This window comes from Hyalella azteca, unplaced genomic scaffold (genome assembly GCF_000764305.2).
Source record: "Hyalella azteca isolate HAZT.00-mixed unplaced genomic scaffold, Hazt_2.0.2 contig3372, whole genome shotgun sequence".
Lineage (NCBI taxonomy): Eukaryota > Metazoa > Arthropoda > Malacostraca > Amphipoda > Hyalellidae > Hyalella > Hyalella azteca.
The window spans coordinates 1-58,769 of NW_025933622.1; the positions used below are offsets into that span (position 1 = coordinate 1).

The 58,769-nt window shown below is 40.5% G+C and overlaps 1 protein-coding gene across 1 annotated transcript; it reads left to right on the top strand.

Annotated features, from left to right (window-relative positions):
* Positions 1-2,830: 2,830 nt before the first annotated feature.
* Positions 2,831-51,868, top strand: LOC108668783 (ankyrin repeat and sterile alpha motif domain-containing protein 1B; the record flags this gene model as incomplete). The annotated part of the gene is given in 7 exon segments (XM_047879583.1): positions 2,831-3,038; positions 3,912-4,103; positions 5,321-5,458; positions 6,342-6,589; positions 8,131-8,232; positions 30,625-30,974; positions 51,738-51,868. Coding segments are annotated over 7 exon segments (1,369 nt in total), but the record flags the coding sequence as incomplete, so codon positions are not given.
* Between the last annotated feature and the right edge of the window lie 6,901 nt (positions 51,869-58,769).

Below are 58,769 nucleotides of genomic sequence, written 5' to 3' on the forward strand. Positions count from 1 at the left end.
CCTGCATCTGCCGCAGTATCTCAAGACATTCATGGACAGCGGCTACGACAACATTAACTTTATGGTAGGCTTACATGAAGTTATTGTCCACGTTAGTGTGAAGTTTTTGCCATGGTATATTAACGTTATAACTTTCAAAAAAAGTTAATAGATTGTAAGTTCATCAGCCAATCATTGACGGCCTTTCAAGCAAAATCCACCAATCATAGACAAGAAAATAGAGCGTAAGTACTGACGTTCACTTAGCGAATTTTGAAAGTATGGCCCCAGGGCCACAGATTAGAATATTATAATAACCTAATAAAAACCTAATAACACACAGAATATGTATAATTCGTGCTATGAGGAATAAGTGGTAGCCTCATGAATATGTTTAATTAAGTTACAACGGACATTCGCCGCACTTATCAGTATATCAGTAGGCACGAGCTCTACGACTTAAAGCCGGTAACTAACTGTATTGTTAAATGACGACCGATCTGAATAAAGTTTCTGTCGCTAGTTTTTTATTACGCTGGGTTACAGTTCACGTAGATAAAACGTAATTTTATTTACGCAAGGACAAAGATTTCAAAAGTAAGACGTTTAAAATATGCATAACCAGCGTAAAAGGTAGATTCATGATCATCGTAAAAGGCAGATTCACTGCTTGATAAAACTTCTAAAGCACAGCCACTCAATATAGCGGGAGGGAACAAGATCTCTAGGATACGATCTCTAGGATCGCTCTATCTCTAGGGAAGTAATAAAGTGAAGTGAGCTTGGGTCCAACCTTACATAAGTGCTAGCGGGAGACTTGACCTCTAATTACTACGTAGCTGCTGCTGAAGTAAGGTCGGAGTTCAATGTTACGCAAGTGAGTACGACAGAAGTGGCTGTAAAATTAAACCTCAGATATGTAGGAAAATAAATACACTTGAAATGAATAAATTAATGCGACCAATAGTGGATGATTTCTATCGTTCACCAAGTGTAGATCTTTCAAAGATCATCTTTCATCTTGTGTNGGCTGTTCCACATGTCGGTGACTCGAAGCGAGAAGAAATGTTGTCGCATGGATGTGTTCCAACGCAGTTTTTTTAGTTTATAGCCGTGGCCCCTGGTGTTGTTCTGGGACCTTGTATAAGCCATGAGTGTACTTGTATACTTCAATGAGGTCATCACGCAGTCGATAACAGAGGCTTGGCAGCTTCATAATCTTTAATCTTTCTTCATAGGACTTGCTCTTCAAGCCTGGAATTAGCCTTGTTGCACGTCTTTGAACACTCTCGACTAGATTTTTTTTTCCTTTTCGAATTTCGGTGACCACACTGCGTTTACAAACTTTAGGTTCGGACGCACGACAGCGACAAACAGCAGCTTCATCGCTTCTGCTATTCTTGCAAGGGCAATGGGCTCAAACTGAAATAAACGAATCTGTCCAAATAGTGACAGACTTTTGGCACGTAGCACAAATAAGCCCATTTGCTGTGCCTAGCAGGGTCAAGATGATTCTCTGAACACAAAAAGTGCTTTACTATTTGAACAACGTCTCATTTCTCTTAGTGGACCCTCTCTTCAGTACTGGGCTCATCAAGGATAATGATGAATTAATCTAAGCTACACGCAGCGCCAATTTACTGACTGACCGCATTGTCTTGCCTATTATGTCTATTCGCATTGACTCTCGACACAAGAAAAATCAGCCTCAGCCTAACGCACGCTGAAAGTTATCATGAGCAGATATATACCTACTGTCTAACATGGTTGAACTAGTATAAGGATAACTCATGAGAAGCTCATTTTTGCTGATGTAGTTTGTTGTTCGCCTGTGACGTCACTGATCTCAGTGACGTCACGGGCATTAACCATTCACCAAAATGCGATCAAACCAGTCAACCAATCCGTCATGAGAATGACGGGATTGTTTACGTATCTCAATCTCAGCGACCTAACAAGAAAGCTGAACTGAAAGACGGAAATCCTTGTGGGTCAACCTTGTATAGTTCAACCATTCTGTCTGCTTAGATAAGCGGTGCTGTGGTGTCTTATGAGACATGGCGGCGTCACCAATCCACCTCCTCATGCTATCTTCTGATGCGTGTCTGTAGTCGTCAGAAATCCTGTGAGATTTCGCATTTATATTTGGGCCTTGTATCTTAGCGTCCCATTATTGAGCGCGCGATGTCGGAGTGCGGGTCTCATGCAGATGTGGGTTAAGTTATTATGTAGGTATAGGATTCCATGCATTTATTTTCTGTCTCTCGCGCGGGCGGCTGGGGTCCCGCATAAGCGACGTCTCATTCAAGTGTCTTCTGTTGCTTTTCACCTGTCAATTCATATTCTTTCGTCTCTTAGCGACGCTTTCACTACTCCTTCCACGTCAGCTTCAGCGGATTTGCCACTTGAAACCTTTCGCCTCTTGTGGATGATAAAATATTTTTCTATTTTTGATTTGATATGATATTGTGAAACCTTTCACTACGTTGGGATGTTAATTCTTGACTCCCACAGCGAGTTACCATAATAACTGCAGCGTTACGTAGTTACCTATTTTTGTAACTAGGTATTATCTATATAATTTACGTAGTTCTCACAATCAGTCAAGATCTTGGCTGATAGTCTCATTTACCTCAATCCTAGCTATCGCAATTAAATAAATGAGTCAATAGCTCTTCTTTCTGATCATTGCCAGTAGTTGAACCTCCTTTCTCTGATGACTGAACGCACTGTCGATAGGTTAATAATGAGTGGTTGTTTTTAACGGGCTCAGGAGTTGAACCTCCTTTGTCTGATGACTGAACGCACTGTCGATATGGTAATAATGTGCGGTTTTTATCAACGGGCTCAGGAGCACTCGTGCCCAGCCCACCGTGGACATGGATGTCTCCCCGCCATCAAGCGAGCCTCCCTCGCTGCCTCTGAACCCCGACTCTCTGACCCTCCGCGACCCTTCACACCTGCTCCCGACCTCGACAGGTTCTATCCCTACCGTCCAGACATCCTGGAAGCATCAGCCCAGGGAATTAATCGACTCACAAATAGAATACGAAGTTACGGTGAGAGTCCCCTAACCTTTATCTGTTTACGCTTACCCGTTTCCCGTTTATGTTTTTACCCATTTATGCTTAATCTCCAGGTGGCGATTTTGTTTGTAGACCAGTGCCACTGTCTGCCGAGTATGTCTATTTTAATTCTGCGGGTCATCGATCATGGACTAAACTTTTTAGGACATGAAAGTTCTTTAAAATCAATTTTTGTTAAATCTGTTTTAGGTTGGTTGACTTTAGATGTAAATGTTTATTTGTCGGATTACCTAACGCTACCCTGCAACAATAGAGGAACTACAAGTGGTGCTCGATTGAAAAATAAGTTAAAAAACAATATCTACTGCTAAAAACAATTACAACTTCGATTTAAAATAGTTTATAAATTATATCTCTTGCTTAAAAAATTACAGCTATCAGCTTGCATTGCTGATTGCAATGGTTTAACACAACATTTATGGTTTTGTCAATGGATGAACACAATTTATGCACAACAACGAATATCGATGAATGATAAAATGCGCACTTACGCTCGCGCATGCGAACCGGAGGCATTTTTTGTTGGGCAATGGGCATGCCTTAGTTTGAACGTCCTGGAGGCTTCTGTCCAGGGCCACTCGCTTGGGATCTGAAGTGCAGTCCTATGGCAGTTTCCAGGCTCTGTAGAATTGACCAATCCGAATTATGTCACACTCTCAGTCAAATATAAAGTCTGAAAGTTATCCAGATTATAATTCATTAAATTCCTACGTACATTTGAATTTATATGCAAGCGTCGTACTAATATACTAGTGACTATATACTTAGTACTACTAGTGACTAATATATTTGGTAATTAGCCTACCAAGCTGGTAACCTAACCCGTGGCCATGTCCACCTCTGCAGTACCTGAACAGCACGCGCATCCAGGAGCTGCATGGCACCGAGTCCACGATGCAGTCCATCCACAAAGTCCGCAAGCTCATGGAGGCTCAGGAGCGCGAGGCGGCCGCTGATGGCACCAAGCCTAGCTTGCCTGTGGACGTGGTGCTGGCCATCTCTGCTGATGGTGTCCGCTTCATGACCATTGGTGACAGGGTGAGTTGACGTGGGCATGACGTGTGACAGGATGAGTTGACGTGGTGCTGGCCATCTCTGCTGATAGCGTCCGCTTCATGAGCATTGGTGACAGGGTGAGTTGACGTGGCGTGATGTGTGACAGGGTGAGTTGACGAGGCCTGACATGTGATCCGACCCGCCCTGACCTGACCCATATGTGCCCCGACCTGTCGTGACCTGACCCCACATGTGACCCAACCTGTCGTGACCTGACCCCACATGTGACCCGACCTGTCGTGACCTGACCCACATGTGACCCAACCTGTAACCTGTCGTGACCTGACCCCACATGTGACCCGACCTGTCGTGACCTGGCCCCACATGTGACCCGACCTGTCGTGACCTGACCTCACATGTGATCCGACCTGTCGTGACCTGACCCCACATGTGACCCGACCTGTCGTGACCTGACCCCACATGTGACCCAACCTGTCGTGACCTGATGGCCTGATGTGGCTTAGAAATATGCTTAATGTTTCTGCTGGAAGGAATGCGATGTGTTTGGATAGTAAAAAATAAATTTCTATTGTCTATGGGTTTTCAAATTGGTTGATTAGTTTGTTGGATCATAAATTACTTAATTTATTCATTGATTGATTTTTAAATTGGTTAATCGGCTCTCGTAACCTATGTTGATCTTAAATTTCACGTTCTTTGTTTCTGTAGTTCAGGTATATTTTATTTCAATGGTTCTGTCTCAATATTCGATGTCTTCATACAATCTTTTTATGCTTCTAAGTAAATTAGGTATAACCGTGGAGACTTCCATCTAATAATGTTTCATCATTGCTTGGTTATTTTGTTTCGCGGTAACTCATCAATACCAGGCATTCAAAATTTGCCCAGCGTTACATTTTCAATTTAAAGATGTAATTATTCACGACATCATTATCCCGTATTGCCTCAACAATCATTGTAGTACATCGCTATTCAATGCCACACCAATACCCAGTGTCATACACTACAACAGCCTCGCCTAGTCACTTACTTGCCCCATGCCCAGGACCACATTTGCGACCACAATAGCCACAGTAAGAGCCCACACTGTATGCCTAATGTCAGGACCACATTTGCGACCACAATTAGCGCGCCACAACAGCTTCACTAAGCCACTGTGGTCCATGCCCAGGACCACATTTGCGACCACAATTAGCGCGCCACAACAGCCGCACTAAGCCACTGTGGTCCGCCCCCAGGACCACATTTGCGACCACGAGATCCGCACCATCGAGGGCGTGTGTCAGGACGCTGACGACCTCAGCCACTTCGCCTACATCACCGGCGACCGCCACGACCACAGCAAGCTGTGCCACGTCTTCAGGGTGCCTTCCAGGGTACGTTGTTCAGGGTACCTTCCAGGGTACGTTGTTCAGGGTACCTTCCAGGGTACGTGTTTAGAGTGCCTCACGTGCCTGGTATGTCTTGAGAGTACCTTGCGGGGTACGTGACGTGTTTATGTGACACACACGTACCCGGTACGGTGTACCATAACGAACCTGGTACTCTTGATAAAACGCATCTTCATTGCCTGCTACGCACCGTCGTCTGCTGTGTACTTATTCATGCGCATGGTTCACTCTTTAAATTTGTTTTAGTTGCATTATTATATCACACGACTTACTTCCTCTTAAATTTGTTTATGCAGCCATTCTCTTTTCATGAAAATCATATAATAAATAATTGGATAAATTTCATTATATATTTCCATACCTATTTTTTATTTTTTCATTATATAGAATATTTCCTGATCATTCTTCTAGGAGATGGCCACAGAGATCATCTTGACGCTCGGCAACGCTTTCGAAGTCGCTTTCCAACTGTCTCAGCTGCAGCAGCAGCCACAGCAGCAGCAGACGCTGCCACAGCAACTTCCAGGGTACGTGTTCGGGATAACTTCCAGGGTACGTGTTCAGGGTGCCTCACGTGCCTGGTATGTCTTGAGGGTACGTTGCGGCGGGGTACGTGACGTGTTGAGGTAACACACACGTGCACGGTGTACCAAACCAACCTGACGCGCTTGATAAAATTCATTCAATCGCACCGTCTGATATGTACTTGACATGTATTCATGCGCATGTTTCTCTCCGTATTTTTTTATATTTGCAATATCATAGAACCTAGACCTTCTTCCTTCTCAATTTGTCCATGCAGCCATTCTATATAAATAATTGGATAAATTTCATTCTAATATAGAATATTTCCTGACCATTCTTCTAGGAGATGGCTACTGAAATCATCTTGACGCTCGGCAACGCTTTCGAAGTCGCCTTCCAGCTGTCTCAGCTGCAGCAGCCACAGCACCAGCAGCCACAGCACCAGCAACCACAGCAGCAGCAACCACAGCAGCAGCCCACCACCTTAACCCACCGGTCCCCCAGCCACACCCGCACCCGCTCCGACACCCACCCACGACCTGCCCTATCTCTGGCACCCACCACCGCCGTCCCACCCCGCACCCACAACAGGTCCGTGACTATTATATATATTGAGTATGTATATATGTATGATAATATCTATATATACATACATATTATTCTTATAATATATATTGAGTGGTCGAGACATATATAGCAGGTTAACCAGGGCGCGATAATCTATTCAATTTTGGAATACTAAATTCCATTAATCTTTTTATCTTTCATCCAGTTGATAATAATAAAACTTATTATGATAATTAAAGCGAATAATAAAGCTTATTATAATAATTGAAGCGCGTGTACTCTGAGCTGTCAGCCCAGCACCAGACGGAGCTGACTAAAGCCATATTAATGCGGTAGAGCATGCCAGGACACATAAAATCTGCTTCATTTCTAGGCACCATATCTCTTAACTTAACAACGTCTTAAAACCCACATTTAAATTTAACATAGAACCCCATTACACTCTCAAAAAATCATCTAGCATAGTTTAAATTAAAAGTATGTATTCCTATTGCCAAATCAAATTTCGATATTTTCTTCAATCCTTTCCTATTCTCCCACTAAAAATAAAATTTCGGGTCCAGGTAATATCCCGACACGATAATTGTCCTGGCTAAGCATTGCAGTAGCCCCTATATGTTTATGGTGCCAAGCTTCAATTACACAAACTTTGACAAAAAATAAGAATTAATATTGTCTTTTTATTTGCGATCAGCACATTATAGCAATTAACAGCTTCCGTAGTTCCGTTCGCAGCGTTTTTATAATCTTAAATTTTTAGCATCAGTTCTCAGATAAAAATTTAAAAACTTAGAAGTTACGGATCCTTCGTTCGAAATTATTTAATTCATTATTTTATGCACTTAATACGCTTTATATAACAGAAACCGTCTATTTGCAAGCAGGGTTGGCAATGATTAAATCAAAATGATTAAATCCTGTGATTAAATCACTTGATTTTTTATAAAAAAAATGATGATTTTTTTTATTTTTTTCGATTTTTTCATATATTTAAATATATTGAGTGGCAGTCTTTAATTTATGTTGAGGTATTGTTATTCATGGTTTAGTATAAATGTACTATGAATGACAAATTGGTATATAAACTTGTTGCCTTTAGTGTGTATTAGGTTCCAATAAATTGAATGTTTTTGGTACAGAGGCATCAAGTGTGCAATACATTGTACGTATCTCTTATACACATCTAGATGTGTATAAGAGACAGGGTTACGGTAGGGCTTTTGTAGTAGATTATCAGCTGTAATCGGTGGTTGTCGTTTGTGCATTCCACGTTGTTTCGAATCATCTGCTTGAGGATTCGTTCATCAGTTTTGTATGCAGATGAATATTGGTTCTGATAGTAGACATTATGGACTTGATACTCGGGGTTTCTTGCATCGCTCGTTGGGTTTCCTGTTTTTTGGGTGATTGTTGCGAGGTAGTGGCTCAGAATATTGTCAAAGAGTATTGTTAACCAAACATGTTTAAATGAAGGGCTCTTCCCTAAATATACAAATTTCAGATTAAATATAATAATAAACATTAAAGACCATGTCTCATGACGAGGATTGGTTATCCTTGAGCAGGAAGGACAGCGACCCCTCGGTCCCCCAGACCCACGGGTGCAGGGGGCCTAAGCCCCCCATAGCTGCCCGCCGCCCCCACCCCCCCAACCTGACATCAGAGCTGTCAGCACAGCATCAGACAGAGCTGACTAAAGCTATACAAATGCGACAGAACAGACACGCTAAAGATACATAACATCAGCTCCATTTCTAGGCATCTTATCTCTTAACTTTTGCTTACATTATCCCTTGTATGGTATACAGATTATACAAAACATTCATTCGTTGGGTAGGGTTGCAAATAATGTTATATGCTAAAGAAACATAACATCAGCTTCATTTCTAGGCACCTTATATCTTAATTTTTGCTTGCCTAAAGCATTATCTTTTGTGTGGTATACAGATTATACAATACATTCATTGTGTAGGATACCAAATAATGGTATATGCCAGAGCAACATAACATCAGCTCCATTTCTAGGCACCTTATCTCTAAACTTTTGCTTGTATTATATCTTGTATGGTATACAGATTATTATACGGTACAATACATTCATTGAGCACCAAATAATGTTATATGCCAAAGACACATAACATCAGCTCAATTTCTAGGCACCTTATCTCTTAACTTTTGCTCGCCTAAAGCATTATCCCTTGTATGGTATACAGATTATACAATACATTCATTGTGTAGGATACCAAATAATGGTATATGCCAGAGCAACATAACATCAGCTCCATTTCTAGGCACCTTATCTCTTAATTTTTGCTTACCTAAAGCATTATCTTTTGTGTGGTATACAGATTATACAATACATTCATTGAGTACCAAATAATGTTATACATCTGCTTCGTTGGTGTACAGAGCATTCATTCACGAATACATGCGTACACAGTGCGAAGTGATGGTATACATTTCCTCAGTGGTGGACATTCCTATATACAGTATTAAAAGATAAAAATAATCTAAGAAGAATAAGTAAATATGACGAAGATTGAAATTATCCTCAAAAATCGCATTTGATTTGACTCATTAGAGTGTGAGTCGAGGAATCTACGGTCAACCGTTTTTATTCGTTTTAATTTGGTTAACTTTTGTTCCAAATTAGCTACGAAAATGTTGGAAATTTTGCAAAAAATTCCTCGAACATTAAAAGTTATTAATCTCTCCGTGGCCCGACTTCATAGTATGGATTTGGTACGAAAACCTGCGTGTGTCCCTAACTATCAATACGTCTGGCATAAAAAAATAAAATGCACTTAGGCTCACATGCTCAAAAATTTATCCAGTCTACGTTGCCGATATAGTCATTGTTTCGACAGTATATATAATTGTATAAACGTGTTAGCGACAAGCTACGAGATATACGATCTTCTCATTGATACCCACAACAGAACTTGATCCAAAATAGTTTTCACGAGTGCAGGCAATCAGTGACAGGTTTTCAAGACGTGACAGGTTTTCACCAATCAGTGACAGGTTTTCACCAATCACAGACGAGAACTCGGCCGCTACGTGTAGTTAGGCCGATATCAGTTCACGACATTTCATTTATGCTTCTGAATTCTGATATTCACTGGCTAGTGGTATTTTGTGTTGTCAAATTCATTTCGGGTCAAAGTTAGAAAGATTACAACTTTCGCTCGTCTGTGCACGATCACTATTCCCCTATTTATGGACATTGACGTTCAGATTTGTTTTACTTATCTTAGCTAATTTCCACGTTTATAAAAAACATTTAAAAACATTTTGTTTGGTGTCCCTAGGGTGTCGTGTATTATGTAGGCGTGTGTTCCTTATTTCTGAAGGTGCTATGTACACTCCCTGGTCCAAGCCTCACGGGCGTATGATAAATACGCTTGCCTCCCATCACCTACCAAATGAATATCATCAATGAAATGACAATATTGAACGCACATGCGATGTGTAATAAAGTTATGTTCAATATATAACTTCATGTGTCTGCGTCAGAGCACGGATGTGTTGATGTGCTATGTGTTACGATCAAATACGTACCATAATAATAAGAGGTGTGATATTTCACTATTGTTTTGTTAAGTGATGTATATAACACTGATGCTTATCATAGTGTTCAAGCTGGTCTTCATGTTGCGTTCGTTGATTGTTCAAGCATTATCGCTTCGTCAGGTTCAACGGTATAAGAAATGATGGACAAACTGATGAAAAGTAAGCTTCGATTGTCGCAGTATTTACTAAATTTTAGGATTTTTTATTTAAGAAAAATATTGTCATTGAGGAAGGATATTTTGCAGCAAACGTTGCGTACTGCATTATTTTTATGAATTATTTATATCTGCTAGTTTCTGTTGTGTATTTGTAGCCGTTGTGGATGCGGTCTAGATTTTTCGTAATGTAATCTCTGATCTAATTTATGAATTAGAATTATTTCCTAATTTACCTTATAGAAGAAAAAAGTCATAATTTCTCGTTGAAAAGAAAACGGATTATAGTGATTCCCCATTAAAAAAACACGAAATTTAGTAATTTTACATTAAAGAAAAAAAAGTGTCTAGCTGAATAAAAATGTTTGATTGAGCTGTCGCTCGTCGTGCCAGTTGGGTGGAGGTATCAGTTCGTTCATTGTTGGGGTTGAAGGTCTACTGGCTGATATTTATTATTATTTAGTGTGTAAATTTGATAATCACTTGAGTTTAATCTAATAATTTAGCTCTCGTTCATTCGACCGTCCTCTAACTATTGATTCCATCGAACAACATCGAAGTAGATGCGGCCGTATTAAAAACGTCGCTTCATTTAATGCATTCAGAGATTGAAAAATATTTTAGTTAGTTCAATTTTTACAAGTAAAGGTCCAGCAATGTGCAGTATACAAAATGTATGTGTTACAATATCTTGCTACATTCCACCACAACATATTCGGCCAATACCAGCATAAACTGACACGGTTTCATCGCGTTGCAGTTGTCCAAATGTGAGTACAATATGTCTCCAGAAATGAATGACTATGAGGTGTCTATTCATGGTATTATATTTCTCATGGTACATAGTCTAGTTAATCATTGTACAACAAATTTAGGTTTTAAATTACATTTTTTTCTCGGCTAAACTCTCGAATATCTTCGTGTGGAGCACTCTAGCCTGCTTGGCCTTAACCTTCATCTGTAGGTTGAAACAAACCTTTTACGAGGATCCTTGTATGGTTATTTTCAAATGAAAGTTCCAGTCATTCGTGATCCAATTGACTTGAAGATTATTCGGACTCTCTCAAGTGCAATTCGATAGTTCTCTATTTAATACATATCATTTTTATTTCCTTTTTAATATTCGACTCTTCACTTCAATATTTGCACTTTTGTGAACGCTTTCTTTCGTAAAATACTCTAATATATTTTAATTCTTATTTCTATTCTATCAGACACAGCGTTTATATAATAATTTTTTATGTATCTGATATTATTTTATAAGCCGATAACTTCTGGGTCGTGCTCTATTGAAAATTATAGCTGGTTTTTAGGTGGCCACCTTCGGCTGGCAATGATGCGGCAATGAAGGGTGACGGGACCGAAAAAATACATTCCTTTTTATATTGTTTTATGCTCTAGGTAAAAAAATATTGTCTAAGTATTTGTAAACTATTTATTAGTTGCGCGTTAAACTTTATTTCAAATTGTGAATTTCAATAAACATTGGCATTGAAAAAGGCATTTCATCGATGCATAAGAAATGTCTTTTATATTTATATATGTTATACTAGGTATCGTTTTAAACATGTTGCTGTTAATTTACTTTGAGAATGTCATTTTAATATGTTAGAAATATATAGACCATTTCTATTCTCTTTAATGTAAGTAATTTACATTTCTTTAATTGTTTATTAATGAAAGCTCCGTTCCAACCCATATTTAGCACGGAATCCGCATTTACTATTCGTTTAAAATATTAATAAAAGTTTATTTTTTGTGGTAGTTAAAAAATTAGGACATTAATACTATCCTCGTGGATATTATTAATGATATGAGATCAATAATTCGGTTTGGATTAGTTTTATAAATTTTTGTTTACTTATTATTATTGTTTCTGTTAAACTCTAGGCATTCTTAATCCATATGTCCTCATTGCAACTCCTATCGCAGGAGTCACGCTACATCGTCAGCCCTGTACATTGTACAGCTCATGTACTGTGTACAAAACTGTACATCAGTAACTTTTATTAGAGTGCTTTCAATAAAAGATTCCATTTTTTGTCTCCATTGAAAATGAATTGCAGTTGTATACTTCAAACACAATGGATCCCATAGCTTGTCACTCACGTTACACAGTAAAACATGTCGCTACATGCATGCATGCTCGTCTTCCGATGTGTGTTATCAGCTTTTAAATATTTTGTTTACATATTTTTGTATACGTTTAAATATTTTGTATTGTTTGGCAGAAGTGGTTCCTTGATACGTCGTAGATTGGAAACCGGAGAATAGATTTTATTAACTATTTTCTTGTTCAATTTTTGAACAAGATGTCACAACATGGAATAAATGGTAACGCTTACCTCCCTTGACCTCGCGTGGTCACAAATGGTAACGCTTACCTCCCTTGACCTCGCGTGTCACAAATGGTAACGCTTACCTCCCTTGACCTCGCGTGGTCACAAATGGTAACGCTTACCTCACTTGACCTCATCAGTGAAGTGTGATCACATTCTCGTAAAAGTAACATTGCTTGTGTTCCTTTTGCATGCAATCCGTCATATGTGAACCGTGTGGAGTTTGTTTTGTAATTTTTAGATTACTTGCTTCGTTTCCGTGGCCTTCTCAAGATTTTTGAGTTTTGATCGATATTTTTTAATATTTTGTTTTATTTGCGCGTTACATCAAGCTTGTTCATTACCAAACCACACTAAAATCCATTCCGATCAAGCACTTTCCGTAATTAAATTGAGGAAAATGCAGAAATTATCCTAGCTGAATTGGTACGAAGTTTTGGGTTGGTTTTCGGCTACAGACTTGGATTGAAATTCGTGCTACATAACTTACTGTAGAACATCATTTACTTGTACTGCATCATTTCCTTTTATTGCATCATTTAATTCTATTGCATCATTCCTAAATGTTACATACCGTTCGTCAGTTGTGGAGGGAAAATTAGTAAAGTATCGTAGATCACGACGATGTTTGCGTTGTTGATGTAATGTATTTGTGATGATGAAAGACATTGAGGCTGAAATGTTTTAATGCTGGAGGAGTATTGTGCTCATATCGTGATATTGTCATGCTTAAAGATTATCATTTACTAGCATATCATTCCTTGCTGTACATTCCCTGGCTGCCATAAATTACGATTGCTATTTTTTGTTTTTTTTTTTTCTTTCCTTTTATTTTTTATAACATTGCCGTATTTTTTCGAGGTGCACTTCCCTAATTTCTTTTATTCGAAGCAACTTTGTTAACTTAGTTGCACCTTTCATAATTTAGTGCCTAAATTGATCCTGTAATTCATTTTTACTTGTAAGAAAAAATTGCTTTTATAATACATTAAAACTATCCCGTGATACCCACTTCGGTCCCGCATGTGCCCTCACCTTCAGGACAGATACGTTTTTTCTGGACATACCAGCTCCGTATCGGGGCTAAACCGGCTCTGTATTTGGGACATATACCTTCTCTGTAGCAGAGACACTTGAATGCTGGCATCACAGCACGTGGAGTTTGCAGTGAAAACCCGTCAGTGTTGACGCGCTACACGAGTGACGGATGTTTGTAAAAAAAAACTTTAGAACTTGAGAAGTTAGAAGGGCTATGATTTTGAATTTCAACGGTAAAACGTTGATATTCTCAATATACTAACAATGTTGAAGATATTTCCAGTGATAAACGAAGAGATTTATAAAGGCTACGGCTTCCATGCGAAGAAACGACGAAAGTTAGTTCCATGATTAGACTCGCGTTATTTTAACGTTATATCGTTGGGTTTCATTTTAAAATGAAGGAAACGCAGCACAAGTGACAAGCAAGTTGCTTGCTTCTAGTTCAACGAACTCGCCACATTTGAACTTGGTTATTAATTTATTTTGATTAATTATCGATGCATTGTCGCCGTCTTGTGCGTAATCTTGACTCATTTTGGCCCGGCAAAAGGATGTACGAGTGGGCATTTCCACTCTTGCTGTAGGTAAGAAAGTATGTCAGTAATTGAACAATATGACCCGGTTATTTTTCAGGGGCGTATACTTTCAAAACTCGCCAAGTGAACGTAAGTACTTACGCTCTATTTTCTTGTCTATGATTGGTGGATTTTGCTCGAAAGGCCGTCAATGATTAGCTGATGAACTTACGATCTCTTAACTTTTTTTTAAAGTATGGCCCCAGAGTTGAAAGTTGTGCTAGCAAAATCACGTAACCACCTCGTCGCTCGGATAAGTTTTTCTCAAGACGAAAGAAGCATTGTGTCTGGAAATTCCGTTTGTTCTAAAGGCTGTTATGGTCAGGGTTGCCAGATGGCCTCAAAAAAAACGCGAATTCCGCAGACATGAAAGGCCAAAAGAGGCCCACAATTTAATATTTATTAATAAATTGTAGGTCATGGTGCAAAAATGCAATTTTCTGTTTTTTTTTTACTGTGTAAAATACAATAAGTAAATACTCTTAAATGAATTTTTTCCGGCTAATCCAATTAAAAAAAATGAATCATGGAAAAAATCGGACAACCCATGGTTATGGTAAGTTGTAAGTCCTGTTTATATGTAACTAGAATCTTTAGTAAAACTATAAATTAATTAATTATTTATTGTTGCCGTGACTGCACCATTAAATTTTCGTATCTGCGCACCCTAGTTCGTACGGTTTACACTCGCAGAAATAAGGAAACTTTGTCCAAATAGCGATGCTTTTTTGTCTTGCCTGGGTCATTCTGACCAAGTTACAGTTATTTAGCCCGATAAAGGGCGTATTAATGCTACGTGCAGGAATATAGTAATTATTTTGATAATATGACACATTTGTTCAATTTTTAGACTATACTGGAATGATAAATTGTCTGTGCATGTGCTCGAGAGCCTTAATTTGTCCAATCCTTCCTCTGTGAAGCGTCGCGTCCAGAGGTCGGATGCTCGTAACTAAGCACTGTATTATCCATAATAAAAATCCTATGACATTTCGGATGCCATTTCAAGCTCGATTAGGTAACCATGAAACTGCAGGCTGGACTAAGCATGAAATTGCAGGCTGTATTTGCCATGAATTCACAGGCCGGAGTAGCCATGAAATAACAGTACATGCTGTATAAGGGTACGCACACAGTGAAAGCAGGTTGCCAGCGTGCTGGTTACCTGCTCAGGCTGGCGCCTGAAACCATAGAATACAGAAGCCTATTCGTACAGGTTTTCACTGTGAACACTTACATTATTATCCTATGTTCATTCCTGTGGCAGGTTGGAGCAGGTTGCCCGCGTGGGCAAACCTGCTTTCACTGTGTGCGTACCGTTAGGCATGAAATAGCAGGCAGAATTATCATGCAATTGCAGGTATTGAATACAGATTTACGATCTTTAATGTCGCCGAATGAAATCCTGCTGCCACGCGTTTATAAATTGTACCCAGAGAAATTAGTGGGATTTCTTCCGAATAGTGATGCACTTTTTGTTCTCGTGTCAGTCCTTTTGACCGAGTTTGGCCCGCCAAATGTTCCGAACATTGTATGCTCTAAACTCGTGTTGCCGACAAGAAAGAGTCATTATTCGGACAAAATTATTATTATCTTTCCGGGTGCAGGCAAGATCTGGAGTTTGGTGTTGCTTGTGTTAAGCTTTATTTGTGCGGGTTGCCACGCCTCAGATTGATTAATCGCGTTTAAAATTACTCTAATAAATGAAATGGTGCGTGTGAACGGTGTGTTCACAATTATGAATGTTGGTGCTTAATGTATTAATAAATTTACATGTCGGTGCTTCAAAGAATATTGGGTGAGGCCAGAATTTTCAATGTGTGCTTTGATTGTTCTATGAAAGGCTGATAAGATTTATCCCTAAGCTCGTTAGATTATAAGGGCGGTGCTGTAATGTTTACCCACTTAAAGATATAAGGAATGAAAGACTCTTAATTGAGCGTGCAGGAAAGACCTAATTAAGGTGGAATAAAGACCTAATTTAGAGTGAGGGAAGACTCCTAATTAATGAGCTAAACGCTACTAATTAAGTATAATTAGCGATTAATACGTACGACCATCGATGGCAATCCAGTGACCCTATATTGCTGCTAGATTAACCCTTGATTTCGTGACCTCTCCAACCACTTCAAATATTATATCTAAGATTCCCGATGTGATCCAGTTACGTTACGTTGCTGACGTAAAGTAACGGTAACGCTCATTGTAACTTTAAAAGAGGGTTAAGCCAACTCTGTTGTGTAAGTTACTTAGATGTCGCAATCCGTATTTGCCGTTGCCCCTATGACAAATTAAAAACGCAATTGAAATAAATGAACAAGCTTAAAATTTAAGGCTTATTTAGCAAGGATGTTGATCGGTCATGTGGTTTTGGATTTACGACACTTGTAAAAGAAAACGCTCAAGTTGCCTTTTCAATACGTTGGAGTTCTAAGTACAGATACTGAAAAATTAAAATTGGTATCCAATGTCCACCAGAATTTGAGTTTTAAATTGGCCTGCAACTTACAGAGAGCAAATAAGGTTCCTCGACCATCTTATAACTTACGACCCTCTTAGAACTTACGACCATCTTAGAACTTACGAACTCATAACTTACGACGGCCTTAAGTCATCAGGAGACGTGTATCCAACGTCACATAGGGCGGTTCTTGTGTATAAAGACTGCAGTTTTATGCCCTTTACGAGTACGATCGAAATATAAATACATAATTAAACTGAGTAAGTCGATATTGCATCGCATAAGTGAGATCTGTTGGCGTGACTGCTGACCTACCGTACGCAACGCTGGAAAGTCGCGCATCTTGGCCATTATTCCTGTTCTGAAGTTTGAAAGAGTTTGAAATAGTCAATATGTCTGTCCATTGCGGTAGACTAATTTTTTTGATGACACGACGCTCATTTTGGATGTCAATAAAAGAAGCTCAAATTTTATTTCATATTTCACTATTCGGTAATAACAACGTATTTGTTGAAATTCATAGATGAATGGCTGGCATTTGGTTTGAGGTGAAGCATCTTAAAGAAGCTGATTAAATGCCCGAGATAATTAACAGTATTGTGCCAAATATTGCGATCGAGGAGGTACACTCTAGTGTTATTGACTGCAATTAAGTTTTAGGTGATATCTTGTTTCCTCTAATGTTATTAGGTCATAAATTTAATGATGTTATTCCTTCAAGGCAATTGTTAAGCGTAGCTTAATTTCGTTTACCTGCGTTGGAAACATTATCTCGCAACGCCATCTGATGGCGTCACTTGCAAATGTTAAATATGTACCCTTTGTCACGTAGTAATTTAAGTCGCTATGTCTCTGCATCACTCCACTTTATTTTGTAGATCAAGGTCGATGAAGAGGCAGAATAAAATGATTTAAAAATTACTCATTTAATAATTAATAATAATAATAATAATTGCTCATCAAAGTAATGTACGTGACAGGCATGACATCATTTTTATCATCACCGGATTACACAGGTACAACTGTGCCACAACTCGGTACGATTATAACGTTGTAAAATTATTCAGTCTTACGAGGGTTAAGCGAACTTCTTCGTTCGTATTTCTATTTAGGTTTCATTTTGAATGCATTTGCTCCAGTTCGTCTTGGCAAGTTCCATATTCAAGAATAAGTGATATTTTTTTCAAGTAATTCATGTCGAAAAATAGGAACAATCAAGTAAATTTATTTATTCATATTTACATTGACATAAATGTATTATTAATTTTATATATAGTTATTGCTGAAGCTCAAGGGCCCGTTAATTGGGCCGTTACTCATCACATTCACTTTATTATGTTACTCATTTATTGAGGATTTGGGATGCTTTAGGAATTATGATGCAGTAAAAAGAAAAAATGATAGCAATTTTTTCAAAATTCTTGCAATTATCCTGAGACCTCAGAATTCATTCATCCCGAAAACGAAACGGTAATTTTTTCGCAGCTGAATAAAGATTTATGATTTAGAACCTCAACTGAATTTGATCGTGATAATAATGCTTGTAGCTTAAATCATGGTTTTTTAGCGTCTCAGTATTTTTCGTACGCAGGTCACTTCTAATAATTAGCATCTAAAATTAATTGATAAAACGAACTATTTTCTTCGCTTTCTTCATAATAACACATTATCTCATTAATACAGTATAATTAGGATACCCGTAATCCCTTGTACCTTTTATCTGATCAATATTGTTAATAATGATAGGCCTTATGTGATCGCTTGCTTTCCCGCTTGTTTGAATTTTTCTTGAATTTAAATTATAATATACTGATAAATTAGTTATACCCGATCGTTTGAATATCATTAATAACTCCCGAAACTTTTCCGTTCATGTTGAAAACATTCTAATAATGCCTGTCCAGAAACGTTATTAATGTTAATTAAATTGACCAGGTTAATAATAACACTCGATTACACTTCCTCTGTATTCCCCGAGTTGGAAGAAGCGTTTTCCGCGTTGGGGGTTGTTAGGTCCCCGCTTGTTGGGGATCTATTTCAACAGCCCCTTGTAGTATAGCTTCCTTGTTCTTGTAATATTTGTACACTTGATGGATTCCAAAGTATTCAAATATATATCTGATCAGAAAACCTTGTTCTTTATTACCGCAATTCTTATTATTCGCTCAGAAAAAATAAATTTTATTTATTTATTTATTGGTCGAAGAAAAGTGGTTACCCCGATGGCTCGAGGAAAAGCTCCATATTGAATTAAAAAAACTTGAGTATTATTGAATTGAGTATTAGAGGAAAATCTATACTTGAATATTTTTTAATACGGTGTTTGCAAATTTTATTCGAATTAGGCTGAGAAGAATGCCATTCTGGTTTCCGTTCCCGTAAGTATCTTGCTGTTTTGCAAATTTAAAAGAAAATTCATTTAATTTTGAATATTTCACTTAACTTCTCCCGTTGAATTTTCTTCACAATGACCTCACTCATAATGAACATATTTGACTAAAGTCATTCGTTTCATCTCCTTTGACGACGCAATCAATACAAGAACGTAACTCAGAGCCAAAGAATAGACGTCGCAGAAGCCAGAATCACCCCTTGGATGGCGATCAATGCTTCCAGGAAATGCACATCCTTTCGCATTTTTTCTCAATTGTCATCGTGAAAGACGAGTTTAATTTTTATTGGGGATCGTTGTCATTTGTGCCCATAGAGGATGAGGCATAATAAGAGCAAGGGTCGCTTAGCAACACTACGCTCGAGCGGCTCGCACCCTTTGCCTGCTAACGAGCGATCGCGCAGCTGCGAGGCGTCCATCACCGACGAGTCATGCTTTAGTTGGTGTGTCGTCACAAGGGTTCGTTATTTTGTATTAAGTGTATACAACTTTACTGACTTCTGTATATAAAATTTTAGTGTTCTGTTATTTCTGTAATTATGGGCCAGAACCTACTTTAGTTGTTCGTCGTTACAGGGTTTTTTTTTTTTTGTTTTATATGAAATTGTAGTGTTCTTGGATCACTGCGTTACTGTATCAGAAGCTATTTTAGTTCTACGCCGTTACAGGAGGTTCTGTTTTACATAAAACTGTAACGTTTATTCGCTATAACGGGTCGGAAAATATTACAGTTTTTCATCATAACAGAAAGCGAGCGTTTTTCACGAGAGTATAATGCTAATTTGTTTCGAGTACTGGTATAGACATTTTCTATAATTCTGCAATATAACAAAGTGCTTGTGGTGTTAATGATAGTTTATAACGACATGTTATTTCATTAACGTTTCACACACGATTTTATATCTTCGACTTTCATCACTTCTTGAAAGTTCGTAATTGATTTTACTTATTCCTAATTGCAGGGGAAGGATGCAGGAACACGGTTGTTATTTATTAACGATTCAGAAGCTTATATTAATCCACCCGTATATTTTCGACTTCTAGTCGGAATGTTTTGTGTAAATGAATGCCTTTAAATTATCTTATAACGATATGGTGACGGGAGTGACGCCAAGAATTAATAGAAGGCAAATGACACTCGCGACCAGCACAGGTGTAGGCCATTACTAATCCCATTGATCTTGTTGCTCGTGTGTGACTTCATAGAAAGTTTGATCGCTATTGTAATTATTACAGTTTCTAAACAAAATATTACTCTAGTGTGAACTATAATAATGTTTACTTTTTCACATAGTTTGGCATAGTAATAATAGTTGTATAATAACGGCATAATAGTATAATAGTATAATAAATAGTATGCATGTAGGCAGCTATATTTTCGATGATATTTCACTATTTCGAGTCGACTTCATAGATGCTCATCATGTCTCAGGTCAGACTGCAACTATGAACGTGCTAATTTGCTAGTTAACTTTAGGGAATATGGCGTCATGTCATACTGGCATATTATCATGTAATCATAGAGGAATTTCAACAATTCAAGTAGTCCCAACAATTCAAGCAGTCTCAACAATTAAAAGAATGTCAACAATTCAAAGAACTTTACAATTCAAGGAATTCCAACAATTCAAGGAATTTCAACAATTCAGTTAATTTCAGCAATCCAAGTAATTTCAGCAACCCAAATAATTTCAACAATTCAAGGAATTTAAACAATTCTATAAATTCCAACAATTCAAGTAATTTTTACAATTCACGGAATTTCAACAATTCTAGGAATTTCAACAATTAAATAAATTCCAACAATTCAAGTAATTTTTACATTTCACAGAATTTAAACAATTCAAGGAATATAAACAATTCTATAAATTCCAACAATTCAATTAATTTCTGCAATTCACGGAATTTCAACAATTCAAAGAATTTCAACAATTCAAGGAATTTCAACAATTGTATAAATTCCAACAGTTCAAGGAATTTCTACAATTCTATAAATTCCATCGATTCAAGTAATTTCTACAATTCACGGAAATTCAACAATTCAAGGCTATGTGCTTCTCAAGTACGTCAGTAAGCTGCACTTATTCGAGTATTTAATCGCTTGTGTCGATTTCGCATATTCTATATTATTAATGCTATCCTGTATTGTATTGTGACGCCAATCAGACTTTCTTAAAAAATTCCCATTCACTTTTTTACACTGACGAGTTTAAAATAAATGTTTTATTTTCTCACTAGAAAACATCACGTTTGAACATTTTACAGGGATACAATGACTCTAAAAAATTAAGTAAATCTGTGCCCAGTCTTGCTGGCGCCAACCTTGTCTCCTACATGTACTTATACCTAAATGAGCCGAACACGTATAAAACGCGCCGAAAATTCAGTAGGTGCGTCTCCGGTGCACCACAGAGACCAATAGAACTGCCCACTCCTCCGTGTTGTCACATCGCTATTTTGTTCAGCTGAGTGATCAATGTTTTCACACTCTAATTTAATTTGCGACTAGATTTAAGTACTTTACTACAAAGTATCCTCACTCATGCTCGGGGAATCCGATTGTGTTAATTACCCGACCGTTCCAAGTTAGAGGTGACAGGGTCGAAGTCTTGATTAAGTGACAGTAACATTATGAACGTTCAGTAGAGTGGAGAGTGTAAACATGAAACTCGTTTTTACGAAGTTTCAGACATGTAAAACTATGTCAGTGACGACAAGCAATCCATTCGTCGTTCGTAATCGGAATCATGCTGCCGTTCAAATTTATTTTCCGATTAATGAACAATGGCGAAATCAGTGCCATATCTTGTTGAGCCACATATAAAAGTGAAATTTGCAGTCATTGAATAAGGAATTTACTCTAAACGAGCGAGTATGTGGAATCAAATCCACTAAAAAACTACCTATTCACTAATGGGCAGCATATTAAAAAAATATATATTATTTTCATGGATGTTAGAGGAAACCCCAGCAACCCTACAATCTAGGGAACTCGTGAGTTTCGATCACATTTCGCGTGGGTCGAAATCTTAATGTCGTGTGACCAATTGATTGGCCGCTACACTTCACGCTCTCAAAAATGAACACGATTAAGCCAAGGGCCATCCGACACGGTCTGATTAAAACTCCGCCACCTCAAGGGGAGTCGCATACATTGATCTGCATGCCGGCACTTTTTGTCATTGTTCGTCCAACCATCAACTGCAATTGTGTTTTCTATTCTATTTAAAATATTAAAACATACCGAGTATTTTTGATGTATTAAAGCATACCAAGTAATTTTGAGGTATTATAAAATTTGGAGAAATTTTGAGATATTTAAACATACGGAGTAATTTGGAGGTATTAAAACATACGGAGTAATTTGGAGGTATTGAAACATACGGAGTAGTATTGAGGTATTAAAACATTCGGAGTAATTCACTAATTCCACTCTCCTTCATATAAGTCACCACACGCTTTCTCACAGTGGACCACGGATTACACTTACACAGATTACCACACTCATTCTCAGGTAACTACACTCACACAGGATACCAGACACACAGGTCACATACGGATTAAATACTTCATTAACACACTCTTCGTGCAGCATAACTCACGTTACGTTATTCAAGCTCGTGAACAACTTACATCGCACGGAATCAAGTACACAACATAACACAAAATAACACAAAACAACAGAAATCAACACAAAACAACACAGAACAACACAACACAACAGAAATCAACACAAAACAACACAATACAAAACAACGAAAATAAAACAACACCAAATAACACAACACAACATAACACAAAACAACATAACACAACACAAAACAACATAACACAACACAAAACAACATAACACAACACAAATCAACACAACACAACACAGCGCTGTGTATTTTTTAGTGTGGTCTTCACGCGTTCAGGAGACTCGCAGCTGCGCCGCAGCGGCCCGGCGCGTGACGAACAGGATTTGCTGCGCCACTTGCAGCGCCGTTCATTGCGATGCACATGACGCGCGGTCATGTCTCGTACATCACATGACGCACGGTCATGTCACGTACATCACATGACGCGCGTCATGTCTCGTACATCACATGACGCACGGTCATGTCTCGTACATCACATGACGCACGGTCATGTCTCGTACATCACATGACGCACGGTCATGTCTCGTACATCACATGACGCGCGGTCATGTCTCGTACATCACATGACGCACGGTCATGTCACGTACAAGGTCATGTCTCGTACATCACATGACGCGCGGTCATGTCTCGTACATCACATGACGCGCGGTCATGTCTCGTACATCACATGACGCGCGGTCATGCAAGTGTTACAAAACCTTCACAAGCTTGATAAAAAAAAATTATTTTCGAAACGCCGCAATCCATTAAAATGTCATTTGATAACCTGCTTTTTGATCTCCCGGCGCCAGCAAGAAATTTTGTTCAATTCATTAAAAAAAAACAATAAGAAGATTATTAATAAAAAACATGTTCTGGTCTTTAATAAAACTTGTATAAAAGAAAATCTTCTGCCGAATTACACCTATAACGGCCTAAGTACAGCTAACGGCCTAAAGCACGTAGCGGCCAATATCTTTACTCGACTGCTAGAGTTACTAACTCGTTTCTATTTTGATATAACTACCCTATCCCCTTCCCCTCCATCGGGATGACTTCATCCCTCTATATTCCTGCATCCCTCGTTGCATCAACTGCCCCCTCCCCCTTCCCCCCACCGGGATGACTTCATCCCTCTATATTCCTGCATCCCTCGTTGCATCGACTGCCCCCCTCCTTCCCCCCACCGGGATGACTTCATCTCTCTATATTCCTGCATCCCTCGTTGCATCGACTGCCCCATCCCCCTTGCCCTCACCGGGATGACTTCATCCCTCTATATTCCTGCATCCCTCGTTGCACCGATTGCCACCATCCCTCCAGCCAAGTGCAGATCGTTTCCGTGCATGCCACAGGAGGCCGCCACGCTCGACTGCCACACGGCTGCATGCCACACGGCCTCACCACTGGATGTCTAGTGTGGCATTGTGGCTTTGCCACATTACAACCCCTCGATCCCTTCACTCCCCTCAGGATAAACATGTCCTCGCCCCAGGAGGGCCGTAGCACCCCGCGTCTCATGTCGTTTATCATGACGCACGTCGTGCGTGTTTCCAAACTTTATTTATTATCGATGCGTCATATACGTGTACGTTTGCATGTCATGTACGTGTGCGCTTGCTTATATAAGTGTCATATACGTGTGCGGTTTTTTGTGTCATATACGTGTGCGTTTGCATTTATAAGTGTCATATACGTGTACGTTTGCATTAATAAGTGCCATATACGTGTACGTTTGCATTCAAGTGTCATATTCGTGTACGTTTGCATTTAAGTTCTATATATGTGTTCGTTTACATTTAAGTGCCATATACGTGTATGTTTGCATTCAAGTGCTATATACGTGTACGTGTGCATTCAAGTGTCATATACATGCACGTTTACATTTAAGTGCCTTATACGTGTACGTTTGCATTCAAGTGTCATATACTGTACGTGTGCGTTTACATTTGTGTGTCATATGTACATGTATATTTACACTCGTGTGTCATTTATGTGTAAATCTGAATGTGTCGATCGTGTACATATAGAAATGCTACCATATGAACAAGTATTTCGTAAGCGTGATTAGACTATCGTTTAGCGAGACCTTAATTATGTTCAGTAATAGATTCAGTAGAGGTATAGCAAAGTATTCATGTCATTGATGAAAGAGGTCACACAAACTGTCAACAATATTCCTTCATTCGTTACTCTAACAAAAAGTCTATCTTGTATAAAAAAAAACTGCTTAAACCGTAAGTTTTAGCCAGTATTTTAATCAGAGCACCCCGCGTCTCATGTCGTTTATCATGACGCACGTCGTGCGTTGTGTGCAAACTTTGTTTATTATCGGTGCGTCGTATACGTGTACGTTCGCATGTCATATACGTGTGCGCTTGCTTTTATAAGTGTCATATACGTGTGCGGTTTTTTTTTTTGTAAGTGTCATATACGTGTGCGTTAGCATTTAAGTGTCATATACGTGTGCGTTTGCATTTATAAGTGTCATATACGTGTACCTTCGCATTTAAAAGGGTCAAATACGTGTATGTTTGCATTTAAGTGTCATATGCATGTACGTTCGCATTTGTAAGTGTCATATACGTGTACGTTTACATTCAAGTGTCATATACGTGTGCGTTTACATTTTAGTGTCATATGTACATGTACATTACACTCATGTGTCACTTATGTGCAAATTTGAATGTGTATATATGAATGTGAATGTGTTGTAGACATATAGAAGTGCTACCATTTGAACATGTATTTCGTGAGCGTATAAGTAGAATATCGTTTAGCGAGACATTAATTATGTTCAGTAATAGATTCGGTTGAAATATAGCGAAGTATTCAAGTCGTTAATAAAAGAGGTCACATAAACTGCCAACAATATTCCTTCATTCGTTACTCTTACAAGAAGTCAAACTTTTATAAAATGCGTTGCTTAAACCGCAAGTTTTATCCAGCATTTTAATCAGTTATAACCCTTTTTTGCTTCACTTTTAACAGTTTTCACCGTTATAATCTTCAGCATAACGTCGTCGCTCGACCAAAACTGAAAAACACGGTGATTTGCTCATGCACAAAGCAGACTGGAGTTCTGCCTCGCAAAATAAGTTATTTTAGTTTTTTCCATTACAGTGATCATAGCCGAACAATTAAAGCAACAGTTTCTAGAGAATCAACGAGAATTTGTTCAGTTTTCTGTGATCGTGGATCATCGTGTACACCCATGTCCAACTAAACTGAATATTTCATCACTGACTTTTATAATCTACACTGGTTATTCATGATAATTTCTCGAGCGTCAACTTATTTGAGTCATTGTTATTATAGTGGCAATTTTCATTTGAACCTTCGCGAAAATAAGGACTGAACGCGCATACCTCTATTCAGGCCATCTACCCTATCCGTACGCAGTGAGGCAACATATAATAGGCTTCATCACTTCACTTGCATAAAATATGCTTGGCATGGACTAATAATATAACAATTTAGCAAAATTATATTATGATATTCAAGCAGATATTAATTGAATATTCAGGCGGCATCGGCTATTAAATTCTGAGAGCCTTTGGTTGCAAATTCCAACCATTTACTTGATTTACTTTTTAATTCCAGAGCAATTTTATGAGCCCTATGTCTATTGAATTACTAATAAGGGTGATTGTGATATCATTATAAGGAATTGACATTCTATCCCTGGTGCCTGATTATGGATTACACCATTGCGCTATATGTTCCGTTGCTGCTTTACTTCAAAATTGAATTATTTCCCGGAACTTTTCAGCTTAAAGAATTTTAATATAAAACCCGTTTAGAATCATCGGTAACCTTAACATGATAGTATGTTTATAAAATACCAGCCATCAGTACCCCAGTAGTGATCGATGGAAAATTCCAGCGAATTTTTTATTGATATTCTTAGAGAAGCGAGCATTGTTCTGCCGTCAAGCATTAGAGTCGACAGACACGCGGCATCCACGACATTGAGCTCACCTAATCGAATTATCGAGATCCAATTATACGTTTTACGATCCTGCTTCTGACGACGTCGATTTACGTCCGATTTCTTTCATGAAAAGCCGATGGCTCTTGGAACTGAATTTGAAGATCAGATGCTTTTACGGAGCTCAACTCCAGCGAGAACGATCGACGCACGGCGGAAAACTATAGTCCGGATAACAACGACTTATCGATATTTGAAAACTCTTCGAATTTAGAAATAGCATGGGTCTGATAAACTAGAATATACAGCTGCGTGATTTAGATTCTAGATAAATGTTGGATTGTTCGCTAAAATAAGCCCCTGGGAGTTTTAGACTAGATTCTCTTCGGTATCGAAAAAATTAATACTTGCTGCCCAGACACTTAAGCATATTAATTAGGCTCAACTAAAACATAAGCAACAACAGACAAATTTTCTAAAACTCTCTCGTCTGTGAAAAAAAGTTAAAATGCATAACGTTCCAAGGGTAAAAGAGATTTATAAAAGAATAACTTTTATATAATTTTGTAGCAACTTTTATTTACATTCAGTAACTATGACAGGCAAAGTGATCAAAATACTAACTTCTGATGACTACTATCCTGCTCTGAAGGAATTTTAATTAGAATTAAATGAAGGGTCGTTGTCATTGAATTAAGATAGAGTGAGTACAATACTAAACAAAGTCTTCATGAATAAATCAAGAATGGACGATCATCAGACTGGTACGTGTACCCAATTTATATATATGCAACGTTCATGAAATAATAGCTATTACGAAACTCGAATAGCATAGTTCACGTATAACCACAACATAAAACTCAGACTCATGTCAACAACCTAATATATTGCGTATGAAACCTCAAGAAGTTCGACGTATCTACGTAACTCACGTTCATATCTACGTAACTCGGGATTGTATCTACGTAACTCATGATCGTATCTATGTAACTCACGTAGGTATCTACATAAGTCACGCAAGTATCTACGTAACTCGGGTTTGTATCTACGTAACTCATAATCGTATCTATGTAACTCACGTAGGTATCTACATAAGTCACGCAAGTATCTACGTAACTCGAGCTGCAACTGCCAGTAAGTCATCACACTTGAAGACTTGATGAGACAGATCTAAATGAGGCATGCAGTCTTAATATAGCTGCAACTGCCAGTAAGTTATCACACTTGCAGTCTTGATGAGACTAATCTATATGAGACATGCAGTCTTAATATAGCTGCAACTGCCAATAAGTCATCACACTTGAAGACTTGATGAGACTGATCTAAATTAGACATGCAGTCTTAATATAGCTGCAACTGCCAATAGGTCATCACACTTGAAGACTTGATGAGACTAATCTAAATGAGACATGCAGTCTTAATATAGCTACCATTGCCAATAAGTCATCACACTTGAAGACTTGATGAGACTGATCTAAATGAGACATGCAGTCTTAATATAGCTGCAACTGCAGATAATTCATCACACTTGAAGTCTTGATGAGACTGATCTAAATTAGACATGCAGTCTTAATATAGCTGCAACTGCCAGTAAGTCATCACACTTGAAGCCTTGATGAGACTGATCTAAATGAGACATGCAGTCTTAATATAGCTGCAACTGCCAATACGTAACTCGGGTTTGTATCTACGTAACTCATAATCGTATCTATGTAACTCACGTAGGTATCTACATAAGTCACGCAAGTATCTACGTAACTCGCGCAAGTATCTACGTAGCTCATGCATATACGTCTCTACATAAGTCGCGCAAGTATCTACGTAACTCACGCGAATATCTACGTAACTCTTGCACCGATAAGGACGACGTTACGATGATACGCGCAGAAATGCACCCTGTCCCAGCGTTGTTTATGAGGGCGAAGCCGGAAGGCGTCTCGAATTTAACGGCGCGTCCTGTGAAGCGGATAATGTTGCGCAGGCGCGGCAATTTCTCGCAAGTCCGGGAAGCGTGGCGATTTTTATGGAGCTTTCGAAGGAAGTTCTTTTGGCAGTCGAGCTGACACGTGTAGTGTCAGTGTCATGCAAACACGACACACGGCCTCTTTGTGCCGCTGTCGGCTGCCCCGTCTTGATCTGACGACTTCATTGACGCTCTCCTCGAGCGCGTCATCACGAGCGGAAGCTGGCAGAGGCAACGCGCGCTTCTGATTACGGAATGCGTATCCAAGAGCGGGAGGTATGAACAGCAGACACGGGAGGTATGAAAATGGGATCATGATCCTCTTCTAAACCAAAGGCTTACTAGGGGGTATGAAAATAAGATCATAATTACCTCAAGAACCCAAGCCTCCTCAACGTGCGTGAAAACGCTCCACCGGAGTTTCTATATTTTAAAATAAAAAAAATTTAAGCTGCATTAATTTGTTCTCCTGAACTATATGAAATAGATAGGAGAAAGGTACAGATGATATTTACAAGAGTCCAGATGGCGTTTAGATGAGGCTCGCATGGTGCTCAGATGGTTCTCAAATTCTGCTCAAATGGTTCTTAAATGTTGCTCAGATGGAAAAGAAATGTGTGCGATGTGTAATACCATCGCAGGTGGTGAATTATTTCCGAAGTTCGAGACACGTGTGTCCCACTGTTGGTGGGGAACGGATAATGGGTGTGAACGTTGAAAGTTACGGAATAATTTCACAATATTTTCGGTTGGGGCAACAGGGCCGGTGTGGCTGGAGAACTACAAGATACTAAAAAAAGTGTACAAACTGAAAAAGTTTTTAGAGGGCCTGTTACAGCCAGGTGACCTATAGCATTTGATGCCTGATTGTTTGGATATCGCAAAAAAGTCATATCATTTGCAGTCGTGATGAGTCTGATGTTAATGAGACATGCAGTTTTAATATAGCTGCAACTGCCAGTAAGTCATCACACTTGAAGACTTGATGAGACAGATCTAAATGAGGCATGCAGTCTTAATATAGCTGCAACTGCCAGTAAGTCATCACACTTGCAGTCTTGATGAGACAGATCTAANGCGACACACGTATTGCCACTGCAGACTGTCAACAGAGATATTGCTTGTGTTGTCTCCTGTTGTATGGCACTTCTTGTTGCCTGGTAGCTTCGGTCGCAGAAGCTACCTCTATATCGACGGTGATGGATCGTTCTCCAACTTTCGATGTAAATAATGCCTATGAATTTTTACAATAGGCCGAATGGGAGGCATGAAATTCAAATGTGATAAAATGCGCTTGAAAATGGATGCTTAGCCAGCGTCTCAACGAAGATCCTTCTCGTCATTTTCTTGCGAACTCATCTCAATGAAATCACGGAAGCTGCTGCCACATTTTTCAAAGAGGAAGTGAATTCTGTTATTCAAAGATATTTACATATCACGTTTTCCTAAATTTCAAAATTTCGTGACTTGATGATGAGTTCATTTGCATGTGCCGAAAAATATACCGGAACACTGGCGGCTGAATTTAACTTAAAGCCCGGCGTGAAATTCGTTATGAATAGCTTGGCGACGAGATGTTAAAAACTTTATTCCGGAATGTTCGTTTTTGTTAATTTTAAAGATTGTTGGGCATCCGGAATTGTATTTTTTCATAATCTCCCTTAAAATTTTTTACAGATTGTTGGGTATCCGGAATTGCAGTTTTTCATAATCTCTCTAAAAATATTTAAAAACTTTTCGATGTTTCTCAAATGTAATATGGGACCAGTAATGAGAAAACGTTACACCATTATTTTTCCAAGCCTAATAAGAATCACAGTACCACTTCTGCTTCTGATGCGAGATTATTTGATGAAACAACATAATTACTGTAATTGAATTGAACTAATCAAAATAAACACGAAAAATATCCTGAGTAATTAAAGTCTTCAGAAGCTGTCATATACTTATGTGCAGCTGAGAAGTTGTCTCTCGTGACATTTGGTGCATCTGAGAATTTACCCTCTGAGACACTTGGTGCAGCTGAAAGCTTGTCCTCTAAGACGCTTGGTGCAGCTGAAAGGTTATCCTCTGAGACACTTGGTTCAGCTGAACGGTTATCCTCTGAGACACTTGGTGCAGCTGAAAAGTTGTCCTCTGAGACACTTGGTGCAGCTGAAAGTGTGTCCTCTGAGACACTTGATGCAGCTGAAAGGTTGTCCTCTGATACACTTGGTGCAGCTGGAAGGTTGTCCTCTGAGACACTTGGTGCAGCTGAAAGGTTGTCCTGTGAGACACTTGGTGCAGCTGAAAGGTTGTCCTCTGAGACACTTGGTGCAGCTGGAAGGTTGTCCTCTGAGACACTTGGTGCAGCTGAAAGGTTAGACATTGCGTCTCGGAATAATTTTCTCGAAATGAACGGGGACACTCGGGACGAAACGAGAAATTACGGGGGAAAAAATAACGGGACAGCGAGTAAAATTTGTCTCGGAATAAACTTTTTAACCGGGACAAGACTTGTGTCCCGGACTTTAAAACTTGTGTCCCGGACTTGAAAACTTGTGTCCCAGTAATTATGAAACGATAGGACGCAGATAGATACAAAACGGGACATGACGGAATGAAACATTCTGTAACGTAGAGCGCATGCATTGCAAATTAATTTAAATAAACCATTTAACCTAACTTTCTACATCATGACTGAAAATGCACTCATGTGCCTACATTTTCTAGATATCATTTATTTCTGTTATTCTTTCGAGAAGAATAATTAAACTTGCTCTCACTGTTAATGAATACCAAGAGATCAAGGAATATCCTTGATTGCTAATAAAGGCAGTTGCCAGTAATGGCCATATTCGGTTATATTTGGCTGTCAAACTAATTTGACAGTTAAATTATTCGGCAGTCTTGACGATGTGTGACTGAATATTTATTGAATGATGTTGCTGTTGAGCCTTTAATTAATCGCGCATAACGAGAACCATATGAGTTCAGTACGCTTAATTAATGGCATGATCGCGGAGTCGTTTAATTAGAGCCGATTGCTCAGCCGCTTAGAAGAAGAAGTGGTAACTCTAAATATTTTGAGGAGCGAAGAACAGGCGAGACCCATGATGACCGGTGGTAGAAACTAAGACCAATAATAGTCGTAAACATTGAGGCGGTATTTAGGTATTTACAAGGTATATGATGGCAACACGTCGGTTATGCGTGGACACCTTCTTCGTGCCGACGCTGGTTAGGTCAAAGGCTGGAGAAACATTATGTCGGCTTAAACAGGGACTCTGATTTGGCATTAGACGAAGTGGAGAACATCTGCAATGATTATGAGGGTACAGTGAATTTCAAAAGTTGAGTCGTACATGAGAATACTAGGCGAACAAGTCGTAAGTTTTGATGTCGGTCAACCAAAGTCAAAGTTTATACCCTAACGAAGCATTGAAGACAGTCAATTAAGCCATCACCACCTGTATAGGCTCCTGCAGATGAGAGTTATTAGTCCCAACCAAGTAGAAAACGCCCCACTTAATGCACTCTGAACTTGTTCGTTTGACCTCTCGGTCATTTGATATTACACCAAAGATTGTTAAAAAAGAAGCATAATTATTTCCCGGGCAGATGTCGCGTAAAAACTTGTTTGCTAGAGGTTGGCTCGCAACGGGCAGTTACTGGCCACTCCTCGCTATTATAAACCTCCAGGAGGCACTACACGTATCTCTGTACACGAGGCCACTAGTCTGGTAATTAGTGACAATTACCGGTAGTCTTTTGAATCGAAAACGAAGCAACGCTAAAATTCGAGTCAATTCCTTCCGCGGAGCCAGGCCATTAATTAGTTATGTATTAAATTTCATGCATAACTGTTCAGGACTGAGGGACTTGTGAGCTGTTCAGTTGCACAATTTTTTTTCGTTTTAATTGAAAACGAAAAAGGTAGAAATCAGTAATAATTTCTCCCGCTGCGCATTTCTAACCATTAATTATGTTTTCAATTTCACTCTAGCCCATCAAATTTGCCAGACGGGCCATAACGATGTCATTTTACATAGTAATATACTAGAAACGTTGTGAACAGACGAAATGTGGTCAGATGTCTGAGAGGATTCATTATTGTAATTACCTATTAAGGATTAACTAGTAAGTCTCGCTATGTCTCGTTAAAAGCGACGAAAATTCCGATAAATCTTGAAACTCCTATTTTAACCGGGACGTCTCGTCTCGTCTCGATCTTGTCCCGGAATTCCCACGGAGTGCTGAAAATTGTCCAGATATTTATCGCATACCGGTGCAAACTCTGTTGTATCGTCTCGTCTCGATTGGGAAAATGCACCAAACGCAGGAGTACAATTGGTTCTCTATAGTCAATGAGTTAACAACTGGAATTCGCTAATGAGTTAACGACAGGAAGTAGATAAAGGAGCCGCGGGGCCCAGATCATGGNCAGCTGAAAGGTTATCCTCTGAGACACTTGGTGCAGCTGAAATGTTGTCCTCTAAGACACTTGGTGCAGCTGATATGTTGTCCTCTGAGACACTTGGTGCAGCTGAAAGGTTGTCCAGTATGCAAGTAAAAAAATTCGTTTTTGCTCTGGCTTTCAATGCTCAGTTTAATAGGAGTTGTTGTGTTAGCTCTAAAAGATTTAAGCTGCGGCGGCTGAACGGCTCAAAATTTAACGCATTTTTCAGAGGATAATCCATTAGAGCTAAAAGCTCGGAGTGCTGCTAACGAGGTAGTGGTGATGGTGGTGAGGGAGTGATGGTGGTGAGGGAGTGATGATGGTGAGGGAGTGATGGTGGTGAGGGAGTGACGGTGGTGAGGGAGTGATGGTGGTGAGGGAGTGATGGTGGTGAGGGAGTGATGGTGGTGAGGGAGTGATGGTGGTGAGGGAGTGATGGTGGTGAGGGAGTTATGGTGGTGAGGGAGTGATGGTGGTGAGGGAGTGATGGTGGCGAGGGAGTGATGGTGGTAAGGTATGTACAGGGGTTAATAATAAAGGGGTAATAAGAGGCTTAAGAAGTATTGGAGTATTGAAAGGTTTACTGGACATTGCGTCTCGGAATAATTTTCTCGAAATGAACGGGGACACTCGGGACGAAACGAGAAATTACGGGGGAAAAAATAACGGGACAGCGAGTAAAATTTGTCTCGGAATAAACTTTTTAACCGGGACAAGACTTGTGTCCCGGACTTGAAAACTTGTGTCCCGGACTTCAAAACCTGTGTCCCAGTAATTATGAAACGATAGGACGCAGATAGATACAAAACGGGACGTGACGGAATGAAACATTCTGTAACGTAGAGCGCATGCATTGCAAATTAAAATAAACCATTTAACCTAACTTTCTACATCATGACTGAAAATGCACTCAAGTGCCTACATTTTCTAGATATCATTTATTTCTGTTATTCTTTCGAGAAGAATAATTAAACTTGCTCTCACTGTTAATGAATACCAAGAGATCAAGGAATATCCTTGATTGCTAATAAAGGCAGTTGCCAGTAATGGCAATATTCGGTTATATTTGGCTGTCAAACTAATTTGACAGTTAAATTAGTCGGCACTCATGACGATGTGTAACTGAATATTTATTGAATGATGTTGCTGTTGAGCCTTTAATTAATCGCGCATAACGAGAACCATATGAGTTCAGTACGCTTAATTAATGGCATCATCGCGGAGTCGTTTAATTAGAGCCGATTGCTCAGCCGCTTAGAAGAAGAAGTGGTAACTCTAAATATTTTGAGGAGCGAAGAACAGGCGAGACCCATGATGACCGGTGGTAGAAACTAAGACCAATAATAGTCGTAAACATTGAGGCGGTATTTAGGTATTTACAAGGTATATGATGGCAACACGTCGGTTATGCGTGTACACCTTCTTCGTGCCGACGCTGGTTAGGTCAAAGGCTGGAGAAACATATTATGTCGGCTAAACAGGGACTCTGATTTGGCATTATACGAAGTGGATAACATCTGCAATGATTATGTGGCTACAGTGAATTTCAAAAGTTGAGTCGTACATGAGAATACCAGACGAACACGTCGTAAGTTTTGATGTCGGTCAACCAAAGTCAAAGTTTACACCCTAACGAAGCATTGAAGACTGTTATGTCATCACCACCTGTAGGCTACCACAGATGAGAGTAATGAGTCCAAACCAAGTAGAAAACGCGCCACTTTATGCTCTCCGTACTTGTTCGTTTGACATTAGGGTCAGTTGATATTACGCCAAAGATTTTTGAGAAAAAAGCATAATTGTTTCCCTGGCACATGTCGCATAAAAACTTGTTGGCTGGAGGTAGGCTCGCAACGAGCAGCTACTGGTCGCTCCTCGCTATTATAACTCCTAAAGGATGAAGTATCTCTGTACACGAGGCCACTAGTCTGGTAATTAGTGAAAATTAATATTTTAAATCGAAAACGAAGCAACGCTAAAATTCGCGTCAATTCCTTCCGCGGAGTCAGGCCATTAATTAGCTATGTATTAAATTTCATGCAGAAATGTTCAGGACTGAGGGACTTGTGAGCTGTTCTGTTGTGCAATTTTTTTCGTTTTAATCGAAAACGAAAAACGTAGAAATCAGAAATAATTTCTCCCGCTGCGCATTTCTAACCATTAATTATGTTTTCAATTTCACTCTGGCCCATCAAATTTGCTAGACGGGCCATAACGATGTAATTTTACATAGTAATATACTAGAACATTGTGAACAGACGAAATATTGGTCAGATGTCTGAAACAATCCATTGTTGTAATTACCTATTAAGGATTAATTAGTAAGTCTCGCTATGTCTCGTTAAAAGCGACGAAAATTCTGGTAAATCTTGAAACTCCTATTTTAACCGGGACGTCTCGTCTCGTCTCGTCTCGTCTCGTCTCGATCTTCCCACGAAATTCCCACGGAGTGCTCAAAATTGTCCAGGTATTTATTGCATGCCGGTACAAACCCTGTTGTATCGTCTCGTCTCGATTGGGAAAATGCACCAAACGCAGGAGTACAATAGTTTCTCTATAGTCAATGAATTAACAACTGGAATTCGCTAATGAGTTAACGACAGGAGGTAGATAAAGGAGTCGCGGGGACCAGACCAGGCTGCTCTGTACACACTGACTGTACACTGTTCTCTCCGTACAGACCACTGCCCACTGCCCATCACTGCCTCCTACTGCCCACCACTGCTTCCTACTGCCCACTGCCAACCGCTATCCAAAACTGCCCGCCACTGCCCACTGCCAACCGCTATCCAAAACTGCCCACCACTACCCGCCCCTGACCACCACTGCCTACTGCTGCATACTGCCCTGCACTATCCAAAACTGCACACTGCCCACCACTGCCTAGTGCCCATCACTTCCAAAACAAAACTGCTCACCGCTGATCACTGTCCACCACTGCCCACCACTACCCAAAACTGCCCTCTGCCCACCACTACTCAAAACTGCACACCGCCCACCACCGCCCACCACTGCCCCGTCTGTAGCGTCCAGCGTGCACGCTACGAGGCGCGGCCGCTGAGGCGCATAAGATTCATGGCCTTGCGCAGGAAATATGAGCGGCGCTGGCGAGAGCCGCTCTTGCTTTTTCATCGCCAGGGACGCTTTTATCATTGAAATTTGGGGGCCCATGTTATTGTTATTAATTCATCAGAGCAGATTAAAATGTACATTTACATGCTTGCACATAGCAGAATTACCGAACGGAACGAAAGGCACCATAATGAGAATAAAGGAGACTTCGACGCATTAAATTATTGATGTAAAATTGGAAAAGTAAGAAGCAGCAGGCCAGGAATGACATCGTATTCATTTTACATACAAATTTTGAGAATTAATATAGTATCTGAATTTTAAAACGGGTTCATATCAATTTTCGAGTAAAAAACTTTACTTAATCTTTACTTAATCTCTTAAAAAACTCATACTTAATCTTTGAACTACGACCATGATAATTATTCGATAAGATGAAGTCACTGACTCGATATACATGTCAGTCACACATCACAATCACACACTACATTCACACACAACATTCACACGTCACATTCACTCACCACATTCACACGTCACATTCACTCATCACATTCGCACACCACAAGCGCAAACCACATTCACACACCTCATTCGCATCACATTCACACACCACAATCACACATCGCAATCACACACCACGTTCACACACCACATTCACACACCGCAATCACACACCACGTTCACACACCACATTCACACACCACATTCACACACCTCATTCACACACCACAATCACTCACCACATTCACTCGTTACAATCACTCACCTCATTCACATCACATACACACCACATTCATTGATATACTCCCTCAAATTGTTAACACGCAAAACGCGTGCATCAAAGTGACATGTAGAGAACCACATCAAAGGCACTCACAGGTCGTTGTACGCATCAAAGGCATCAATTGAGGCCCAGCAATGACTCCAGAACGAGCGTACCAGACTCGCTTATTTCTATGAGTGATGCCAAGCGTGAACTCAAAGCGTCTAGTGCAAACGAGTGGCTTTACAACCTCCGCCCTGCACCAACCCTGCTTTTCAACCCGCTTTCTATGCGTACCCATCCAGGTTTTCAACCCACTTTCTGAAAGCACCCACCCAGGTTTTCAACCCACTTTTTGAGCGAACCCACCTTGCTTTTCAACTAACTTTCTAAGCGCATCCACCCTGCTTTTCAACCAACTTTCTGAGCGCACTCACCCAGTTTTTCAACCAACTTTCTAAGCGAATCCACCCAGCTTTTCAACCCACTTTCAAAGCGCACCCACCCAGGTTTTCAACCCACTTTCAAAGCGCACCCACTCAGGTTTTCAACCCACTTTCAAAGCGCATCCACCCAGGTTTTGAACCCACTTTCTATGCGCATCCACCCAGNATCGCAAAAGATAGTTGTATTGGGAATGCTGAAGTGATGACATCGGCGACATTTCGATGATGGTTTCAAAATTAACGCCGAAATTCAAACTTGTGTAAATTTTCACTGCAATATGAGTTTTGAAATTCAGTAACATTAGCGAAAACATTCAAAACATTCTCTGTGAATGTTCAAAAAAAACATTTTCTTAGAATTGTTTCATCGGTGTCAGTGTGGCAGTTTTTGAGCTATGCAAGGGCCCCAATGTCTGAATTCTGCAACCCCACGAGGCCCTCGCACGCGCCCCAGTCTGCAACCCCACAGGGCCTCGCACGCGCCCCAGTCTGCAACCCCACGAGGCCTCGCACGCGTCCCAGTCTGCAACCCTACGGAACCCCACAAGCACATTAGTGTGGTGGGGTTGCGCCAGAGGCTGCAACCCCACGAGGCCTCGCACGCGCCAGAGGCTGCAACCCCACGAGGCCTCGCACGCGCCAGAGGCTGCAACCCCACGAGGCTTCGCACGCGCCAGAGGCTGCAACCCCACGAGGCCTCACACGCACCCCAGTCTGCAACCCCACGAGGCCTCGCACGCGCCCCAGTCTGCAACCCCACGAGGCCTCGCACGCGTCCCAGTCTGCAACCCTACGGAACCCCACAAGCACATTAGTCTGTAACCCCACGAGGCTCACGCTCGGGCCCCAGTCTGCAACTCTACGAGGCCCTCACACGCACCCCAGTCTGCAACCCCGTGAGCAAAAGGTCTGCTGGCCTCCTAATCCCCGTAATTCTGGGAGTCCTGCATGCAAGGAAGGAAGCAGTGGCAGACGCTGAAGTCAGCGCGCGGTGCTGAAGTCAGTGGCAAGGAAGGAAGCAGTGGCAGACGCTGAAGTCAGCGCGTGGTGCTGAAGTCAGTGGCAAGGAAGGAAGCAGTGGCTGACGCTGAAGTCAGCGCTCGGTGCTGAAGTCAGTGGCAAGGAGGGAAGCAGTGGCAGACGCTGAAGTCAGTGCTCGGTGCTGAAGTCAGCGCTGGCGGGAGACCAGCGGCGGGGGCAGCGAGCGTGAAATTCAAATTGCATCTCCGCATAGTTTCAAAGATTGGAAAAAGTTTCGCACTCACTTCAAAGCTGGCAACAAAAGAAGCGAGCAGAGCGACTGGGAGGTGGTGACGGTAGTGGTGGTGGTGGTGGTGGTGTAGTTGTGGTGATGGTAACTTTGTGTTGGTCATAACTTTGTGGTGGTAGTAACGGAGGTGGTGGTGATCGACTTTGTAGTGGTGATGGTGAGTTTGTGGTGGTGGTGGTGACGGTGTGATGATGGTGACTTTGTGGTGGTGGTGGTGACATTGTTGTGGTAGTAACGGTGGTGGTGGTAGAGGTGGTGGTGGTGGTGGTGGTGGTAAAGGTGGTGGTAGTGACTGTGTTGTGGTTGTGACTCTCTGACGGTGGTGAGTTTTTTGTGGTGATTACTGTGAGATTGTGATGACATTGTTGTGGCGGTGGTCGTGGCATTATAACGGTGGTGACCGCATGGTGACGCAATTTCACCGACTGATCTAAGTTTATTTGCATCTTAGCTGCAAAGTCTACGGTATAGAAATCAAATGTTTCATTTACTTCTAAACTCCTGATGCTCATGCGGTGTTAAATAACACGTAAATGTTCAATTCATACTGGGCATTTAATGTCTTTAGTAATACGTCGAATAATGACATTACCTAGGGTATGAAATGTTTTAAATAGGTAAAATCTATCATATAGGTATTTCTATCTAATCTCCTCTTCGTGATCCTTTCCGTAGAAACTGTTTCATGGTAGATGTACAATTACACATTTGTCTTGCTTCTGCACATCTGTAAGAACCCTGCAAATACTCCATATTTTAATTTAATCATTATTCTACTTGATGTACAAGTAGGTACTCTACGTTACAGCGTTATCATCTTTCTTGTTGTATAAGTTCATGCATCTTTCCGCATCATCATCCTACTTAATGTGCAAATACTCCATGGTTCAGCATCATCATCGTACATGACGTGAGATCATCATCGTACATGACGTAAGATCATCATCGTACATGACGTTTCAACATCATCATCGTACATGTTTCAGCATTATCATCTTACTTGATGAGTGAATACTTCATGTTTTAGCTCATCATCATCCTACTTGACGAACAAGTACTATACGTTTCAACATGAAGTACAACTTGATGTCCAAGAACTCTCCGGAGCAGCTTCCTGTTTTCCCTTCCCCATCCGCTCCGGGAGCACAAAGAGCTACCAGTTCTGCTGCTGGCATTCCAGCGCAAGCCTGCGAAACTAATTCAATGCCAAACTCATTTGACTGCACTCATTTTTCACTCAAAACTCAATCTGGGAGAACGAAGAGCTTCCGCTCACTGCCGCCAGAGGGAGCCTACGTCCGGCAGGAGCCATCTTGGATTACGATGCCTAGGTTGCTGATGCTCGCAATATTCACATTCAAGAGCTTACGATGTGTTATTAATCAAATAATGATAAATATTTTTCATGATTATTATCCTGATAATGACTTAGTACGCTTGGTTTGATATAAAATGATGATAACATCATCACAGGTTGAAGGAGGAGGTGTACGACAATGATGGGAGTTGGCGGCAGCGCGGGCGTCGAGGGGAGACTGCAAACTTTTCTCGCTGATCTGCAGACCAACAAATACAATTCAACGAGCTACTGTATACACACAAGTGTTGATTGTGTCACATCTTGATGTTGAGGAGGAAATAATTTGACTATTTGGTACCGAGTTAGCTTTACGATTGATAATTTTCATGTTTCAAGGCTCTACAATGCCGCAATTTACGTGAAATTCAAATTTATTCATTTGCTGCTAACATATACTCAGCCAGTTATTCAAATTGATAACTGCAGGGAAACCACACAATATTTAGAAAAGGCAAATATAAAGGTCATTACACAACTTCAAAACTTACTTTTGGACCCACAAGTTGCATGAACATAACTTGCAGTCAAGCGGCTCAAGCCTTTGTCTTTTGTGCTGCCATGACAACAGAACAATTAACTAATTAATTAAGTCGGCACTGGAGCGAACAGCTCGTATGATGACTGCAAGTTGAGGGCCTCTTATTATTTTATATTTTCTCTTATTTATTATCTTATTATATCTTATCTTATTCCAAATTATATTATTATACTATTATTTTATTATATTATTATCTTATCTTATTTCATATTTGCCCTTTTCTTACTTACTGTTTGTCATAGCCCTTACTTATTATTTGCCCTGGCCTTTTTTAAAGGACTTTCTTATAGGCTAGTCCTTTGTGAACGTTTTCCGAACTATTCCAAGACGCGCCATCATGGCAGAAGAAGAAACGAATTTTTCATGACGTAAGTTTTTTAGAAAAAATGACAAATATACATACTAAAAATATACAAGAAAAAAGGTGCGCTATCTACATGAAATGATAATGTATGACCTAAGATAAATCAGCAATAATCACACAGCGTAATCAATAATTCAAGAAATCAATCAATAAATCGAACGAACCGAATAGCTTAGTTGCTCTGGTAGTGCAGGCATCCGTATCATAGGTCTAACAATGAATACTGTGACACTTGTGAAATTAAATGCGTCGAGTAGGCTAATTTTATTGCTGCTAATTTCAGAAAAATGGAAAATGGCTGCTACACCCTTTTCATACTTGCTCTCTTTCTTACTCACTTTTTCTCTTTACTTACTTCTTTTTGCTTTGCTCTCTTCCTACTCACCATTTTCTTTTTCTTACTTTTCTTTCAGGATCACAGAACATTTATTCATTTATTCATATTATATTTTTAAGGAATATATTTTAAGTGTTGACAAATCTAAATTATTGAAGAGGACGCGTCTAATAGCTAGCCTGAATACAGAAAATAATTTGATCAATAAGATTTTTTATTTGTCACAGATTACGGCACATATATTCACGGCCATGTAAATTAAGGTTGCACTTAAACATGATTAATTATTATTCACGGTGATTCGAGAAATATATAACTTATAGACAGTGATACAATAGTTGATTAGAAAATTTTAATACTATCGTGACCAATAAATCGTGCATCACTTCGGTGATGATATAAGTTGTGAACAAAAATGGCGAGTAATAATTATGAACCGTGAGTTTCTTGGGTGTGCGGGTGTGATGAGGAGTGTGGGTGTGATGAGTGTGTGCTAAGAGCTGGGGAAGTTTGCAGCGCAGGTGAAGCGATGGGGAAGAAATGGCGAGTGGAAAATGTGGGGTAAAAGAGAGAGATGGAAGAAAGGTAAAGAGATTGATTTGAGAGAATGGGAGCGACAAAGGAAGAGAGAGGGAGATAAATCAAGATTTTTTATATCTATTATATAATTTTACATAATTATAGTATGTATTTATTCAAGCACTACACATGATTGAAATAGACAAAATGCACATATATAATAATAAGCATTCAAATCACGTGGCTTGCTATTATGACTAAAACTAACCAAATTACTAAGGTAAAACTAGGTATAAATCACTAGTTTAGGATGTCGTCTTGAAGTGTTCCTATCCGAGCTGAAGTGCAGTAGTTAGCTATGGATGCCGGACAAAAGTTCGAAATAAAATTTTTACATCGAGTATGCAAATTAAATTCTTAACAGTGACAATTTAAACTGCCGTGAAATAGTGAAAATATTATTATGCAAAGATGACATGGATATGGCGAGCATGAAGGATATCATTAAACAATTACTTACGCCAATATCATCCCAAAAGCACAAGATATTGAAAAAAATTCGTGCCCCACCCGCAAAATTCAAGGTGCACTCAGAAAAATTATTGAGACTTAGTCCAAATAACAATGCGCTTCTTGCCTTTTGTGGTGGGTCACCCTGACCCAGTCTGGTCCTTTTAAATGGCGGATCNATTTAATCCACTTGAAGTTTAAATTGTAAGCCAATCATTAGTAATTTTGTATAAGGCCACGTGTGATTAATTATTTAATTTAAACTATTCATATTTCCGAAGACATATGAAATTATGTTGAAATATTTTATACCTGCAATGACCACCAGCACTGATATGACTGCGTCTTCGCTACGTCTCTTCGTCTAACAAAGTCTTGCCAACGAGCGAGTTAATTTTCATCGAAAGAAGTCGACTTTCGTCACTTGAAAATTCAATTATGAAAGTTAAGACGCTCACAGGAGAGCCTTTGAAAAAAAACTTTCCTTTAACTTTCGCCGGTGATGCAGGAGATTCTGGCGGGGTGGGCGAGACTGCTTGTCTTCATTAAACCCAACGGATGGGCCTATGGACTAATTAAATTAAAATATTTATGGACTAATTAATTAATATAATGTAATAATAACTTAAAACTGTTATGACTTCAAAATTATTAATTCTTATTACAAATTAGAAGCAAAGAAGTTTCTAATGAACAAGGAGCGTACGTTCCCTTCTTAATTTATTATATAGAAAAAACTCCATTCTAACCATGTAACTGGATGATTTAAGATTCATATGTATTTATATATGAACCCCCAAATACCCCCAAATGAATATATAAATGATATATTCATCAAGTTGCGAACTTGATGAATAAAATAGTGATAGCATTTACATTATTTCGTTTAACTGAGTCATGAAACTCACATCATATATGAATAAGCCAGACAATGACGTCAAGCAAGTAAAGAAGATCCTGTAAGTGAGTCAACCAGTAACGTTAAGTGAGTCAACCTGACTCACCTCAAAGGAGTTACACGCTACCTTACGGTGAGTGCAGTCGGTGACACGCTATACATTTTAATTGCCACGCTAGAACGATGGCGTCGGGAGACCGAGTCGCACGTGAGCATCAAAGTCAATTTATTCTTGTGCTGATGGACGAATATCAGCGTTGCATTAATTATATATGCAATGCTTTACAGTATACTAGTGAACAAATGCGAGTACGCATTCGCCAGTGCGTAATAAATGTACATGTACATGTCTGCACAGTAGTAGTTTTGAGAAAAGTACCATTTTGGGAGAACAGGAGATCTGACTTTGACGAATTAAATCGTTGACGTAAAATTATAAAGTTGCGTAGCAGCAGGCCAGGAATGGCCTCGTATTATTTTTACATACAAATTTCGAGAAATAATGTAGCATCTGAATTTTAAAACGGGTGCGTAGCAATTTGCAAGCGAAAAACTTTGATACATTCACACTTAATCTTTAAACTACGACCATGACAATTATTTGATAAGATGAAGTCACTAACTTGAAATACATGTCAGTCACACATCATAATCACACTACACATTCACACACCACACTCACACACCACATTCACACACCACACTCACACACCACATTCACACACCACAGTCACACACCACATTCACACACCGCAATCACTAACCACATTCACTCGTTACAATCACTCACCTCATTCACATCACATACACAACACATTCATTGAAACACGCCCTCAAATTGTTAACACGCAAAACGCGTGCATCAAAGTGACATGTAGAGAACCACATCAAAGGCACTCACAGGTCGTTGTACGCATCAAAGGCATCAATTGAGGCCCAGCAATGACTCCAGAACGAGCGTACCAGACTCGCTTATTTCTATGAGTGATGCCAAGCGTGAACTCAAAGCGTCTAGTGCAAACGAGGGCTTTACAACCTCCGCCCTGCACCAACCCTGCTTTTCAACCCGCTTTCTATGCGTACCCATCCAGGTTTTCAACCCACTTTCTGAAAGCACCCACCCAGGTTTTCAACCCACTTTTTGAGCGAACCCACCTTGCTTTTCAACTAACTTTCTAAGCGCATCCACCCTGCTTTTCAACCAACTTTCTGAGCGCACTCACCCAGTTTTTCAACCAACTTTCTAAGCGAATCCACCCAGCTTTTCAACCCACTTTCAAAGCGCACCCACCCAGGTTTTCAACCCACTTTCAAAGCGCACCCACTCAGGTTTTCAACCCACTTTCAAAGCGCATCCACCCAGGTTTTGAACCCACTTTCTATGCGCATCCACCCAGCTTTTCAACCATTTTTCTAAGCGCACCCACACAGCTTTTTAACCCACTTTCAAAGCGCATCCACCCAGCTTTTCAAGCCACTTTCTATGCGTACCCACCCTGCTTTTTAACCCACTTTCTATGCGTACCCACCCAGCTTTTCAACCCACTTTCTGAGCGCATCCACCCAGGTTTTCAACCAACTTTCTAAGCGCACCCACACAGCTTTTTAACCAACTTTCTAAGCTCACGGTGTGTCGAAAAGTTGGTTGAAAGATCCGCGTGGGTGTGTCGAAAAATTGGTTGAAAGATTCGAGTGGGTGTGTCGAAAAGTTGGTTGAAAGATAGCTCACCCACACAGCTTTTCAACCAACTTTCTAAGCTCACCCACCCAGGTTTTCAACAAAATTTCTAAGCGCCCCCACACAGCTTTTCAACCAACTTTCTAAGCGCACCCACACATCTTTTTAACCCACTATCAAAGCTACATCATTAAATGAACTTGCGCCGCACAAGCAATTGACGAGAGTTATTACCTTGCGTTTATATTCCTGTGTTTGTTGTACCAAGAGGGAATGAAGGAGGGGAATGAAGTAGGAGAATGAAGGCATTTTAAAACTGTGTCATAGATAAACTCGAGGAGTGTCGGCTCCAAGAATCCTATTTGGTTCCTATAGAAACCAAATAGGATTCATGACCCAAATTTTCGGCGTGTGTATACGGACGCAAAATGTATACAAGGCGACGAATTGCGTATTTATACGTGAGGTATGAGAACGTAATATTCTAATTACATGTCATCTTTGTGTTGCGCTAAAATGATACATGTTTTTATTGCTGTAATCTCACGTGGCTGAATACTCGGTAACGATCAGAAGTGATAAATCAATTTATAAATAAGTTGCTTTGATTAATCGCTCGTCCTTGAGAACTGCCCCTTTACCTGTAAAGATTGTATTAGTAATCTTTATGATTAAAAATATTACATAACATTGCAATTAAATACTTCCTCTTAAGGTTGTAATAATAAACTACTAATAAGTACTACTAATACTGCGTACAACAATTCACTAAACCATCGTCATGTGCATAGTCAATCATTCAACAGCAAGCAATAATTCAAAAGCAGTCATACTGAAAAACTTCGATAATTTTCATTACATATATCTGAGATCGTTGCGATAACATTTTTATCGGGATGTACAATACAATTCAAAAAATTATGATCGTAAAAGATAGTCGTATTGGGAATGCTGAAGTGATGACATTGGCGACATTGCGATGATGGTTTCAAAACTAACGCCGAAGTTCAAACTTGTTTAAATTTTCACTGCAACATGAGTTTTGAAATCTACACTCGCTTATCACCTGCTACTCGCTCGCTGTTTGTTTTCATTTAGTGTTACGCTGAACTAAAAATTTTGAATTCGAAATTGAAATAAATTGATGCTTGTTATAATACTCGACCATGCATGGACATGAATTCCATCAATCCCCCGGCGAAATTCCACTAAACACGAAAAATAACTGCGACCCGTAATCAAAGCCTTAACAAAAATACTGAATAGGGAGGAACAAAAGTTTCTCTGTGAATACAGAATGTTCAAAGTTTGAAAATCTTAATTAATGTTTTGAAATTTTCTTCAAATCGGTGCCAGTGTGGCAGTTTTCGAGCTATGCAAGTGCCCCAATGTCTGAATTCTGCAACCCCACGAGGCCTCGCACGCACCCCAGTCTGCAACCCCACGAGGCATCCAGGCCCCAGTCTGCAACCCCGTGAGCAAAAGGTCTGCTGGCCTCCTAATCCCCGTAATTCTGGGAGTCCTGCAGCCCCGTAGGCCTGGTAGGCCTCTAAATCCTGCATTACACGGAGCCCTGCGCACGTCTCGAGCCGTGGAAGGATTGCTGGGGCGATAGCCGCACTCCTCGAGACATTCCTCTATGTCGCAGTGATAATAACGATGATTATTACTTTAACAACAAGTCAACAGATTATTACTTTAACAACAATACTGTATCAATACCAATGATCCTATTCTAATGATTATTTAGCTAGCAATAAACGAATGAAAATGCTAAATTAACAATTTCATTAATAACTAGGTTAATGCTACCACATGATTTTCAATAATCGATTATTTGGCTAGTAATAGACGAGAATAAATGCAGTAATGACGTAATGACACTATATGCGATAATAAAAACATCAATGGGCCCGCTTGCAGAAATAAATTAACATGTAGATAATTATATTAATTGTCAAGTGAATTCAAATGATAGATATTTTGACTACTATTTACCAAACCCTCGCCTACGGTGTCATCAAACAGAACTAGAGCGACAACGTTTTTCATGATACTCAATGCATGATGATAATTTCTTAACCAATGATATTCCGGATAAGATAAAATTCTCTTAATTGAGCTACTTCGAAAGTCTTGACACTTCAAGAGGAAAACACCATGGATCGATCGAAGCGCTCCATATAGACCAATATATTCCATGGGGCCAGACGCTCCATAAGCGAGATGTTTCATGAAATTGGACGCTCCATGGACCAATATATTCCATGGGGTAAGAGGCTCCCAAAAGTGAGCTGCTCTACGGAGTAAAACGCTTCCAAAGGCGAGATGCTCCATGGAACTGGATGCTCCATGTGCCGATATCATCCATGGAGCAAGACGCTCCTTTAGTCGAGATGCTCCATGGAGANTGCCAGCGTTGGGACTGCGTTCTGTCTGCGCTGGGCTTGCGTTGGGATTGCGTTATGCCTGCGCTTGGCCTGCAACGGTGCCTGCGTGAAATCTGCGTTGGACTTTCGCTTGCCAGCGTTGGGTCTGCGAACACAACTATAATGTATTTATGGCACATTTGTATACAAAATTATTAACCGTTTAAAAAAACATATGCTAAATGCCACCGTGCAGGAAATTGCAGGAGAGCCGATTTCATTACCAACATTGTCATGGTGCTTGTGTTGTCTGCAGAACTCGTGCTCCGTTATAAAAAAAAGGAGGTCTAACTCTTTGCCAAGTCCTAAAGAGGGCCTCACTCCTTTCCAAGGCCTCAGGAAGGCCTCTACCCTCACCAAGGCCTCTTGAAGGGCTGGACAGGCCACCTTAAGGCCGGCAATCTCGCAGGATTGCGCTGAGCCGGCCCCGCATTTCACGCGGATTGCCTCATCAGCGGCAGCCTGCGCGTCGTCCTGCTGGCTTATTGCTGCTGCAGCTCCAGCATTTTATTATTGAGTGAAGAGAACTTTGTTGATTATTAGAACATCCAATAATATCCACACACTCCTGGCTGCACACCAAAACTGGTATTGTGGGCTGGTAGCCCACCTGAGAGCATGGGTGGGCGACACACTGACGCCGCGTCTAAGTTTTGAGACGCAATTAGACTTGCAACAAGTTTGCAATAAGCGCTGCAGACTGTCGGCCAACAGCGGCGTCTTGGCTGACGTGTTGTGGGTGGGTGGGTGATTGTGGGTGATTGTGGGTGGCAGGAGTTGGTTGGAGGTGGTGGATTGGTGGGAGGACTTGGTGGATGGGTTGGTGATGATAATTTGAATTATCATGTTTAGTACCAACTAATTAAAAATTTCCTATGCATGAGTAGGCTGGGTCGGTCTACTTGCATCTGAATTTGTGTCGCTTGTCATTGCTTGCGACTGGTGCGCCAGGCACGGTGCCCACACTCTTTGGTAAGGGGCTATTTATTTATCTTCGATATTTACTACTTCATTTTTGAATATTTCTGTTGAAATATTGATGAGTTATAAACGATTGAATCAAAATTCTATTTTTATGTATAGTTTACGTTTGTTCATTTATAGGTTAATTTGTTTTCGGAAATCGTTTGCGGAATGTTGAATAAAAATTCAATCGTTGAAGCATTCAACACCCTTCTACGCGTAAATTCTGCAGTGATAAAAAAATTGAATACGAAAGTCATCCAATAAATTTATGCCACAGTAAAGAACTTCTTTAGTAATGTTTGCATGGTCTTATCCGCCATGCAATGACTGTACGGTTTATCACTACTGCATTTTTCATTTAACACAAAACATCCAAAACATCCTCGCACATTTTGTCAACAGAAAGTTTACGTCTAATTGCCGTATACTTTCTTCAACGTGTCTGGGCTGGTGGCAGAAAGGGCTGGTGGCAGAGAGGTGCCTTCATGCCAGAACAAACTTACATACCCTCTAACACTCAATGTTTCATCTAACACAAAACATCCAAAACATCCTCGCACATTTTGTCAACAGAAAGTTTACGTCTAATTGCCGTATACTTTCTTCAACGTGTCTGGGCCGTACTATCAAATTTAGCTGCAAAGTTACGAGTTCTTAACTGCGGCAGCCAATCACCGAGGACTTTTCAAGCTAAACCCACCAATCACAGACGAGAAATCTCCCTCACCGTGTACTTAGGCCGCTACGTGTACTTAGGCCGCTACGTGTACTTAGGCCGCTACGTGCACTTAGGCGGTGACGTGCACCTGCGTGTTTCGTGTACTCAGGCCGCTATACGTGAACTTATAGTCCGCTACGTGTACCTAGGCCGCTATACGTGTACGTAGTCCGCTACGTGTACTTAGTCCGCTACGTGTACATAGGCCGAGAGGTGCACCTAGTACGCTACGTGTACTTAGTCTGCTACGTGTACCTAGGCCGCTACGTGTACAGTGTACATAGGCGAGCTTAGATAGTGCAGTTCCAAGTCTATGAAGGCTATTGTGCTCCACTCACCGAACTAATTGAGTACGAGACATCGTGCAATGCATGCTGCGGAAATCCCTCGTTATTAATCGTTAAAAGGAATCACTGCGTCATTTCATTGTTAAAATGATGATATAGTATAATTATTTTATTATTAAAAGCAAGAAATTATTACTGTTATTGACAGTTATACCCAACGATAAATGTGAATTTCTGATACTGGTGATGTCCGATGCGCTAGATATTAAATATGCAAGCGAGACTAAGCACCTTGTATTTCTAACAACAAACCTTAAACTTCAATTGAGGTAAACCACCGAAACTCAAACTTACTACTACTAACACCACAAGTCAAATTTACTCCAAACCTCAAAAACATATCAAAAACCTGCCATTCCTTTAAATTAGGCCTATCAAGCATCTGAAGTTGAATAACGCTGATAATACGTTGAGTTTACGTCGATTATGCGTTTTTAACGTTGTTTGCCTGGGGCTGGGGTATAGATTGTCAATTGTTGGGGAGCTTCAAATCACTCTACGAACAAGCGTTCCTCGACACACAGCACGTGATCGTTTTTCAATCGTCTTCTCTGGACCAAGGATTTTCAATAAATTAACAGTTGAAAGTAAATATAATTAATGATGAATAAATAGAAACAAACACAACGAACCTAACACCCTAATCCTAACCTCACTTTAACTTTAACCGTGCGTTGCCATCACTTTCAATTCACTTCAAAGTTCAAATATCGAGGCCCTCCTGAAATAGAACCAAAATAACGCTTGAATTTACTAACTAGAGAATGAAAATATAATAAACATAATAAACAAATTACCACGCACAAAGAATCAATAACACGAAACTATTCACTTCTAAAATTTAACAATCGCAATTTCACAAATATAATCACAGGGCTATCGATTAACGTACCTCCACGGCAAGAACACTGGACACAATGATCGACAAAACGAAATACTACTGCAGGTCGCGGCTAAGGTGATTGAAAACTGAAAATTAAAAACCGAAATCCTAAACCTAATACGTTGCAATTTAAAAATCAGCAATAAATCTATTTCCTCTACACAATAAAGTCACCGAAATAACAAGAGAATAAATAAATTCAAGTTCTACTGATCCCGGCTGTCGAAATCTCGACGTGCATGCATATTCTAGCTGTCTAGCACATGTTCATCCAAAGCATTCAAAATGCACGGCCAAATTTCAATCGTAAACCTTCAATTGATATTATTTTCGTTTACTATAGAATTTTTTTCAAATGACGAGGATTGAAAAGATGGCGGTGAAGTCATTGAGACGCTGCACTCATAGAAATGTGTAAGACTTTGACCGAATTGCTGTGTACTTTTCATCCTTGTGTGGGTGTGTGAGTCATCCTGACCCAATTTTGTTTGGGAACAGGGTTCACCAGTGTTACGTCCGCATTCTGCTCATTCATTTGTTAAGAAAATGTGTCATTATTTAAGCAATATGTCCCATATATCTTTCTGAGTGAAGTCAAGTCCACCGTCGCGACGTCGCCTGAGCCGCTCGCCCGCCGTCCCATTACGGCTCCAAAATTCAAACTTCCAAACTTTTCTGCATGAGAATGACAGTCATAAATTCTGGAGCGCAATCTGAACGCCAATTTGCTTCGATTGAGGCTGAATGCCGGCAATCTTGGCTGCTTTGCTTTGGCGGTGCCTCCGGCCTCTGCTGGCCTCACGAGCTGGCCTCACGCGATGGCCTCGCCCTATAATAAACCGACGGTCAAACGGAAAGAGGAAAAAGGTTGAATTTTAACTGAATATGAAAACCGTGATTCTCGTTTACGCTGCTCGCTATGTTAGTTGTACATCCAATTAAAAAAAAATTGGAGAACAGGAAACAAATTTAAAAATGTTTCCTGCTAAATTCCAGCGACTTAGAAAACTCATGATACTATACGGCATTGCTGGGATAGGTTGACCGGACTGCAAGTTCTTGCTGTCAATTTAGCAGCGAAAGTGCAGACGTAAATATGCGGCAGAATACTGCAACGTTGGGCCAGATTTAGGCTACATTTTGGCAGATTGCGATAACGCTGGGGCAGATTGCGGTTACGTTTTGACAGATTGCGACAACGTTGGGCAGATTGCGGCAACGTAGGGTCCGGACTGCAAGTTCTTGCTGTCAATTTAGCAGCGAGAGTGCAGACGTAAAGATGCGGCAGAATGCTGCAACGCTGGGGCAGATTTAGGCTACGTTATGGCAGATTGCGATAACGTTGGGGCAGATTGCGGCTACGTTTTGGCAGATTGCGGTTACGTTTTGACAGATTGCGACAACGTTGGGCAGATTGCGGCAACGTACTGGGGCAGATTGCGGCTACGTTTTGGCAGATTGCGGTTAAGTTTTGACAGATTGCGACAACGTTGGGCAGATTGCGGCAACGTACTGGGGCAGATTGCGGCTACGTTTTGGCAGATTGCGGTTACGTTTTGACAGATTGCGACAACGTTGGGCAGATTGCGGCAACGTAGGGAAAATTCAGTCCAACGGACCTACACGTCACTGGATCAGCATGATGAAGGACCGCATAAGGATGGCGGACGACGAAGGCGGTGTATCAGCGTGTCCGTGGACCAGGAAGTCCTAAACTTGACATCAAGACATAAGATCATGGCAGCACTGGAGCAGGTCACTGCGCGGCTCTGTGGTCGCAGAGGACTCGCTAATTACTCTTCACTGTTATTGCCTTCGTTATGTTGCCGGGCGCCGAGCAGCAGCCGTGCTACCGCAGCCCTGTTGTGGCTGCATTGCAATACGATTCAACAAAAAACTGTGATAAAAAATCTGCCTGAATTTGGATTCGTCGCTGTCAGGTCACTCATCTTTTTAGAAGAAAATGTGATGAAAAACGACAACGAAGCTTCGAAGCGTGGCATTTAATCTTAAACCTCCCGGAAACTGGCGCAGAAACTGTGCCTAATCAATATTATTTCAACGTCAAATGCTTGGTAGCTTAAAATGGCGCGCGAATTTCCTACGGTACGGCATGCTTGTTGATATATACTGTTTATTATATAAAGATATCATCGTAGTTTCATTGTCCTATTATATTATTATACTTGATTCTGGCTGTCATTTAAGCATTTTGTTTTTACTTACCTGAATAATTATTGTTTTGGCGCTCTTCTCATGCCATATTGTAAAGAATTCTCTTACGTAACTAAGACCTCGAAAGCATCAATTCGGCGCTATTTTTGCAACATTTAATCCTTGAAATCCACCCTCGAAACATGCACCCAGAGTTCGTTTATGAATACCAACCAAAGGTCATGCTGGAAGCACCACTTTTGACGGCTACAAAATGCCGCGCACCAGCGAAATTGAGAAATGAACTCAGCTTCCCAAGGCTCGTACCCACGACTAACTACTTTCATTACTGGGCACGACTACTACCACTGGGCAAACAGTGGCGCTATATGTAAATTAAAACATAATTTTTTACATGACTATCATTTAACCCTTTATACACGGATAAATTGACCGACGTCAATGCTATTCGTACCTAAATGCATTGTAACGAAAGTTACTTTCAGTTACTGCTATCCACGCTACAAACAGAAGCTCACGCATTTCAAAGTAGTCAATTGTACGAATAAAGATCTCGGTGTGAAGTTGAAATTAATTGAAGAGACTCTTAAATTCACATCGAGTTCAATCACATCCTCGAAAATCTCCTTTCAATCTCATAATAACAATGTCGTCGTGATTTAGTAATATAACGGTAAATTAAACCCAATGCTCATGGTTTTCCTGTTTTTTTTAATGAAATATACATTCAAAAACATGAATAAAAACCCATTATACTTCGTTATATAGTGCAGCTTTATACCCCAGGGTTTTGTTTACGAATTTGAAGACAGTTTGTGGGTAGAATTTCACAGCAAACACGAGCGTCCATTTATAATTTTGTGCATGTGAGGGGGGTTTTTGGGGTATTTTATAGCGCATTAGGAGCCTTTATCGCCGACTGCGGTGGTCTTTATGGTGATTCTGTTGATTGTATGGAGATCCTAGACGGTCATTTGGACGCACATAAAATAAAACAACTGGCGGCGCTGCGCCGAGCAACCAGGCTGTGTTACTTTATATACACTGTCCTGTGTACTGCTGTGTGCACTGATGTGTGTACTGCTGTGTTACCCTATACTCTGCTATGTGTACTGCTGTGTTACTCTATGCTCTGCTGTGTGTACTGCTGTGTTACTTTATACACTGCTCTGTGTACTGCTGTGTTACTTTATACTCTGCTATATGTACTGCTGTGTGTACTGCTGTGTTACTTTATACCCAGCTGTGTTTACTGCTGTGTGTACTGCTGTGTTTCTTTATACCATGCTATGTGTATACTGCTGTGTGCACTGCTGTGTGCAATGCTGTGTATTTCTGATTATTTTGCGTGCTGCTGTAGCTGCGTTTATTGCTGTGTACTGCTCTATGTGCTGTGGGTTGCTTTGTGTTATGTGGTGTCTGTGNAACTCCTCCTCAAATTTCCCCACCTTACCTCTCCTCCCTCAGTCACAGCACCCACCAAACTCCCCCTCCTCTCCCAACACCCCAGCTCCCCCTAATCCCCTAGATCTTCCTCCTGCCCCATCTCTGTCTCTTATACACATCTGCTCCCTGCGCCTGCCGCCTGCTTCCTGCGCCTGTCGCCTGCTGCAGGCCTCCTGCGCCTGTCGCCGGCTTCCTGCGCCGGTCGCCTGCTGCAGACCTTCTGCTCCTGCCGCCTGCGCTGACTTCGTGCACTTGTCGCCTGTGCCTACCACTTACTTCCTGCCGTCTGCACATGCGTCTTGCCAATCTGCCATTTGTCATCTGCACTTGCCACCTGCCACTGCCGCCTGCTTCCTACTCCTACCCTTTGCTGAGTCCCACGCAGCGTGTGGCGTGTGGCGTGTGGCGTAGAGTATGTGGCGTGCTGCAAGAGGCTGTTGAAGTGCTGAAACTGTGATGCCGATATCGCGGCGCTTGCCACACAGCTGTGGCAGCTGTGGCAGCTGTGGCCCTATAGCCTCTTTGTGGCGAAATCAATTACGCAAAGCTTGCCTCTGCTCAGCCTGCCTGCACTAGCATAAATGACCAGGACATATTGTTCAAGTAGTGACGCACTTTCACCACGACTGCATGAGCAAAGACTGGACCTAGCATTGATACGTCTTCTTAAAGACACAATCAGGGTCAAGATGACCCACTCATTGGCAAAAATTCAATAGATTTCTGGACAAAATTCAACTCTTTTCTCTGAGCGAGCATCGGAACAGGAAATGCATGCTGTCCGGTAGCTACTGTCTATCAAATAATGTAAATTATCTTTAGTTTTTGTTTTTACATCTCGATGAAGGCTTTAGTGAGGAATGATTATTATAGATGCTGATATAATGTTACTTATGGATTATGATGAGAAGGTATAGAGAGAGGAGTATGGTTGATGATTATACAAGGGGCAATGAAAATATAAAGTAAGAAGAGATAGAAGTAGGTAATGAAAGATTAGATAAAGGAAGCAAGGAACTGTCGATAAAGTATATAGGGAAGGGAGACCCCAAGAAGGGGGTTAGGGGGAAGTTTTCATTTCATTCTTTGGGGGTGTGGGGGTGTCAGCTGCAGGGGGGTGGGGGTGTCAGCTGCAGCCCTGTTCTCTTCAGTTTCCACTTTGTTTAGTTTTAATTTCCCGTAGCGGCTGCGACTGACGCTGCGCCCTGGCGTTGCTGGCAACACAGCCACACAGAGACGCACAACCACACAGACACACAGAGGAAAACAGCCACACAAACACACAGAAAAGCACAGGCTAACAAATACATCGACCGGCACCAGCTTAATTGGGATCGGTGGACGACGAAGGCGGCGCATCAGCGTGACCATAGATCAAGACGTCCTAAACTTGACATAAGCCACACAGCTACACAGCCACACAGACGTACTCAGCCACATGTTAGCGCCACTTCGTGGAAGCGCAACCACAATGTACGTAGCATGATCAGACTTACAAACAACACACACACAATCCCACCACCTAGCCACATTGCCACAAAATTATACTGATAAACAGCCACAGAGACTCATGCGGACTCAGCCACACAGTTAAAACCCTGGATGAATTTGAGTGGACGCCGCTGTATTCATTCAGTAAACTCTGATGGATGCAGTGAGTGGACGCCGCTGTATTCATTTAGTAAACTCTGATGGATGCAGTGAGTGGACGCCGCTGTATTCATTTAGTAAACTCTAATGGATGCATGAGTGGACGCCGCTGTATTCATTTAGTAAACTCTAATGGATGCATGAGTGGACGCCGCTGTATTCATTTAGTAAACTCTGATGGATGCATGAGTGGACGCCGCTGTATTCATTTAGTAAACTCTGATGGATGCATGAGTGGACGCCGCTGTATTCATTTAGTAAACTCTAATGGATGCATGAGTGGACGCCGCTGTATTCATTTAGTAAACTCTAATGGATGCATGAGTGGACGCCGCTGTATTCATTTAGTAAACTCTGATGGATGCATGAGTGGACNCGAGGTCCCTGCTTCAGCTTCACGAGGTCCCTGCTTCAGCTGCACGAGGTCCCTGCTTCAGCTTCACGAGGTCCCTGCTTCAGCTTCATGAGATCTCTGCTCCAGCTCTGATTTTTCAGTCGTTTGCGACAAATAAATTTATCAGGAAAATTTTCAATCGAATGTTCTTAAGAGCAGCAAATGAAACTTCCGACGAATAATCTGATCTACCAAATTTCAGTTGGGACGGAGTGACGGTAATACAAGCAAGGTACCTAACCTTCCCACCGCCTGCTATTTTCACGACGGACGTATAGGCAACCCCTTTGAACATCGCCAGCTCACCACTTGCCCACCACCTGCTCCACCACCTGCCCACCACCTGCCCACCACCTGCCCACCACCTGCCCACCACCTGCCCACCACCTGCCCACCACCTGCAATTTTCACGATGGACAGATTTCATGTACCGTCCGAGCGTCTTCCGCACTCCGGCCTCGCTGCAAAAGTCAGAGCATTGGAGCGCCGGGCCTGCAATCTTGCGAGTTGTAATCAGGACGAAATAGCGAAGCTCGGCTCGATTCATGGCCAGCCGCACGGAAGGTGAGGAGTAGTTCTCTTCAATGGCTCTTCCATTGGACCCTTCGTCGTGGTCCTCAGATGAATATTGGCACGACTCATTATCGGTGAGTGCTGCTGCTGCTGATGCTGGTGGTGGTGGTGGTGCTGCTGCTGCTGGTGCTGCTGCTGTTGCTGCTGATTCTGGTGCTGCTGATCAGTCAAGATCAATCCATTCTTGGAGGTTCATTGATCTTATTTTTTATGATTTGTCGGGTGCCAGTTGAATTATTAGCCTTAATATGAATAAAGGAAAAGAGTCTATAGCACATCATTCTGATCAAAACTGATCCTCTGAATAGGACAAGGTTTATGGAACGATTCACAATGCCACTCTAAATTATTTCAACGTAACTGACAGAATGTTAATTATCAATCAAACCCATTAATAATGTGCTAATTAATGATTGGTCTTTGGACTTTACATATCAAATTTTTTTAACTTATCTCATTTAAATGAATTATTTTTCCGTTCTACTAAGCAGTCATCGATTTTTTTGGGCACACGACCAGATTTAGGCAGCAATTTCGTCGCTTTTCACGGGTTATGAAAATACGACGTCTTCACTGTAAAAATAACAGTGAAAATGTTTATGTAGTTATATTGAAGTTTTTCTAGCCTAATCCCATGTTACCTAATAACTCCAACAATACTATTTATCTAGAACATTATTCCTTACATGAAGTATCTACACGCTAATGACTTCACACAGGAAACGCGAATGACTTCACACAGGAAATCTTAACTTCAACCTTTTTTAGATTCATTCATGAATAATATTCCAGATTTGTACGATTTTTAAATTCAATAGTAATGTATTTAGTCTGTCTATCTTGTGATCACAATCTAATTGCATCGCATAAAGAAATCTTTAATAAAAGAAATAATAGTATTTTTGCCCTACAGCCAGTGCCATGCTTCGTATCTTGTAAATAGATCGTCTTTGCAGCAAATACTGACTTTACAGTCAGTGCCAGTAGAAGATACATTAATTTTTCCATGAAAATTTGTATTTCTATATAGAATCAGTGGTAAATATAGTTCAGGGCAATTCAGGCGTCTTGTAGACAAGTAACTACCATAAAGAGGAGTTAAAGATTTCACGAGGTTATTTTTTTCAGATTTGGGCTGAAGAATATAGTGGACAGAGAACAGGAAAACTTTATCCGACCCACTGGATAAGTGTGGGATTGAACCGTCCCAATAGAAGGAATAGTGGAGAGTGAACAGGAAAACTTTATCAAACCCACTGTAAAAGTGTAGGATTAAGCGTCCCAATGGAATTAAGGAATTTGGAAGAGAGAATAGGAAAACTTTATCCGTCCCAGTGGAAAAGCCTATAACTTTATCCATTCCATTGATATTCGTGAAATTTGACACACTAGCTTGTCACAAAAAGTACGCATTGCTCAGCTACAATGGATAACAGGAAATATCGTGACTTTTTATCTAGGCCATAAATATAATATATACATGGAAATGAGATTCGTGATAGAAGTTTTAGATTTTTGTGACATGTTAAGTGAGGTCACTCTGCCGAAAATACGTATGTCAGGAGCCTGACTTATTGCAGAAATTAAAGGAAATTTCAAGTCTGCAGTATAACAAATTATAATTATCAAATAATTAATTGATCAACTACTCTGTTGATAGATTTATTCAAACAATTTCAAGTAATCTGTCAGAATTTGCGACCAGGGCGATGTGGCGAGCTTGTTGTTTATTTTAAGAAGCTGAATGGTCGTAGCTGCAGATTCATTTGGAAAAAAAGTATTTTTATTTAGGGGATGTGACAATATTTTATATCGTATTTTGGCATCAAAAGTAAAAATCATCTACCACGTAACTTCTGTCCTCTGCAATTAAATGGCCTTTTTTCATAATACTTAATTTATAAGTGTAGGAGTTGTATATTTTTATTCTGATTGCAAGTATAGTGTTAGTGTTAGAATTTAATGATCGCATTATACCATTTTATCTCTGGAAATGCTGGCCCAATATACAAATGTTCAATTGACATGGTAAGCCTCTGGGCTTGTTAACAACTACCAGCTCTGTTGAAAAAAAAAAANTAATTCGCTTTAACATCCCTGCACCCCACATCCCTGCACCCCACATCCCAAAATTTTTTAGACCCCACAAGTCCGACCCAAAATCTGAGGCGCTGCAGGGGCTGAAAAAAACGCGAACCAGCGACGCTCGTAACGCTGATTGATGAGGCAGCTCCAGTCAGCACAGGAGAGGCAGTAGCTCCAGTCAGCGCAGGAGGCAGCAGCTCCAGTCAGCGCAGGAGGCAGCAGCTCCAGTCAGCGCAGGAGAGGCAGCAGCTCCAGTCAGCGCAGGAGGCAGCAGCTCCAGTCAGCGCAGGAG